This window comes from Papaver somniferum, chromosome 5 (genome assembly GCF_003573695.1).
Source record: "Papaver somniferum cultivar HN1 chromosome 5, ASM357369v1, whole genome shotgun sequence".
In the NCBI taxonomy this organism is placed as follows: Eukaryota; Viridiplantae; Streptophyta; class Magnoliopsida; order Ranunculales; family Papaveraceae; genus Papaver; species Papaver somniferum.
In genome coordinates this window covers 97834439-97895723 of record NC_039362.1, presented here as the reverse complement: position 1 = coordinate 97895723, position 61285 = coordinate 97834439, and the positions used below count along the sequence as shown (strand labels likewise).

General features: G+C 35.6%; 3 protein-coding genes and 1 long non-coding RNA gene across 8 annotated transcripts; 2 read left to right on the top strand and 2 right to left on the bottom strand.

The window, feature by feature from the left end:
* Window positions 1-1620: 1620 nt before the first annotated feature.
* Window positions 1621-4993, bottom strand: LOC113282296 (zinc finger CCCH domain-containing protein 67-like). Of its 3 annotated transcripts, none has more exons than XM_026531278.1 (9): window positions 4574-4993; window positions 4318-4374; window positions 3786-3983; window positions 3670-3705; window positions 3430-3474; window positions 3133-3252; window positions 2707-3006; window positions 2143-2415; window positions 1621-2020 (listed from the first exon to the last, which is right to left on the bottom strand). In XM_026531278.1, exons 1-9 carry the CDS (start codon window positions 4895-4897, stop codon window positions 1907-1909), a joined length of 1467 nt encoding a protein of 488 aa, XP_026387063.1. In that variant the 5' UTR covers window positions 4898-4993; the 3' UTR covers window positions 1621-1906. The 3 variants fall into 3 exon arrangements, with proteins under 3 accessions (XP_026387063.1, XP_026387064.1, XP_026387065.1); XM_026531279.1 differs by having other exon boundaries at window positions 4580-4992; XM_026531280.1 differs by lacking the exon at window positions 3670-3705 and having other exon boundaries at window positions 4574-4992.
* Window positions 4994-6753: 1760 nt separating this feature from the next.
* LOC113279371 lies at window positions 6754-9445 on the top strand. The gene is made up of 6 exons (XM_026528064.1): window positions 6754-6874; window positions 7063-7174; window positions 7227-7281; window positions 7410-7965; window positions 8350-8983; window positions 9232-9445. Exons 1-6 carry the CDS (start codon window positions 6754-6756, stop codon window positions 9443-9445), a joined length of 1692 nt encoding a protein of 563 aa, XP_026383849.1.
* Window positions 9446-14644: 5199 nt separating this feature from the next.
* On the bottom strand, window positions 14645-16715 carry LOC113279370. Its single transcript, XM_026528063.1, has 6 exons — window positions 16634-16715; window positions 16386-16556; window positions 16079-16141; window positions 15877-15909; window positions 14790-14882; window positions 14645-14694 (listed from the first exon to the last, which is right to left on the bottom strand). Exons 1-6 carry the CDS (start codon window positions 16713-16715, stop codon window positions 14645-14647), a joined length of 492 nt encoding a protein of 163 aa, XP_026383848.1.
* An 18318-nt stretch (window positions 16716-35033) lies between these two features.
* On the top strand, window positions 35034-39528 carry LOC113282295. 3 transcript variants are annotated; one of them, XR_003326709.1, is made up of 8 exons: window positions 35035-35434; window positions 35523-35585; window positions 35707-36356; window positions 37164-37250; window positions 37507-37563; window positions 38286-38381; window positions 38642-38731; window positions 39115-39528. It is a non-coding gene; the product is annotated as an uncharacterized LOC113282295 (long non-coding RNA). The 3 variants fall into 3 exon arrangements; XR_003326708.1 differs by having other exon boundaries at window positions 35034-35434; window positions 35673-36356; window positions 38642-39528; XR_003326707.1 differs by having other exon boundaries at window positions 35036-35434; window positions 38642-39528.
* The last annotated feature ends 21757 nt before the right edge of the window (window positions 39529-61285 follow it).

Below are 61285 nucleotides of genomic sequence, written 5' to 3'. Positions count from 1 at the left end.
AAATATTCCAAACCTGAACGTAAAATCACTTCTACGGTTGGAATTAAAAGGAACCTAGACGTAAAATGAGCTTCTACGGTTGGAACTAATTTAAACCTGGACGTAAAACTACATGCAAATAAAATTTTACGGTTGGAATTAATCCAAACCTGGACGTAAAATCACTTCTACGGTTGGAAATAATCCAAAACTGGACGTAAAATCACTTCTACGGTTGGAATTAAAAGAAAACTGGACGTAAAATCGGATTCTACGGTTGGAATTAAAAGGAACCTGGACGTAAAATGAGCTTTTACGGTTGGAACTAATCCAAACCTGGACGTAAAATTACATGCAAATAAAATTTTACGGTTGGAAGTAATCCAAACCTGGACGTAAAATCACTTCTAATTAAAGGGTAATCTAGACATTATGTATATGTGTTAGGATATCCCATAACCACTTTTTTGGACAAGCCCCTCTATTGAAGCGTGACTAATAGCCTTCTTTAGTTAGGTATATACCCATCTGTCTAAACTTTTAAAACACCAAGTCTGAAGGAACTGATGAAGAATGTGAATATCAGAGCCTCGGAAGAAGTTGAAACAACAAGCTAAACGATTAGTTTGTATTGTCGTTGGAGGAGGGCCAATTAGATTTTCTTCTTCTTCTTCTTCTTCTTCTTCTTCTTCTTCTTCTTCTTCTTCTTCTTCTTCTTCTTCTTCTTCTTCTTCTTCTTCTTCTTCTTCTTCTTCTTCTTCTTCTTCTTCTTCTTCTTCTTCTTCTTCTTCTTCTTCTTCTTCTTCTTCTTCTTCTTCTTCTTCTTCTTCTTCTTCTTCTTCTTCTTCTTCTTCTTCTTCTTCTTCTTCTTCTTCTTCTTCTTCTTCTTCTTCTTCTTCTTCTTCTTCTTCTTCTTCTTCTTCTGAGTCAATTGTTTCCATGTTCATCAGCAGAGGAAGTGGTTTTGCTGCCGTTGATGCATGAATGTGATGGAACTCCATGCAGTGTCATACTTCCAACGAGGTCATTTGGATGAATTGTTACATATCCTGTCTTTTTTCTTTTTCTTTTTGGAACTCTCTTTATAGCTTTGATGGTTACCCACTCTAGGAAGGAGTGTAATAGATGCAAAAACATAAAATATATTGTGTTTTTTTTTTTTTTGAAGCATAATATATTGTGTTTATGTTGGCGAGTTTGTTAAGTGTAGGAATACTTTGCAGGTGAATTATTTTTTGTTTCTTGTTTTTGCAATTTATTTTGATTGCTTTCATGGTAAGATAGACCTGCCAATCTCGTAACACAGATAGACTTGCCAATCTTGCAATTTATTTTGGTTATAACACAACAACCAATCTTGCAATCTCGTAAACCCCTGTTGTTTTTTTAAAAAGTTTAGCTAGGTATCACTCTAGTTGTAAAACAAGCAGCAAAATTATGCTGGGAATAAAAACAAAGCAACAGAAACAAACAAGCATGAAAATGGGACAACTATGCACCACTTGACAAACACAGGTGGCCTTTTTAGGCAAATCATTAACGATGATCTTTCAATTTTCCCTTTTGGCTCAGCAAGAGGAGGCATTTCGAGCTTACCCATCATTGGTGCAGGAATGCAACAGCTTTTATAAGTAATCAAAATAGCATACAACAAACTGCAATAACTTTACTGTTCAAAGGTGAACCCAAATAAAACCCAGTTTCTGTATGTCAGTCCATTCATTTTAAAAGCATTAATCATATTATCTGAGGGGGGAGGAGGAAGGCAAAACAAAAAAATATGTTAATGGAAAAAATTAACAACCTGATTTTCTTCCCTCTGCAACCCCCGTACAAAAAATAAAATAAAATAAAAAAGAGCAAAAAACAGTATAGTATATGATCTTACACCTCCTGTTGTATCAGACCTTGCCTAACATTTCCATGGCTACCCAACTACGCCGGAGATTGAAGAACCAGAGTTTGGCGGGTGATCATATCTGCAAGCGGGGCCGAACTTGCAAATGCCATAGCGGCTGTAGTAAGAACATGCAATTTCTTCCTGTATGGCACAATCAAAGGGATGGCTACTTAAGTTGGATGATGCGCATAACAATCAGGGAAAACAAAATGTGCGCAGCATTTACAGATAGAAATAAATGTTAAGCTCAAGAATTAACTTACCGGTCTTAAAGGAAGTCCCATGGGACTGAGGACACACTTGGAGGCCCGGTTCTTTGGATGATCAAACTTGCAATATGATTTGAATTTACAATCCCCATTTTTCATGAAATATTCACACTCCTTTTCACCGGGTCTTTCTGGATATTCATCAATTGGCATCTGCTGTTGATAATGTGCAAAACCACCTGTCTTCTTCGATGGACCATTCAGAACTAATGGCACAGGTGGACCCATATTTACTGCAGGTGGATACATTGGGTTCTGCTGCGGAGGCTGCATAAGCAACATTTAGTTTAATGTAATCAGATGCTAGATCAGATACAAAAAGCATATAGTAATTACTTACCACTTTTATCGTCAAATAACAAAAACGGAGATAGAACTGAACTATAAGCATTATAAAACCAGTAGGCTTTGTTCTCATATGTTATTCTTAATGGTAATTTGATTATCCTCACTGTGTCCACACCAACTTGCTCCATGCAAAGGAAAAGGAGTACTAGTAACTAGTTTGTGCTCTTGCTTTAGGTAATTAAGGTACTACGTAAAAGGTAGTATACTCACCAGATATCCGTTCCATTCCATACTCGGGTGTGCTCCTTGTGGAGCAGATAGCAATGGAGCATAAGATGGAGCAGCATCCATGTAAGATACCATCGTCTCATTTGATGTTCTTGCCATAGACCAGGATGGCACCCCTGGTTGTGACAAAACAGATGAAGGTACTGGAGATGGTCTACAATTCTGGTATCTCAAATGAGGATCTCGTACTCCCACATCAGTAGGATTAGGATGATGACATCTGCAGTTAAGTGCAAACTTGCAAGAACCATTACGCATATAGTGAGGGCATTCTGTTTCTCCCTGTGATAAAAGCGGAGATGGTAAAATGTTTAAAATAATTCAGTCAACTACTTGTAATGATTAAATACAGGATTTCTCAAACAAAAAATTTACAATAACTGCAACAACTATGAAAATTATAATTACCGGTCGGACAGGAAGGCCCAGAAAGTTGAGGTCCAAAGTCGATGCAACAGCTGGCTTTTCTTGAATGTGCTGAAATCGACACGTTGTTCCATACTTACACCCACCTGGTCTTAGGTAGTACTGTCAAGATCATTGAGACACAGATAGAAATTTAAAAAAAAAAATCATTTTGCTTTCTTATCCTAGATTTCTAACGACTTGTAAGACAATACAGTGTGAAGGAATTAAAAATGAAAAGAAACTTAAAAAAGAAACAAACTGACACAAGTAGCAACAAGAGAGAAATAGAATAAACACCTTGCATTCCACCTGTCCTGGTGTTTCTTCGTATCCTTCCTTTTCCTAAAAACATTTCAGAAATAAACCCCATCGATGAGGACATATAACTAAGTTCAGGGATAAGGAAATATAACAACAAATCTAATACATAAATTTAGTAGACAATAAACGATAACTATACCATCTACCTCGACAAGGTATGGAAGTATATTTCACCAAATTTTCACATTATAAACTACTACATAATATCTATCCCACCTGATCTGGTTCATGCGAAACCGACAATGAATGGACCTACACAGTATGTTCCTAGTTAGATGATGATAAAAAGAGAACATATTTTCTCGAATACATGTAAAAAGTAATGAAGTCACCTGTCTTTTACTTCTGCTTGGGTGGTTGTATCTGCAATTCAATCCATAACGACATGCCCCTGTACGTAGATAATGCCCGCAATCTGGTTCACCGGGTCTTACGGGATGATGTAAACTTCCATTAACCTCCGCCTCCTCTTCCTCTTCAATAGCACTATCCCCCCAACTTTGGCTTCGTTTCCTTTCAAATCCTCGATTCTGTAAACCACCTCCACTAAGTAAAAACTCAATGTCCAACAGTAAAATCTAAGCCTTCTGCAACATGAAGTTATTAGCATTCCTCATGGTCGCATTAAATAAGGATAATAGTCCCGTGTCAATTCCAAATACAATCACTCTTGTGGAGAAAGCTAAATATGGAAATAATCCCGTGTCAAATGCAATCCTCATGAAGCTAAATACAACAACCCCACACAGTACATATGTAGTTGCCCCGGAGCACAATGCTAAGCCAGATCCTCTACAAAAGGATTTACATTGACTAAAAACTATAATTTTCTCACATTCAGAGACATAAGAACGAGGAGATTACCAATTGCCATTGCCGTTCTTTGAATCCTTCCGTTTCTTTATCTTTTCCCTTACCAACCTTGAACACAATAAACAAACCCAGATTAGCAACCAAACAAACAACACAGTACAAAACCCTGATCCCTAATCACTAGAATCAAAGAGTATACAAAATCATAGATACTGTAAATCACCTAAATCATACGCATTTCTAAATCTGATAAAAACAAAATTTAAAAAAAAAATCCTTGCCAAAATATATTTCTATTTCTTTTAACCTGAACCTTTTTATTCCTGGTTGGATGATTATATCTGCATTTTAATCCATAACGACAACTCCCAGTACGAACAAAATGTGCACAATCTGCTTCACCGGGTCTCACTGGATGATTATTCTGATTATGATTCTCATCATCATGGGGGCGCTGAAAAGATGACACCTTTCCCTTAATTCCTAACCCTAGATTGTCAAACTTACCTTCTAAACTACTGTCATCAACACTCACATCAACAGCAGCAGCAGCAGCAGTCTCAGATGTAGAAGAATCAGACCCAAACACTAATCGTTCATCTCCATCTTCTAATTCTTTAATCGAAACCATTTCTTACTCCCTTCTTCTTCTTCTACTTCGCATTTATTTTTGCAAAAACAAATAAAAATTTCAATTTGGGGATTTTAACTGGAGAAAGAGAAAGCAAATAGGAGTACCCTAACCAAATTATACGTCATGAATACGTATATTAAAAAGTCGACTTCACTGAGTAGTCTATATATCCAACGGTTTAGAGACTCGTGTTAACTTTTGTGTCAGCTTTCTTTAATACCTTTACCAAGGGTCAGGCTAATATAATATTTTTGGCGCGTAAAATGCTCATTGGTTAGAGGGCCATGCGGGTTTGTACCTTTTAGATATAGTACTGCGACTCGCAATAAATGATGTCGGAAAAAGTAGATTTTCTGACTTTGCTTGTGGGAATTAAGTGTTTGATCCTCAACTCACCTCACTCTTTCTTATTCTAATGATTTTGAGTTTGAGAGGAGTTTCTAATTTCGGAGTCCACTTAAAACATAGGGTCAAAAGAATAATACGGAGGGTCATTATAATAAAAAAGAATGATGACGTCATCCAAAAAAATTTGTTTGTTCCAAAAATAACCTTCCTTCTATTTTTTCGTTAATAACTAAAAAACAGATCGAGATTTTATTAGAATTCGAGAAAAGAGAGAGAACAGGGAGGATGATTTTTTCTACGAGATTGGAAGAGATTGTTAGTGATTTCTGATTTTATTCGAGAGAAGATCAAGGTTCAGTGATTTAATATTTTATTCGAGAGAAGATCAAGGTTCAGTGTTCGATTCGAGAGAAAAACCATGATTCGATTCTAGAGAAGAGCAAGGTTTAGTGATTTGATACTTAATTAAGAGTTCAATTATATTCAGATTAGTTTTTTCAATTATATTGAGCTGATTGAATTCGTTTCAGAGAAGATTTTCAGTAAAAATTGAGCTCATTCTAATCAACGGAGACTTCAAAGATTTTTAGGTTTTTTTTCATAATCATCTTCTTCTTCATCTTTTTGTTTTTGTTTCTGATCTGTAATATAAAATCATAATCGTTGATACTGAGAAGAAATAAATGTTTCTCTTTAAAAACAATATAATTTTTGTTTCTTATAAGTAAAATTCGTTTCAGAGAAGATTGTTGATGTTTGGAATCAGTACAATTTTTGTTTTTGTTTACTGTACATCTTCAATATAAAAACAGTGCTGCAATCTTGTGAAGATATTAGTCATTCATCCTAATTAGATAACATGTACAATTACCTATAATCTTAATATATCATACTGAGAATATCTTATATGCGAAGATAATACACACACTTTTACATTAGGTTTCTTATAAGTGTATTATATTCACTTGTGTGTGTGTGAAGATAATAATCACACTTTCTAACAGGTTTCTTATAGTGTATTATATTCACGTGTTGTGTGTGTGAAGATAATAATCACACTTGTATATGGAAAAGAATAATTTGATTTCACTTAAACCAAATAAAACAGATGAAGAACAAGTGTATTATATTCACTTGTGTGTGTGTGAAGATAATAATCACACTTTCTAACAGGTTTCTTATAGTGTATTATATTCACGTGTTGTGTGTGTGAAGATAATAATCACACTTGTAAATGGAAAAGAATAATTTGATTTCACTTAAACCAAATAAAACAGATGAAGAACAAGTGTATTATATTCACTTGTGTGTGTGTGAAGATAATAATCACACTTTCTAACAGGATTTTTATAGTGTATTATATTCACTTGTTGTGTGTGTGAAGATAATAATAACACTTTATTTCTAATATGGGATCATACATGTGCACAAATTAAAAAATATATCCAGAGCTAACTTCTTTTTCTTTTTGTTTTTATGTTTGTTATTTTTTGGCAGAGGATAATATGGGTGTTAATGCTACCGCAGTTGTTCATTTTTGCAATTTAAAATTTTCACATGTTGTCACATCATCATCTAAAATTAAGGAGCTAAAGATGATGGCTTGTTCTCGTTGGATTTCTCTTCGTAATTCTGATTTTTACTTCACTTGTGTCTACGAGGGAAATAAAGTGCCTCTCCGTCTTGATTTTCAGCTACAGTCAATGATTTTATTCTACATTGATAATAATATCAGCAGTTTTGACTTGTCGACTTAATTTGTTGGGGAGAGTTGTTCTTCTTTGACAACATTAGCAGATTATGATGTGATATAGTAGATGACTTGGCTGAAGATAACAGCACTGCTTTTATTGAAGATGGAGCACTAGTGTCTCGTCCAAGGAGATTAAAGGAGTGGGAGAATGTTATTGGTGATGTTGGTCAACAGTTTGTAGGGGGTAAATGTAGTTCGTTCAGCTGTTGATAAGTATTGCATCAGTATCGGATATCCATATGCAATCATAAAGAGTGCTCCTGATCGTTATATTGTTAAGGTAATTTTCCGTGTAGTTAGTATTCACATTTTTTCATGTGCAGGAAATATACACATTTCAAGTTATATTTTGTATCTTCTTTTTAAAAAAAAAATTCTTTAACTTTAAGGTATTTTTTCTTTTTATAGTGTGCTTCGTTCGCCACGAAAACTTGTAAATGGATATTTCATGCTTCATCCATCCAAGGTAACTTAGATCTGTTTGAAATTAAAACATTTTACAAAGAGCACACATGTGGATCTGGTACTGCTGATTCTCGCCAATTTAAATGCAAGCGTAAGTTTGTACAAAGTGTGATAATGGACGATATAAGACACGATCCTCACAAAAAGAAGGCTTCGGATATCCAAAAAATATTTGAATTGGATTATGGGATAGATTTAAGTTACCATCAAGCTTATTCCGGTCTTGAGTATGGAAAGCAAGTTTTATGGGGAGATGATGTGGAGTTATATTCAGACTTTCAATGGTATGTTGATGTTGTTAATAAGTATAATACCGATAGTAAAGTTGTTCTTGAAGTTGATAAAGTCTCCAAGAAGTTTGAGAGATTTTTCATATCTTTTGAAGCTTTTACACATGGCTTTAACTTCTGTCGTCCTATGATTATCCTGGATGCTACCTTTCTTGTCGGAAAACACAAGGGTGCCCTAATGGTAGTTGTGGGAAAGGATACAAATCAAGGTATTTTATTCATAATTTTTGTTTTTTGTTCAATAATATTGTATTTGTATTACTATGAAATATAATTTGTTGGTTAAGGGGAGTTTGAGTGTTTAGGGTAACCAGCCATAAAATTCCTATTACAAATACTCAAATGAAGTTGTACATAACTAGAATTATTTAAGGCACACCCAATTGACATATGCAATCCACATGTATCACAACCAATTCACATATGCAATTGGTAGCCTTGAAAATAGCCCTAATATTTGCTATTTTTATAGGAGTTTCCAGAATTCCAGGTTCATTATACTCGGGGTTCACCCCACTATTATTCACAATTTTCTTCTGTGGATATATTATTCACACTACTTTTTTCGGAAGTTTTTTTGTGTTTATTTTCAGGAATTTTTCCTATAGCTTTTGGTATAGTTGACATTGAAGATAAACCAAATTGGGTATGGTTTTTAGAGCATTTGAAGGAGATTCTTGATGAGAAAAGAATTATAACTTTTATAAGCGATCAAGGTAAAGGACTGATCCATGCAGTCCCAGAAGTTTTTCCAGGCTGCTTTCATTCCTTCTGTTTTTATCACATGAAGCTTAATATTCCTGTTTCTAAAAATGATAAGAGATACAAGGCAGTAGTTAGTATGTTTAAGTATGCGTACTATGCTCTCACTCCTCAAGGTTTTGCTTCCGCTTTGAAATCCATGAAATTGTGCAACTTACATAAAATGATCATTTGGCTGAACGGAATTCCTCATGAGAATTGGGCAACTTATGCATTTTTGGGAATGCATTATGGAGAAAAGAGTTCTAGTGTTATTGAATCTTTCAATAGTTTTATAAAAAATGACAAGGGACTTCCACATTCATTTTTAGCGGATCAAATTCAGGTTCATCTTATGGATTGGATGTATAAAAGAAAGAAGGAATCTGAAAAGTGGAAATCAGTCCTTACACCCAGAATGGAACACAGACTTAAGACCATTAAGGATGTTGGTAGAAGCTACAGGGTTAAGCCAGCAGGGGGATGGTTTGTTTGAAGTGTATACATTAGCTCCTCCAAAGAAGCATTTAGTGGAGTTGTATTCTATGAGTTGTACTTGTCGAAGATGCGATGCTAACGGATTCCCATGTTCCCATGCTGTGCAATGCATTCTAAGGTTTTTTTTCTCTTGTTGTTATCTTTTCTACATATTACATTGATTTTTTCTACATATTACATTGATCTTTTTTGTTTTCCATTGCTGTTAACTGATGAGTCCTTTTTCTTTTTTGTAGGTACTCTAAACACACTGTATACCATTACATTGATCCTGCGTTTACAACTGATTACTATCGAAATGCCTATTCACATCTAATTGTCCCCATTCCTGATGTTGAGAAACCAAATGAAGTTGATGAAGCCAATAAGGTTAATGCTCCTAATGTTGTTAGAGGACCTGGAAGACAGAAAAAAAAGAGGTACATACCTCGTTCTGAAAAGCCTAGGTAAAAACGAATGTGTGGTAACTGCAGAAAGTTAACTCTTCACAACAAGAGAACCTGTCCAGATCCCCCTGGTGAAGCTCCAGTCGCAACTACTACAAGAAGAGGACATGGATTGGGAAAATACTTTGGCTTATAAGTGAACTTTTAAACAAATTATTAGTTCTCTACACAACTATTAGTTCTGAAATGCTACTACAAGAAGAGGACATGGATTGGGAAAATACTTTGGCTTTATTATTTCTGAAATGCTACATTTATGTTTTTTTGAACAAAATACTTGGCTACATTTAGTTCTGAAATGCTACAAATCTAATTTTTGAAATGTTACATTAGTTCTGAAATGCTACATTTATGTTTTTTGAACAAATACAGGTTAAAAAAAACTTGAAAAGTATCTACAACTCTTGAAAAGTACTATAACTTCACAACTCTTTTTATTATATTCAGTTGTTTGTGCCTGTGAAGATAATAATCACACTTTTTTTTTGAATATACTCTGTGAAGGAATTATTCACACATTTATTTTAGCCCAGATTAAACATGAACAGGATTTTAAGATTAACTTATATATTCTGAACATAAGAAATTTGAACCTAAGTAATGTTATTAAGTTATATAGTGATAATCTGAACTTAAGAAATCTTATTAAGGTACATATATTTTGTGCAGAAATTATTCACATGTTTTATTTAGTCAAGAAATTAAAGTAGAACAGTAATACATATAAACAGGATTTTAAGATAGTGATACGCTGAATATATTTTTTAAGATTGGTGGTTCAGATTATCAACATATAACTACAAGTACTACTACCAGGATTGTTGAAGATATATAGTGATAAACTGAATATATTTTAAGATTAAGTTTCAAGATATATATTGATAATCTGAACATAAGATGTCTAATTAATGTATGTCTAATTAATATGGGCGTAATTGAGGTGTTTTCCTAAATCCAAAACAACCAAGTACCCCATTCAAGTCTAGAATCGAAAGAATATGTTTCTTTACAGGTGTTTCATTCAACTGAAATCCAATAGACAAGGTTTCTTTTTCATTTGTAACAACTGGATTCACTTCTGCTGGTATATCTGTATTCTCTTGAATTAATGAGTCACCATCTCCATCCTGAAAATGCTAACAACATGATTCATTTCAATTAAGTCTATAGAACTTTGACAAAAAGCTAAACGACTACTTTTGTCAGTACACGGGCAAAAAATGAAAAATCCAACAATATGTTAGTACACATTCTAGATATTCTCAGTACAAAAAATAAATAAACCATTCTGTGAGGTTAATAATCACAGAATTTCAATGTGAAGATTATATCCACATGGTCTGTCTATAAAGATTTTTACCCATAAAATAAATGTAGTCAGTTAAATATACTCTATTTTTCATGAATATTCTCATTACCTTTTGAAGATCGTCTATTTTCTTGGCTGATTCCATTGTAACTTTTTCCGATGATGGTATGCCTTCATTGAAAGTAATGCCTTGTTTCAATCATTCCTGAAATCTCAAATAATGTCTCAAATTAATCAACAAAAATAAGTGTACAGATTCTTGTCATTCTGTGAGGTATTTCTCTATAGACTTTTAGACATAGAAATAAATATATTCAGCTTACCATACTCTATTTATGTAACATTTAACTTAAAACTGAATCTGTGAAGTTCGTATTCACATTTTTTAAATGTGAAGATTATATTCACATGGTATTTCTCTGCAGACTAATACACATAATCTATATTCATTATTATTTCTAATAATTATATTCACAATTTTAACTTAAAACTGATTCTGTGAGGTTCATATTCACAATTTTAATTATGTTTCTGGGTTTTCAGCCAGAAAACCTAAATCCCCAATTTAGGATTTTTCAATTATTCTGTGATGATATTAACTTAAATATACTTAAAACCTAAATCCCCAAAAATTATTATAACCACCACATGGTATTTCTCTGCAGACTATTGCACATAATCTATATTCATTAATATTTCTAATTACCTGTTGAAGCTCTTTTGTTGTCTTATATGATTCATTTGTAACTTTTCCAATGATGATATGTCTCCAATAGACAAGGTTTCTTTTTCATTTGTAACAACTGGAGTCACTTCTGCTGGTATATCTATCTTCTCTTTGCTAGTAGATCGTAGCAATTCACCAATATTTTGGATTAATGAGTCACTATCTCCATCATGAAAATGCTCACAAACATGATTCATTTCAATTAAGTCTGTCAACATAAATTTATAGTTAAACTTGAAAAAGATGAAGAGCAATAAACATCAGACACGATAAGAGAAAATTTATAGTTAAATATATTCAGCTTACCATACTCTATTTATGTAAAATTTAACTTAAAACTGATTTTGTGAGGTTCATATTCACAATTTTTTAATGTGAAGATTATATTCACATGGGATTATATTCAATGTGAAGATTATATTCACATGGTATTTCTCTACAGACTCTTACACATAAAATAAATATATTCAGCTTACCATACTCTATTAATGTAAAATTTAACTTAAAACTGATTATGTGAGGTTCATCTTCACATTTTTTTAATGTGAAGATTATATTCACATGGTCAGCAAACCATAATCTATATTCATAAAAATTCTGGATTAAAAACAAAAAATGAATTTGGGATACGTTAAAAACCGCATCCATTGTAACTTTTTCCGATGATGGTATGCCTTCATTGAAAGTAATGCCTTGTTTCAATCCTTCCTGAAATCTCAAATAATGTCTCAAATTAATCAACAAAAATAAGTGTACACATTCTTGTCATTCTATGAGGTATTTCTCTACAGACTTTTAGACATAAAAATAAATATATTCAGCTTACCATACTCTATTTATTTAAAATTTAACTTAAAACTGATTCTGTCAGGTTTATATTCGTAATTTTTTAATGTGAATATTATATTCACATGGGATTATATTCAATGTGAAGATTATATTCACATGGTATTTCTCTACAGACTCTTACACATAAAATAAATATATTCAGCTTACCATACTCTATTAATGTAAAATTTAACTTAAAAAATGTGAAGATTATATTCACATGGTCAGCAAACCATAATCTATATTCATAAATATTCTAATTACTTGTTGAAGCTCTTCTATTGTTTTAGATGATTCACTTATAACTTTTTCCAATGATGTAATGTCTTGAATCAATCCTTCCTGAAATAAAGTACTGTTATATAATGTCTCAAGTTAATCAACAATGTTCATCAAAAATTAACTTTTTTCGTAATTTACCTCTTCAAGCTTTTCAATAATTTCATTGTTCTTGTCGTAAATATCCTTCTCTTCTGAATCCTTACAAATAACATTATCTTTTTGTATATTAGATTTGGATTCTGTCAAACTTCGTTTTCTCCTGATGTAAAACTTACTTGATTTCCTATCATCAACAACATCCCGTACTTCAGGAGCAGAACTAATTTTTCCTGTATCAGTAGCAATACGACATTGTTCTGGAAAAATAACATTCGTTTCTGAACTACCAGTTTCAATTGGCTCTTTATTAATATCTCCAACATCTTTCTGAACTTCCTGCTTAATTAAGTAATAAAATAATTAAAAAAATATGTTTATTTACTAGTATTCATGTTGATATATTTATAGAAAAAAAGAACTACATAGTATACCTGTAACCCTAATAATATGTTCGCAACATCATCACCAGGAAGAATGTCTGAGAAAGCTTTGTAATAGATTTCATTCATAAGTTCTGTCATTTTAGCCACAGTTTGTTCATCAATACCATCAAATTTCTTCATTTGTTCCCAATTTGACTTTATAGTCATCCTCAAGTCTTGATATTTGCCTTCTTTATGTTCTTTATAGTTATTCAGTACCACTTTTTCATTTTCAGTGAACCCTTCAATGAATTTATTTTTAAACTGCAATTATAGTGCAAAACTATTAAAACAACTATATTTTTCTTTCAGAAACTATAAACATATGCACATAGAGACAATGACTCTAGGAAATAGATATGCAGATGCTAGCTTAAACATAGAGACAACAATTGTAGGAAATATATACGATGCAGGTTTAACACAAATAGAAGTGGTACTACGATTTCAAATATCTCTCAAATACGATGCAGGTTTAACACAATTAGAAGATTCTCCATACCTTTGTCGTATTCATGTCTTTCAGTACTGCTTTGGAAATATCTCTCTAGTTCCGCCTGTCTGCTCTTGGAACAAATTTGTGTTTTGCTAAAGATCCCGGCGTCACTATGTGGGTATGCTCAGCAAACCAAATCTGTATGAATTCATTGTAAAATAACTATTTTTTCAAATTGAAAAAATACTTGATCAAGATAAACATACAAAGTTTTGTTATAACTCACCAGCATATAAACAACACATCCAGTAATATTCTGTGGTTTCTTGAAATTTTTATTTATTTGTTTGGCCAAATGTGTATGGATCACATGCTCCCATGACAAGGTTTTGCATTTTTCAAAATCTTTAACTAAACCAAGATACTTCTCCTTTATTGCACCAACATCTTTAGTTGTAAAGAAGAGAGTATTGCACATGAACAATCCTATAAGCATCGCCAAATCTTCATTTTTCCTCCTTATTATAGACTTTTCGATTTCCTCATCTTCATCATCTTCTGATACACTAAGAGACTGTTCCATTTCCTCATCTTCATCATCTTCTGACAAATTAGGAGACTGTTCCATTTCTCCTCTTCATCATCTTCAGTTTCCTCTAATTCATCATCAATTTCCTCATCTTCTTGAAATCCTAACAATTTAAAGATTGCCTTTTCTATCTCTTTCTTTCTTGCAGATTTACGATCACCAAAATTCCTAATGTAAAACTCACTCTCTTTAAAGTCACCACCATACATTGCCTCCTTTGTTTCACGTTGCCTGTCTTCAAAGAATGGCATCCAGTTATAACACTGAACTCTTCCGGTGTGGACGTAGAAACATATGTTACATCATCCTTGACAAATTCAAACTTTATTTCATCTTCTGTTGCTTCTTTAAAACACATCAACAACTGAATGCAAGCATCATTTAATTTGTCCCAGTGAGATGCCTTATAGTTTTTTTCCCAGAACAGTAAGAACAAGTACCCAAATGGAGATTCTTTAATCTTATTAATTTGTTCAGCAGTCAATTTTACTTTTCGTTTCTTCATTGGTAACTAGAGATTCGAAACCGTTAAAAGTGCTCTATATGGCCTGTCTCCAGATGCTACAAAAACAAATTTGAAACATTTTTACTTATTTGAAACACATTCACCATACAATTGAATAACAAACATCTAAAAATAAATTATTTTTTAATACCCTTCTTAGATGGTCCAACACCCAAATTAACTTTTTTTCTTTGTTTTGGAGAACCTTTCTTAGATGTCTTCTGTTTTCTTGCTTCATTTGATTCTACATAAACAAAAATATGACTTTTTAGCATGACAATAATCACACAATGATTTTAATAAAAATAATTAAATTTGCATAACATACATATATATGCATAAACAAGTTAGATTTTACCAAAAATTGAAGTGTGAAGATAATAATCACACTTTGTTTTGTAGATATATTACTCAAAACAGCCAAAAATTGAAGTGTGAAGATAATAATCACACTTTTGATTTTATTAACTAAAAAGTTGATTTTGTCAAAAAAATTGTATGTGGAGATATTAATCATATAATGTTAATCTACAAACTCTTTTAAAAGGTAAATTTCATTCTTCAAACGAGAACATTTAGAGGATAAGTTAAGAAGAGGAACTGAAACCTAAGATGATAAAACAGATAGAAGAGGAACTGAAACCTAAGATGAATAAGTAAAGCAGCAAATGTAGAGGATAAGTTAAGAAGGAAAAGATTTTCCCTACATCACACATACACTTAAGGTATTTACTCAAGCTTATAATAATTTGCAAGGAACTGCTTCGACTTGAACAATTTTTGATGTCTTTTATGATATGATGATATATCTTATACCTGAAAGCAATTTCTAGAATGGGTATAATAAACAGTGGCATTGCCTGCAAAACAGGTCGTATGGGTATACCATCACTTAGTCATTCATTAGTGAACAAAACAAACATGTCGTATTGGTGTGTGCCACTGATTAGTTGGATGAGACGGACCCCAACATAATGATTTTTAAAACCAATCTATCTTATTAGTTGCAACTGATATGTCTCGACTCTCTGCTTGATTAGATAATACGGGATTAGATAATGTTTCGACTCTCTGCTTGATTAGATATTAATCATATAATATTAATCTACAAATCTATAAATATATCAACATGAATAAATAGTCAAATCTATAAATATATCAACATGCTTCGTCTCAGAGGTGGGATGCAGATTTTTGTAAAAATAAATAGTCAGAGAGTCGAGACAAAGCATAAGTACCTTTCTTAGACTTCTTATGTTTTGAGCTTACTTCTACATAAACAAAAACAAGTTTATATTAACTAAAAAGTTGATTCTGTTAAAATTTTTGTATGTGGAGATATTACACACATACTGTTAAACTTCAGAAAAATAAATAAATCAAAATGAATACTAGTAAAACTTGAGACATTACAACATTGGAAAAACATAGATTTAATACCTTCTCCATCAGAAACATTAATATTCTTCTTACGTTTACCATTTTTCTTCTTATTGATGATTTCTACATAAACAAAAACAAATTTTAGTATGTAACTAATATCTTCACAAAACATTCATTTTCTGTCAGTACAAAGTATGTGAGTAATATCGTCACAAAAATTTGTATCAAACTGTATTCGAAGATCATTCATTTCGTACAGATAAATGTAAACATATCAAACATGAAACCAATTCCGAAGATCCAAATTTCGCACATAAATTCATCATACAAAAAATAAGATACAAATTTCAACTAAAACATATACCTCTTTCAGAAGATTCAGTATCTCTTTCACTTTCTTCATCTAATTCATTTTGACTTTCTTCTTCAATTAGTTTGTTCATCATCTGATTAGTTTGTTCTTCATCTGATTCACTATCTTCTACAATTTGATTTCTTTTCCGTTTGTTAAGTTTCCCCCCAGATTTCAATGCTCCTTTAGAACAAAAATTCAACTTTTAATTATCAAGTACAAATAACATAAACAAGTAAAGGTTTTAACAACTAAAATACCTCTCTGTAATTGCTTCAATGTTTGATGTTCTTCTGGATCATATTCAGAATTCGTCTTTTTTCTAGGTTTTCTCTTTCCCATTTTTATGATGATAAAAAATCGTTTTTGATGATGGATTTCAGTAAACAATTTATCGAGAGTAGAATTTAACAATTTCAGTTAAAAATTTATCGAGAGTAGAAAGAAATTTAGTTTTTTTTTCTTTCTGAGAGTATTTTTTCTTTTTGAGAGTGTTTGCAGTTATGTAATTGGCGGAGAAAGAAATGGGGATATAACGATACATATCCTGGAATTTAATTTATTGAAGGTTATTTTGGTAATCTAACTTCTAATATTATGGTAGGGCCTTAGAGCGTCCACAGTGGACGATCAAACCTATAACTATGGTCCAGAGAAAAGACACAACGGGACGGAGTAAAGACTAAAAGTCGGACCAAAACCAAATTCCAGACTATATTTGGTCTGGGACCAAGACCAAAACTATATATAGTCGAGCGAACGTATAATGTTCGTTTGTCACTGGGCGGGTATATAATGTGATCCTGTTGGTGGGGCGTGCATATAATGTGATCCTGGTGATGGGGCGGGCATATAATGTGATCCTCATGAGGCGTACATATAAAGTTCGCCTGATGGCTGATGGGGCGTGCATATAATGTGATCATGTGATGGGGCGGGCATATAATGTGATCCTGGTGATGGGGCGGGCATATAATGTGATCTTGGTGATGGGGCGGGCATATAATGTGATCCTGGTGTATACTTTTTCCTAGCGACCAAATTTACTCTTCCACCCTAGTGTAACACCACGGACTACACTTTAAATTTGGTCGTTCTTTTTGGTCTTTGGTCTTTGATTATGATCGCACCACTGCAGTTGCTCTTAAGAATAATTTACATATTATTTATATGACCCTGGGGTCACGAGAGTAAGACCCATAATATATAGGGTCATAAGAATAATTCAATCTTTGCTTATACATGAGTACTAGTAATTTCGGTGGGCACGGCCCACGGTTTCTATCGTGAAAATAAATCGTGGGAGTTACCATCTTACCATTTGATCCATCATGGCGTCTAAGTTGATTAAGGTCAAGGCAACCCAAAATCCCATATCACTTGTGTTCATGTGTGTTCTTACCAGAGTTTTTGAAATCTGAGAAAATGATCGAAGTTGCATTAAGTTCTAACTACAACAACAATATCTTCGGATATCTCTCTCGATATTGGTTAAGAAACAACACCAAGTTTGATCCTCTGGGTCTACGATCTCTTCAACCTTCACCTGATTCCCCATCCAACTCCGGCCTCATCTTTTATATTCCCATATTCTTCATTCTCACCCCTATCCTCTAATGGAGACTAATCAACCGCCTCCCACCACAAAGAAACAACACCACCACTCCACCCCACGCCTGGACCCTTTTCACAAATCCCTACACGACTATTGAAAAGACCAAGCAATAATTTCCTATCTGCCAACACTCCTTCTAAAGCATCTCGATCGAATTTTAATAATAAAAACAAAACTTCGTTATCCTCTACATCTTCTACTTCCTACTTTTCTACTACTTTTAATATTTCCATAGCAAAAGAAATTTCACCACCCTGTTCAGTCAGAGAAGAAAGTTCCTATGACCTCCATCATCAAACTCAAAAACCAAATAAACCTTTTGTGCGTAAAGAAACCATAAAAAACCCACCCAAAAGTTTAAGGAATCACCACCAAAAGGTAAACAATCACGAAGCTCATATCTTCCAGTTAACTGTTCGAATGAAGGAACTCATGCAAACCCATAATAACAGATGCCTAGCACTCCTTGTGCTAGCAAATAAAATCCCCTACTCAACTCTCAAATCTATCATCAAACAACATTGGCACCCTCTATCCTATGAACATATCCAGACGGTGACCAACACAACTGAGTTCCAAGTGTACTCATGCATCATGAAAGTGACAAGAATATTATCCTACAACACCAGCCATGGATCATAGAAAATCAGGTGATGCTCTTCGAGGATTGGGCCAAATATTTTCATAACCCTGATGCATGTTTCAAAACAGCGGTCTTGTGGATTCAACTGTTGTATCTCCATGTGTATCTTGAAGACAAGGAAGCTATCAAACAGCTACCGGAGGAAACATGTAAGGCTCTTGATGTTGATCTTATTGGCGAACCAGTGAGAGCTAAAGTAGAGATGGACCTATCAAAACCTTTTCTACTGGGTATTCTCCTTAATATCGTAGGCCCTATTTGGATTCAATTTGCAGATGAATATCTTCCAACTATTTGTTATCGATGTGGTTTTCTAGGCCATGTAGCAAAAATTGTACCAACTTTGCTAGCTATGAACATGCTTTACAAAACCTGAAATTTCCATTGTTTACTTATCACAAGCTCAATGGTAAGATGCGAGCCGAAAACCCTAAACCTAAACTCATCAGTTTCGTCTCATCATCCTCCTCAAACCCTTTGTCTGGAGGATCATCTTCATCACAACCTTCAAGTTCGACCCAGAATCTCCAACATCCTATCATGCATGGGAAAGATAGATCTGGTGATCAAACAGGTGAACAGAATCCTCAGCAGCATCTTCCTGAGTCGAGTCAACAACCAACTCGGCCACTCGTCAACCCGATGCCAACTCGGCCCTCTTATAACATGACTCAACAAGGGCTGCAGTGCACCCCAATTCCCCAAAATCCGCCGAAAAAGACCACTGCCCCTGCAAAAGGATCTTCTCATACGGCTGCAGCGAGTACAAGTACTGACACTGGAACAACTACGACCAACACATAAAGAAACGAGTAGAAATTGACGTTTAATCCCATTGTTGTTGGGCTTTAGACACTCTAGTCCTGTCCTCCCAAGCCTAGTACTAAGAGGTCCAAATTTACACATTATGAGACGAGTTAGTCCATTTGTTAACGATTCAGTCCAAAAATATTTCTTTTCATGCCAAAAATGACCCTCGAATAAAAATCGTATATTCATTTGTTCACATAATCACAAGTCATTTTTTCACTTCTTTGTCTTCAATCGGCGGAGCTCTGCAATTTTACTACTCCTTTCAAATGACAAGGATTTATGTTTCCATCTCTTTGATCGTCTCGGTGTAGTTTGTCTCTGAAACTACCGAAATCGATCAGCGGAGAGATTTATATACAAATAAGACAAATTGGAGGAGATTCAGATCTTCTTCATATGAGAATCAATGTTCATTTGATCAATTAGTTTCCAGGTTAGTATTTGAACTACTTTGATTACTCTTTATCCGTTAATCTCTTATTCGATTCCATTTTTAATCGATTTGGGATGTTTGCTTGATCAATCAAAAATCTATTCAACCTTCTATCACCATTTTCAATTTAATTTAACAAAACATTGGTAGTTTGGTATCTTGATGATTCAGCTGTTTTATGAATTATTTCGATTTAATTTATTTTATTTTAGGTTTTCTGATTTTGATAAAAAATTTATTTGTTTTTTTTTGCTCTTTGATTTAAAGCTTAATTCAATGAACAGGGATTGGATACCTATATGTGATTGAGATCGTTGATTTTTTCAGTGGTGAATATAATGGTTGTTATAGGGATTGAAAACTGCCATATTATTGAGGGAGATGTCAGTGGGAGGAACTTGTGTTAATAGAGGGTGTGTTCCTTCTAAATCTCTACTTGTTGTGAGTGGTCGGACGCGTGATCTTTATAATGAGAAACACATGAAAGCTTTTGGTCTACGGGTAATGCGTTTCACTCGACTCACAGTACTGTTTGCAGCAAGTTGTGTCCATTATTATTCTTGGTTAGAACAATAATTCATTACATTTTCTCATTTTGATTGTTGTTTTTTTTTGAATACTTTTCAATACCACAATGCTATTTTAGGTATTTGTTGATTGCAGTGGACCCATCCATTGTAATGAGTCTTATGACTAGCATCTATTATCTATGACTCTCTTCATTACTATAATTTGATGTTAGCGAGAAGAGAGATCCAGAGCCTAGTGCTTTCGCAACATGGATTGTGTTAGTCAGATTCCCAAGTAGCTGGAGAGAGCTATTTATGGAAGCTCTATTAATTGATTACTAGCTTGTTTATTTCTTTGTTTTACATGGTTTTACTATGCTCTGTGCAACTCCTAGCACGATTCATCCCATGAAATTTGTAGAAATGACGATTTTTTATTAATGGAATTGGCTGTACTGTTTGTGCAATGACGAATGTGCAACGTGGTTTTATATTTTTGTCTTTTTTATTCTCTTATGTTGGCAGCTAACAATATAGTTGTAGATGGGGAAAAACGATTTGCTGGTTTTTAAGGAATTGAGGAGACGACCGTACGGAGGAGACTCCTCGAACCGAGCGAAATGTTAAACCTCACACAGATGCACCGCTGCAAAGGGGGTGCTTTAGATTCGAGAGATCAATCTGTAGTACTCCGGCCTAAATCAAGACAATGACCGTTCCAGAGTAAATTCGGTCACAAGAGAGGATGGGTTGATCTGTAGGAGGGAAGTTGGGAAATGTGTGGAATCAATGGTAATCAAAGATTATGGGTGTATGAATTCTAAATATGATAAGCTATGAATGATTGAAATTGCTCAATTGAGAGTAGTTGCTCAATTGATGAGTTGATGATCTCGTGTTGTCGATGAGACGTGAAATTGATGATACTGCTGATGCTAATGATTCAATCATGATTCAGAGACTTATTTATATTGCTGGAATTTTAGACGCCATGATCCCATGAAGTGTGACAGTTGATGGAATCAAGGAGCGGGGAAGTGGAGATCGTGTTTGAAACCAGTTGCTCATCGTGTGGAGACTTGGTCGATTTTCCACCCACTACCTCGTGAATTCCCTCAACTGATTGCACGACTTGCTCACATTTCATCGTGTGTTTGAACACACGTGCCGTAGAACGCCAGACCAAAACCCTAAGTGATATCCCCCCAAAGTGACACGATTGACGTATCGTGGTATGTTAGTCAATTGATGACTTCGTGGTTTGATGGGACGATGAGTCCATGTAGTTGCTTTGTTGAACATGATGTTCTGAAACTCATGAATTGAACATGTCATGAGACAGAGGTATAGTTCTTACGATGAAGTGAGCAAGTATTGCTCATTAGATGGATCGTTGAATATTGATTGTTGAACCAATATTCCTTGGTTTGAGAAAATATTTATCATCTGAGCAAGTGTTTCTCATGTGATGAATTGTTGAATATTTGATCGTCTGAGCATGTGTTGCTCATCTGATGGATTATTGGCAGCGTACCAAAAATATTAATTAGAATACTGGTCGTTGAACTGAGCATAATTAATAAAATTAATGACCATGAGGTCGTCGTAAAATTATTAAGGTTGGAATCTGGAATGATGATCCTTGGATTCAGAAACCCTAATTTGATCAATTGATGATCAATTCATGGTTCGTCAGAAGTTTAACCATGGGACGAAGGAGGGAGCGACTACATGGGACCGTGGATCAACCATATAGTGTCAATATGCTCACGTGAGAAAATACAAAGAACTCCTGAAGAGTTGACGATTTATAGGTGAAAGAATGATTAAATGTTGGTTTAATCATTTATTCGAAAATGCTCGTCTGAGCCTTAGGTGAGAAAACCTAATTAATTATGACGGAGTGAGGGACCGACCATGGGGTCATGAAACCGGCCCTGGGTAGTCACGTGACCGCCTGACGATCACTTCATGAAAATCCAAAGTGTTTGGGAGAGTTTTGGACCTAATACGAGCAATTGTGCAAATTAGGTCAAAACTTGTGAAAATTGATGGGACCGGCTTCCGTGAGCCAAAGAGCCAATATTGGTCGGTAAAGATAGCGTGCTCGTGTCCCCAAGGCGTCCCCATCTCAGTCCTGAGAATTTTGATATTTTCTGGCGTGCAATTGAGCATCCATTCGAGAAAATATGCCAAAATTAGGGTTTCGACGAAACTGAGGAAAACACCATGAGATGATGAAAAATAATTATAAAATAAGGAATGAGGATGCGTGGGACCGCCGTGGTCAAGGCATGGTCGGCCGGTCGTGACCACGGTCCCGTGGTGCCTTTTTCTTAATTTTATAATATTTTGATGATTTTATGAAAAATTCATGAATTTTGAGAAATTTGATGAATTTAGGGAGTTTCCATGAATTGAAGGAGTTTTCATGAGTTCAAGGATGCAAAAAAAAATTAAAATAATAAAACCACGGGCGTGTGGGACCGCGGAGGCTTGGCCGGCCGGCTAGGGGACCGATCCCACGAGTTTTCATAATTTTTTTTACTTTTTAAGTATTTTTCATGATTTGAGGAAATTTTTCCTAATTTGAGTGAAATACCATGAAATCAAGGAATTTGATGAATTCAAGGAAAAATAGAATAAAATAATAAAACAAGGGGCGTGTGGGACCGGCTAGGGCATGGTCGGCCGGCTAGTGGCCCGGTCCCACAAGTTTTCATAATATTTTATATTTTTTAATGATTTGTGCAAAATACCATGAAATCAAGGAGTTTTTTCATGAAATTAGAGAAATAATAATAATAATAAAATAATGAGGAACCGTGAGGTGTGGGGCCGGCTGGGACCAAGGCATGGCCGGTTGGCCAACGGTCACGCCCCACACTTCTTTCCTTAATTTTATATTATTTTTTACGAATTTATGAAAATATCATAGAGCCGAGGAGTTTCCTCGAGACGAAGGAGATTTGATAAAATGAGAGAATTTTCGTCAAATCATGGAAAACAATAAAAATGCATTAAAAATATAAAACTGGCGTGGGATTGACCACGACACGGTCGGTCTGTCGTGTGTCCGTGCTCCCAGCATCCTGGTCAATATTTTTAATTATTTATTATTTTCTTCCCTATTTTGCATAGGTTCATCGTTTCGTTGTATTTTGAAATACTCGTTCGTGCGGTGACTGTTAGTGTATCGTCGTTGAATACACTTTCACCATTTGAATCGGGACTTACTTAGAGGTAGCTCAGACGCCTAGTTGTTGATTATTTATTATTAATTGTGGAATTCAGTGGAGAATAATTCACAAAACTGAGTAATAAGATGTTTATTATTAATTCATAGGATCAGCTGAGGATTCGACTACGAATTCAGAATAATAAAGTGAGCATTACCATTCCATGGGATCGTAGATTCGACCATAGAATCGGAGTAATTAAGTTTGATCTACTACCATTTATGAGACCAGTTGTGGATTCGATCACGAAATCGGAGTAATGAGATAATATAGTTATTGCTATTCTATGAGATCAAGCCGTGGATTCGATCATAGAATCAGAACAATTGTTTATTGCCATTCCATGGGACCAGTCGTGGATTCGACCATGGAATAGGAGCAATTTTTATTGCCATTCCATGGGACCAGTTGTGGATTCGACCATGGAATAGGAGCAATTGTTATTGCCATTCCATGGGACCAGTCGTGGATTCGACCATGGAATAGGAGCAATAATAGATTATTCTGGGAATTCAGTAGTGAATGTCACGACATAATTAGTATTAATTAGGAATAATTAACTTTGTGGCTCTATACTAGCAGAGCAAGCTGTCTAGGAGCATTAATTATCCCGATATGAGCTTGTTGGTAAGTCATATCCTTTATATAGTCAGGGTAAACTCGTTGTTTGTTCCTGAAGACGTTATCGCTCTATACTAGCAGAGCAAGCTGTCTAGGAGCCGTCCATCTCGTGATACTATATAGAAATAATCACTGAAAGTGTTCAGTGTTCATGAGATATGCCGTTGTCCAGTCGTGAGACTACATATCTACATGTACTCTGAGAGAAAGTACTCTCCGTTAAGAATTCGATGAGAGACCCATGTCTCAATACTCACGTCTGATTGCTGGATCAGAGCTTCGTATAATTATGAGTTTACGATTTTAGCCCTTGTCGAAAATCCACCATCTACAATAGTAGACATGTCTTAAGAGTAGTGCCACGTTTCTATATCTCTTTTGGAGTCATGAATACATTTGAAAGTTGCAAAGTCATCATCATTTATTTGTCGAAAAACCATCTACTAAGGCCAGAATGTGTGTGCGTGCGCGGTGTCGGATTCAGCCGCGCTAGCTTATCTCATTTTTCTCTGATTGGACTGGGACATGTAATATAGACCTATAATTCGTGGAAACAGTGGATACTAGTAGATTTTGGCGTGCAGATAAGTAGAGATTACTGTTGGAATTTGTGTCGGTTCCAAATGTAATCATAGTCTACATATGCAATTGTTAAGTTTTAGTTATTTTGTTTGTATCGAGTGATACTGTCTATTTTTTATGGTAAATGAATGTTACAATGTGCACATAATTATACACATGTTGATTCTTAATGTGTACATAATTGTACACATGTTGATTTATAATGTGCACATAGTTGTACACCCGTTCGTTAATGTGCACATAATTGTACACCTCTTGATCATTAAATTTTTTCTGTGGCCTGGGATATTAAACACGCGGTTCCCGGTTAATATTTCATGTGGCCTATCTGGGGTCTTACATGGAACTTTAAAGTCGTTGTTTGGATTTTGTTAAAGTTACAGATCTCTAACGTGGCCCTTTTGTTTTGATTAGTTTGGCAGTTTGTAATTTCCGATCTTCATGGATTAGTTGTTACCTCTTTTTACGATTTTATAAAAATTCAATTTACAATAGTCTGTTACAAACTCAACCTTAGCGTTTAATATCTTATATTTCGATAATAATTTCTTTAAACATTCCATAAGCCTATTAACCGTTTTACATGTATTATGATATGATATGTTGTAATTCTAGGAGATGGTTCTTACGCGCGCATCTGGGTACTTTGGATGTAGCAAAACCAAGCCTTATAGAGTCGATGCCTGCTGGTAACCCAAAGATGCTTGAGAAAGATGTGTAGGCCGTCGATTCCAGTATCTTCTAACAACGCTTCTATATCAAATCATTTAGTATTTCGGATAAGCAAGATGTTTTTGGCTTACTCGCTGTTGAAAACTTATTAGTTCATCAGTTATGATGGTGAGTCTCCACATTACATTTGCATTTTCTACTGTTTTTACCTTTTAAAAAAAAATCAACTTGCGAGCTTGATATTCGACGGTTTTCATGTGTACATAGTTGTACACTCATTCATTGTTAATGTGTACATAGTTGTACACCTTAATATTGTTGCCTGTAAATTTCATTTTGCGTGATTTTTGGCTGGATCATGTGGACCTAAATTTCCAGGTTCATATCATATCATTTCTTCTACTCATAGGTCACATATTATTATCATTATATGAGTAATGTTGTATTTATGTTATACATTGAAATGATATTTGTATATTCTCGTTGGAGTTTGGAATGATAATATGGAATCACCGATACACGATAAGTAGAACTGGGTGCATGAAATTGTGGATTATATATAGATTAGTATAGTTAACGCTTGGAAAAAGAACTGACCTCTTCATTTGCATATCCGAACGACGGAGTTACAATACATTTGTAGTATACACTGAAAAATTATACACATGTAAATTGATAATGTGTACATAGTTGTACACCTGTTGATTATTGATGTGTACATAGTTGTGCACCTGCTGATTGTTGATGTGTACATAGTTGTACACATGTCGATCGTTAATGTGCACATAGTTGCACACCTTTTGATTGTTAACATTATCACTTTCCTATTTTACTCAACAAAAATTTGTCAGACATATGTTGCGTATGTGCATCCCCATCTTATGTTACTTGTACGCTGTTGTATTCCAACATTCATCATCAAATATATTTATTGCGCATTTTTTTTATGTAGTTGGAGATGACGTTGATGACGACAAGATTAGTTTCGTCTATCCCAAGTCAAAGCCAAGGATACCACAAAGCTAATTGCAAGTGGAAGGGAGAAGATGACTTCCATGATTTTTGGTGGAGGTGCTCTAATGGTTGTTGGTGCAAGTCTGCAACTGGTGTTGTAGATCTTACTGCCTCGAAGACTAAGGAAGATGAGAAAGTAGAAGAAAAAGAAATTTTTTCCATAGTAAGTCTCTTGTTTCCTTTCCCTTCTCCTTTTTACTAACCACTGGTTTAATATTTGCATTTTAGATGATATGTTGATAATGAAAATCACATCCAAGTTTGTTGATTATAACATACTTTTATGTTTTAGTTTTGCCGTTGTTCAAATGTTAGTTTTACAATACGTTTGAAATTTCTTGTGTAAATTATAATTTACCCGAACGATGGAGTTACAGTCCGTTTGTAGTATACTACATAAAATTACTTGTAAATTGTTAATGTGCATATAGTTTCCACGTTACGGCCTCATTGACATATAACATATGTTATGGGTATTGTTTGGATTTTGCTTGATTTTCGTATATGTTTACATATTTGTGCACCATTGTCCAGTTTCATGGATATATTGCATGGTTTGTGGGTATGAATGTTGAATTTTCTGGTTAATTGTAGATATATATATATAGTTGAACACCATTATCCCTTCTCATGAATATAATATATATAATTGTATTTCTTTCTATACTAAGTGTGTGTAGTTAGGACCAAATGGATGGAGATTAAGTTAATAACTGGCCAACTTTTTACTTTGATTGCTTTCTTTGCTTTGTTTCTTACGTGGTTGTTAGTGAAAGGTTATCGCTTCTTTTTCAAGCTGTGGTTTCTTATGTTTTATTGTTTTGTCCTGGATGCAGGTTATATGCTAAACCATTTTATGCAAATCAAGCTGTTATCCAGCTAGAGCTTGGTGTAGTCGATATCTTTGTCAGTCTGGCTATCATGATTCATGAATGTTGGATTTTCTATATTTTTTCTGATGTGTACATAATTGTACACTAATGTGAATTAAAAAAATCTAAAAAGTGAAAATTATATAGTCATATGAGTATTCATTTTGTAGATCTCGAAAAGAGATATCCGAATATATAAAATTTGTAAATTTTGGACGAGCGACTCGAAAGATAAATTATTTTTCAATTATTTATATATTATTTAAGTCATTTTGGACTAAAACGCAAATTTTTGGACTAAATTGTAGATAATAAGGGTTATTAGTGTACTTTCCCTACATTTGGACTAATTTATACCTAGTTGACTCGGACTGGACTAAACCATACTTTTGGAATGATTTTTGGACTAAACCGTGTTTTTCCCAAGAAACAAAGATGATTCTCCTGCACCCAAGAATGTCCCCTCCGACAAGGCCCCACAACTCAACACAGAAGAAGGTGCAAGTGCTAGATTTGACACTCGAACCAACTTCGGTAGACCAGTTCATTTCCGCGTGCCACTTTCAGTGGTTGTTATTGCAGATGCAGGGCGGTCAAGGATTTTCCGACCCAAGAAAACCACCCAACCACGTATGGCCCAAACTCAGAAGGCTCACCAATCATCCTCTCAATCCCAAAATCCATTGAACGTCCCCTCTCCACCCAAGCCCAACCCACTAAGCCACTATTTCAACCCTCAGTGAAAAACGGGGGTCTAACAACCACACTCAATATTTCGCTTAGCAATCTGTATGGAAAAACTCCAATATACTTTTAAGAGAATCAACTAGACAGTCAGACTCAATCTTATAAAAAGTATATCCAAGAGTTATATCTCAATTTCTCGATTCAATACTTACTCAAGCAAATAGAAAGCTGCGATCTAATTGAATACAAGAGAAATCACTTGAATGGTACCAAAGAGCAATGTTCAAGTATCAATCAATTTTAATCAACAACCAAAGGCTGGATTTACCAATTGATCGATTCAACGCACAACCTGTGATATTTCAATTATATAACAAAATATAATGCGAAAAAGAAATAACACATAACACCAGAAGTTTTGTTAACGAGGAAACCGCAAATGCAGAAAACCCCGGGACCTAATCCAGATTGAACACACACTGTATTAAGCCGCTACAGACACTAGCCTACTACAAACTAACTTCGGTCTGGACTATAGTTGAAACCGAATCAATCTCACACTGATCTAAGGTATAGTTGCGCTCCTTACGTCTCTGATCCTAGCAGAATACTACGCATTTGATTCCCTTAGCTGATCTCACCCACAACTAAGAGTTTCTACGACCCAAGGTCGAAGATTTTATTAAACAAATCTGTATCACACAGAAAAGTATACATGAATAGATAAATCTGTCTCCCACAGAAATACCTACGAGTTTTGTTCCGTATTTTGATAAATCAAGGTGAACAGGAACCAATCGATAAACCGGACTTATATTCCCCAAGAATAACCTAGAATTATCAATTACCTCACAATAATCTTAATCGACTAGCAAAACAATTGCGAAATCACAAACGATGAGACGAAGAGTTTGTGACTACTTTTCTATCTTGCCTATCAGAGAAATCAATCTCAAGCCAATCTTACGATTGTACTCAAATACGATAGAAACAACAAGATCAGATCACGCAATTACAAAGAAAATAGTTGGGTTTGGCTTCACAATCCCAATGAAGTCTTTAAGTCTTTAACCTACAAGGTCTCGATAGAAACCTAAGGTTAAAGGAGAATCTACTCTAGCTTACAACTAGTATCACACAGGAGGTGTGGGGATTAGATTTCCCAGTTTTTAGAGTTCTCCTTTATATAGTCTTCAAATCAGGGTTTGCAATCAATGCTACCTTGGTAACAAAGCATTCAATATTCACCGTTAGACGAAAACCTGATTGGATTCAAGCTAATATCTTTCAACTGTTAGATCGAACTTAGATTTTTATACACACATGAAATGTAACTTCATTTAGCTTTGAGTAACCGTACCTAAACATGTATAAGTCGTTGGTTCAACGGTAGTTAACCATAGGTTAGCCATATGAGCACTTTCATATCAACCTTATTTTTATTTACCACAACTAGTTCAAATGAACTAGTTAGAGAGTTGTTCAATTGATTAGATCTCATAGAAGTATACAAGACACAATCGAAACAAAAACAGTTTTGATTCACTCGAATCGATTCATGAACATTATAGCCACGGTTTGCAAATATTGCATTCCTTAAAATATAAATGTCTTAGTTCACGAATTAAACTGTTTTTAGAAAATAACCTACTTAAGTACGCATACTGGTACGCAGACTTACGTACCCGGATTAAGTTTATTTTCAGTTCACAAACTCCAGCATAAATTCACGGGATGTGAACTTCCGGCAGTACACATATTGGTACGCGGACTTTAGTTCCGGTTATCCTGAGCAGCAAAGTACGCATACTTTGGTTCAAGGATATTGGACTTACACACGTATGAGTTGTCTCACAATGTTTATATCCAACCATGGTTATGTATTCTAAACTCTCATTTCAATCATTGCAACATTCTTAGAGGACGTTATATAGTTGTTGTTCACAAACTAATATGACTTTCGTCACTAGTAAAGATGAACTTGGCCAAAACGAAATCTTACCAACACATATTTCGAGAAAAAGATAAGCGAGATAAACTCAGATCGAAATAGTACATGTGTATAATCATAGTCTATATAGCAATACGAATTTTGCCTCAAGATAGAAGATAAAGTAGACTTTTGAGTGATAGATAAGTTGAAGTCTCCACATACCCTTTTGTCGATGAAGTTCCACCAGTTCCTTGAGTAGTTCTTCGTCTTTGCATGATGAACACCGTGGAGTCTAGAGCTCAACTACACTTTCTATCCTAGTCCGAGATTTAGCTATTAATAGACTAAAAATTTAGACTTATAGTTTTGGCAACTAAACTTGACAAACAAGCTTGAGATAGCAACGCTTGCGAGTTCGACCGAGCAGTGCTCTAACAATCTCCCCCTTTGTCAATTTTAGTGACAAAACTATCAATACATATGAAATACAAAATAAATAAACTTTGCAGCTTCTCTTCCACATGCATGATCCTCTTGGTTCTTCAACATTACTCGAAATCTTCGTCACTTCCAAGTACTCCAATGATTCCAAAGGTTGTAAGTTCAACATCATCTTTGTTGAAAATCCGTAGCCATAACAATGAGAAAACAAAAGCTCTCAATCATTGTTACATAGTGTCATAGTATTATTACACAACATCAAAGTTCAATTGTATCACAACTTCGACAACAATACTATGGTGATATGTATCACTCCCCCTTAATCAATACTCCATCTCACATGGAAACCACTCCCCCTTACATAATGATCCGAAAACCATATGTATCTGTAGTGTGAACTACACTTAATTCTCCCCCTTTTTGTCAATAAAATTGGCAAATGTACGAAAACTAGTGGGATCCTCATGAAATTTCCACAGAGACACTTCATGACCAAAAGAAAGTACATATCAACTTTTTAGATGCAATCAAATAGCCGAAGCTAAATGCATTCATCAAGGAGATTATAAAGATACAAGATAACTCCTATAATGTTCCACATCCGCATTCTCCACAAATATTTGGCGATTAAACACAAGTTCAATTAAGAACTCTCCCCCATAAAATATCATTCTCGAGAGAACAACAAGAGCGACCTTACTTTCACAAGAAAAGAAGGATTTCTTTGGACATTAACAAATCACATAAGAGTATGAATTTGTATCCAAAAAACTCAATTAAAATAACCACAAGAGAACCCATGATTAATTTAATCGGAAATGCTTAACATAAGAGAACTTACGGAGCCGCACAGTACATACATAAGAAATATGGATCAGGGAAGATCAATACTGTGGAATAGACAAAGATTCATTCTATTTCTCATCACCATTTGCATAATGACATATAATAGACATAATCTTTGTAAACAAAATCTCATCCTATCTTCCACCAATATTTGCATAATGACATACAATAGGCTTATCTTTTGTTTTTGTCAAAAGTTCATTCAATTCTTTATCAATACTTGCATATTGACATACGAAAGACTCAACTTTTAACCACATATGGGACAATCATAGTTCAAGGACGCAAACCCACATATCCATAAAGATTAATACTGCAAAAATCATCTTCCAAACAAACTTTAGAATTTAAGCAAATAAATCTAAAAACATTGAAGATGAAAATCGTTGGACATAGCAATGTGTAATCACAATAATGGATATTCCAAACTCTAGTTATAAAATTCTCATAAGAATATTTCCTAGACAAATATAAGAATCAACAAGCTAAAGAACAATGACAGACTCTTAAACCATCAAAACCGAACACGAACTAAAAATCAAATAGACGTTTCGGGATCCTCACGAGCCTTGAGGTCTTTGAGATTGTGATTGACAGCATCTGCTTCTTCAAAGAAGATATCCTCATTGAGAAGATCTTTAACATGTGTCTTGATGAGAACAAGGTCAGGGTTAACCTTTTTCAACTCAGTTCTTAACACATCAAGACACTTCATTGTATCAACAAGTTGCTGTTTTGCATCCTCAAAGTTTTTGAGAAAATCAAGAACCACTTCAGCTGATATCTCTTCAATGTCCTCAATATCTGAGTAGGAATCAGAAGATTGAGGAAAAGAGCCTTCAAATTCTACGTAGGTTCCCTTCTTTTCATCGAGTTCGAAATATATAGCATTATCAATGAAGTCTTCCGGCAGATCCCAAGAGCAAGAAGAAGAAGCCATTGATAATATGAAACCTAGAGTGAGGTAACTCAACTCAATAGGAAAGGTATATAAACGATTTCGGAAGGACTTAGGGTTTACAAGATAGGTTCGTGAGAGAACACATAAACTCGTACATGTACATGAATGACCCAGATGAAGGACCACAAAACCCTAAAGCAAAACTATTCGCAAAGAGAGATTGCACAATATTTTGTTGTTTGAGTGAATAAATTCACATATCTGAGCTCTTATAAACTTTCTTATGAAAGTTTAGAGCATAAGCAAAAACACTTGTCACAAAAAAAACTGTAGAACCAAGGAAAAATACTTATGTAAAAGTGTTGATAATCCATCTAAGAACGATAAGAAAATAGCTAGATTATCAGAGACACTTTGCCAATAAATATACCTAATCAATTCTCACTCAACCAGGATTTTTGTAAGTGAGATTTCAACCTTGTGATTAATTAACACAAGTATGAGCCTTTAGCTCATTAAATGAACATTGTTTTCAGTTATCCTTCTTTCTCTGGGACTTTGGGGGAAAACCATTATGATGTGAAACGTTATCATAAAATTTACTATTATCAAAATATGACTCATAGTATTGATTCTTACCTGAAGAGTTTTGGCTAGAGAAAGTTGACAGCCTGTTGACGATTTTTTTATAACCTTCAATTATCTCCTTTAGGTTATTAAGAAATATATCATCATTTTTGCTCCTTTCTCCCGAAACTTTGTTCACATCGAATGTAACATTATCTCCCTTATTGAAAGAGGAAAATTCCTGAGCTTTTCTTAGATGATTTTTGTTAAGACGTCTGTTTTGTTTCTGAGCATTTGAGGAACTCATAAAACTGACTTTCCTGGTAGAGTACACAGGGTGAGTACTAAAGCCAATTGGTTTAGACATACGAATGTCAGTTACACCTTTGAGGATCAAGTTTAAGGCGTGTTGAAGTCGAACAAATGAATTGTTATTCAACCTAGAGTTTCTCTTTTGCTTGACAAACCCTTTTGAATCACAAAAGAAACATACTTTCAGATCAGGAGAGTGATTAGATAATGCAGTCTTAACAACATCGTTTGGAGATTTCTTCCTTCTATGTGATGTGGAACGTCCTTGACTAGAGGAGGCAATAAACACATCTTTTCCAATAGGAAGGGATTCTGGTTTCACTTCCGGAACTTGAACTTCAGTTGTGGTAGAAGTATATGGTATATTATACTTTTTAAAGCATCCTTGAATCGAGAGTTTACTCAAGCGATGTTCAATTTCCACAGCATCCTTTTTGAGGCTTGCCTCGAGTAACATACGTGAAGAGTGAACTTCAGTATTTTCTTTGGATTTATAGTCTCTTGCTATACCAACAAGAACATTGACATGATTTTTTAACCAATTAAATATATCAGCTTGGATTCTAAAAAAGTTTAGAATCAGTTCACTCTCTTCACCTGTTTCCCTTTCATCAACAGAGAAAAACTCTTTTAGAGGGTAATCGGAACAACACATGTCAGTGCCTGTCTGTGTTGTCATAACACTAGGTTCGTCTGTATTTGAGATTGACGAATCTTTCTATTTAATAGACACAGTCGAAACAAAACTTTTATTTCTGGCGACGCGTTTATCAGAGATAGTACTCTTGTCCATAGAGTCATATCGGTACAAACACAGACTTATAAGGTCTTTAAATGTGTTTGCCTGCTCTGATACCAATTGAAAAAACGGGGGTCTAACAACCACACCCAATATTTCGCTTGGCAATCTGTATGGACAAACTCCAATATACTTTTAAGAGAATCAACTAGACAGTCTGACTCAATCTTATAAAAATCCAAGAGTTATATCTCAATTTCTCGATTCAATACTTACTCAAGCAAATAGAAATTTGCGAGTCTAATTGAATACAAGAGAAATCACTTGAACGGTACCAAAGACCAATGTTCAAGTATCAATCAACAACCAAAGGTTGAATTTACCAATTGATTGATTCAACGCACAACCTGTGATATTTCAATTATATAACAAAATATAATGCAGAAAAGAAATAACACAAACACCAGAAGTTTTGTTAACGAGGAAACCGCAAATGCAGAAAAACCTCGGGACCTAGTCCAGAATGAACACACACTGTATTAAGCCGCTACAGACACTAGCCTACTACAAACTAACTTCGGTCTGGACTGTAGTTGAACCCCAATCAATCTCATGCTGATCCAAGGTACAGTTGCGCTCCTTACATCTCTGATCCCAGCAGGATACTACGTACTTGATTCCCTTAGCTGATCTCACCCATAACTAAGAGTTGCTACGACCCAAAGTCGAAGACTTTAATAAACAAATTTGTATCACATAGAAAAGTATACAAGAATAGATAAATTTCTCTCCCACAGAAATACCTACGAGTTTTGTTCCGTCTTTTGATAAATGAAGATGAACAGGAACCAATCGATAACCCGGAGTTGTATTCCCGAAGAACATCCTAGAATTATCATTCACACACTACACCAAATTCTCGGACTAGGAACAGGAATTCGTAGATTTGTCGTTACAAATGGACGTTACAAAGAATTCGAACAGGCTACAGCCGTTACTAAATTTTAAAAATTTCCAAACAGGTGTAAGCCGTTCTAAAATTTTTTTAGGCGTGCCACTCACACGCCTGGTCACACCCGGGCCGTAACACCTAGAGTTTTGCGTGTGCCAACCACACGCGTACTTTTCTGTTTCCACCCAAGATGAATAACACTAGAGGATATTTCCTCCCATGTGTGCCATTGCTTTTCTTCCCTTGCCTATCGATTCATCGATTTCATTTTCTTTCTCTTTCTCTTTTCTGCTCCTGCTCCTCTTCTTCCTCTCACAGAAACCATCTTCAATAATCTTCAATGATATCTTCTCTTCTCTCTTTCTTCTTCCCTGAAGATTCACATCTTTTAATCGAGATTAGGATTTCGATTTCATCATCTATTTTAGGGTTTCAGTTTTTCCGATTTTAGGTTTCAGTTTGTTAATCAGATTCTAGGGCTTGTTGTCCAGTTTGTTAATCAAATTTTGGGGTTTCATTATCTGATTTCAGGTTTTTTTATGAGAGTTCAGAGTTGGAATTTTTTCATCATCTGATTTTAGGGTTTCATCGTCTCCTGCATAAGCCTCTCTCCACCCTCAGCTAAGCTTACATTAATCGGGTTGATCCAGTGAAGCGCTTCAGATCTGAGGTTTGTTATTCTCTTTTCTCTTGTGATTTGAAGTGTTTTAGATTTTTTAGTATTCTTCCCTAATCTCTTGTGAGAGTGTCGTCTGCAGTCTGTACTCTTAATTAGAAGCCATTGGAGACGAAGTAGCAAGAAGAAGAATTTGCCGTATTGGGTATAAACCTTGTTCACTTTCTTATTTCCAATTTTGTTTGCTATACTCTTTGTAAAAAAATGATTTATGTTAGGCATTCTTTGTTAGAGCTGTACATTAAGCTGTATATGGGAATCGGCAGATATGAAGATGAACCTGGTGGTTGAGTTCAAGTGTTGAAGTTGCAGCTGCTCCAAAAGCTATAGAAAGTGGAGATAGAATTGATGCGTGCTGTGTTGATGAGTCTGAGAAGATGAGAAGTAGGGTTCTGGTAGTAGATTGTATGATACTGCAGCTGTAGAAGATGAATTCTTGTGGCGGATAAGAATCTGGTTTGAATTGAGAAGATGGTTTGCATCTGCAACTCAGTTTTGGAGACCAGTGATGAATAATGGGTATTGTGGTGTGCTGTATATGGTGGATTCTGCAGTGAATGGAGCGATGGATTATGGAGCTTCTGAAGCGCAGTAGCTAGGTATTGTGGTGTGCTGAAGCAGCTGCTGCAACGGAAACTGAGATGGCAACCAGGTGAAGGCTGTTTGGGTTTGATTAGGAATGGTTTTATCTCAAGTTGTAATTTTTACTGCTGAACCGGTGGTGAAGATGCCCCAGGCACCTTTGCCACCTAAAGAAGCAGAAAGGCAGCTTTCAAGAGCAGTCCATGGATTAAGAATTTGGTTACTGGGGGTACATGAAGAAGCACAAGAGGATGATCTTCAAACTGCATTTGGCGAGTTTGGCGAGATTAAGAATTTGCATCTGAATCTTGATCGCCGTACTGGATTTGTCAAGGTATGTAAAAGCTTTTAGCAGGTATCCTTATTCATGGTATAGATATGTGCAGTTTCTTGGCGGATGAGTACTATGTAGTACCTCACAACATTCTGGTGTTACCTTAGTGCACACTAACACCTTTTTCAATCACTTTATTATAGATAATGTAGCTTATCATGTATGCCAGAACAAGAAGCAGCGTCTGTACTCCATGATATTACATTGTTTTGGCTTTTAATTTAGTATGCAATCAAATGTGTTTGTTAAAGTCATAACATTTGTTTTTGGAATTATCGGATCTTGAATCATATCTTCGAGTGGACCAAGTACTATACGAACACTTGTCTCTTTCACATGCACCCTCGCTGCCCTCTGAACAAGGAAAGCAGCTTTTAACACATAGCTTGTAAGAGAATTAGATTTGCTTGAAAAGAGTTTTAAAAACTAAGTTTAGTTTTACTGGGGAAAAAGTTCATTTTTAAGCACTGCTCTGTAACACTGTATCCAGTGCTTAGTTGTTTTTTTTAATTGTGAGTAGTTCAATCTAATTAGGAAAACAAAGATGATAGTACTGAATGTTGTATGAAGCCATGAGAGCAAACGAACAAGATTATATTGAAATTGTGCAATTTGGTGGAAATACAATGTTTACTAATTGTTTAAATTGTTGAATTTTTTATTTTTCTGCTTGTTCATGTGATGAGACGGATAACTTCTTTGACTAGACTTGTGGAATTAGGATAAATTTGACAAACACTTTCATGTTACCGCTTTTCGAATATGACAATATGTTATTAGTTTTAATGCTTGGATTCACATGTTCAGGTCTTACTGGATAGGGTAGAACATTTTGTTCAGTCGGTTGCAGTACACGAAGATCAAATCTTTCAGAAGCGTGCTCGTATTCAACAGGTGATTTGCTTACTGCTTCATAATAGTAATACCTTGTTATCATCAGATCACTTATACTGGTGGTTGACAGACCTCTACTATCTCACTATTCTTAATTCTAAGTCTAAAGATGTCTTGGTCTTCTATCTGTCAAAAAGTTGATTCCAACATTGATGAGGGTGCTTGCGGACTTTTCTGTGCATAAAAAAGAATTTTTAGCTACTTTTCTGGCTTCTTTGATAAGCGATCATCATAATTCATCTTTTATTTATTTCAGGCACAAGAAAATAGGAGAGCAAATTCTGATGAGCCTTAAACACTGCTAGTAGACAAGGTTTGTCTTCTTACTTTCCTGGTACAGTTCAGCAAGTCTTGTATGAATATATACCTGGATGCATGGATATCAGCTCGTTTTGCTTCATTGGGATGATATAGGTCGAATATGAATTGGTTAATTCTGGTGTATTTGCTTACTGTCATAGGTCGAAAATAAAAAATCCTCCTAATGTACAACTAATATAATTGAATTGCTGGGCATAATGTTTATTTTCAGCCTCTTAAACCCTTAATCATTGGTTAGGATTTTGCTTTTGAACCCTTCATTTATGGAAGACATCTTAAATGATATAAATAAACAAGATGAAACATGGCTCATTCATCTGAAATGAAATGTTGGTTAATGTTGACGTAGCACAAATGTGCAACTCTGTTTAATATCTTTTAGTTTGAGATTTTCTCATATGAAGTTGGAAAATGCACGAGAAGCTTGTCAACTGATATTGTATTCTTTCTAAAATTGATGTGCCAAACTGCAAAATCATAACTTGACAGAAACAAGAAAGGTAAACCTTATAGACAGTATCATGTTTCAAGCTGGAACTATATGGTAGTAGCTATACTAATAGTGAGACTTGCTGTTCCTAATTTTGTATGTGTCTCGTGAATGTCACTGTACATGCTTTCAACCAGCCGTGAATGCTCTGAGCTTTGAGGACATTTATCTGCATGCAGGATTCATATTCTAGGATTCATATTCTAATATGCTATTCTTCTCAGGTAAAATTAGGGGATCCGGGATACAAAGAAAGGTACTACATAGAGAAATTTGACCTGTCAAGCGCAGAGGAGATTGATAAAGTCAAAGATGACGTTGTAAGTGCTTTATCTTCGATATTTTTCATTTGCATGTTAGTGTTATTTACAGTTGTTTTCTTTTACTAAAAGGCACTGATGTGGCCTGGGCAACACAACTGATGAAGGGTCCATAGATCACTTAGGCGAAATGGTTTTCACTTTGTTGGCTGATGTTGTTATTTTATATATTACCAGGTCATAGTTCAGATCACTATCATTCTTTACCTGATTCTTTGTCACTTGGAAAATAACCCGCCGCATGGCATATTCATTTGTAGGTTTGGAAGTATGTGGAAGGTCTTTGCTGGGTGATACAGTATTACTATCATGGCGTTTGCTCGTGGCAATGATCAGTATAGTACCAAAAAGTGATGCTCAACTTTAGAGAAATTTAGTTTATCCGTCTTTATAGTACTTTTGCAATTATATTTATGGGCTTTTTTTCTATATCATGCTTTCCAACCTTTCCAGCACAAACCACTTAAATATGACCCAAATTCAAACGTGGTTGAAGCAGGATGCTGGTACAAGGGAAGGTTAACCTTCCTTTGCAGTACATATGTAGCTGAATTCTCCAGTGGTGGACTAGACTGGAGGATCAGCCCTGATATTACTGACATCATGATTCTTCTCATCCAATGCTGTCTCACTCGGTCACCGAATTAGATTCGGAAAATATGGACTTCTTTTAGATATTGTCTAGCTTATTGGTATAATATTTTGGCAGAAATTGTTGCTATATTATGTGCAGGAGAGTGGGCTGTTCACAACAATTTCTACAAAGTCTGCTTCCAGACTGATTCTCAAGCCGCAATGAAGGTTTTTCAGTCACAAACAGTTCCTTGGTGGAGCATGACAAGATGGAACTAAATCAAAAGATCTCTTCAAGATTGGTACTTCTCTCACAGCTATAGGGAGATAAAACTTTTCAGCAGACTCTGATGGCTAAGAGAGGAGTTAGTTTAGCAAAGGGCGAAAAAAGCTATACCACAAGACCTGAGTTCATGAAGACAATGGAAATCCCTGGGAAGCCGCACTACAGAATCTGTTAAATTCTTTTTTTGGGCTTTTTTCTTTGTTTTTAGTTTTTAGCCCAAATATATTGGGCCTATTTGTATAAACTTTGGTTATTATCTTTGGTTCCAATAAAAGAATGATTTTTTTAGGGACGATGGTTTTTTTGGGGGACCTTGGTCTTATTAGGGCACCTTCCCTATAGTTATAAGGGGTGTCCTAAAACATTGAAATGACTAACCTATCCTTAACCTAATTTAATTAAAACCAACACAATAACCATCTCTCTCTATATATAACCACCACCTCCGCTCACCACCTCCCACCACCACCGATTACCACCACCACCCACCATTGCCGACCACCACCACCACCACGGTGGGCCGATTACCACCACCACCACCTCTAATTATCACCACCAACAACCACCGATTACCACCACCACCTCCGATTACCACCACCACCACTATATATATAGCTTAATTTAAAACATTAACAAAGATATTCTCACAAACCCATTACTTGTCATTCGTTTTTGGTTGAATAAACGAGAACTAATCATCAAAATGAGTTGAAAATGGAAGTTGCAGAGAGGTTTAATGGAGTTTTTTTTCAGTAAAAAGTTCGGTTATCACAAATTATTTTTTTCTTAACCGAACTCAAAGTTCGGTTGATTCGCAAAAAAATACTTTTAACCGAACTCCTTGTATTAGAACAATACAAGTCCATAAGTTCGGTTCGTTCGCAAAATTATTAAGTTTTCTTTGTAACCGAACTCTACCTATAAGCCCAGTTCGGTTGATTCGCAAAATATGTTGAAGTTTGCGAACCAACCGAACTTCTAACACTAGGTTACTTTTAACCTGAAGTTCGGTTGGGAACTTGGTTGCGTTGAAGTTTGCGAACTAACCGAACACACAAGATGTACTCAAATAAATTGTCAAGTTCAAAGTTCGGTTACCTACCATTTTATCCTAGATAACCGAACATTGCACTGTACGACCAAAACCTCCATTAACGAGCGAGTTCGGTAACCTGCGTGTTTGGAAAACGTAACCGAACTACACTTTCAGGTGTATTCGGTTACATGTTCTTGAATATGGTAACCGAACTACACTTTCAGATGTGTTCGGTTACATGTTGTTGACATATGGTTAACCGAACTGACCCAAATTTACATAAAAAATTTCATTTTTTTGAAAGTTTGGAGCAATTCAACCAACATTATCTAAGTTTGAAGCATACCTGGGTACCCAAATACCCTTCCTCCGGCTGTGGTTGGTAAAATCCATCGTTTTTCATGTTTTCCTTCTTCATCTTCTCTAACTTTACTCTCTCGATAATTCTACTTCTTTAAAAAAAAAACTCTTCTGATTTTTTAATCTCACTAATTATCTTTAACTTAATCATCTTACTAATCATTACACTAACTATTATTAACACTAGCTAATCATCACCAAAATTAATCAGGAGGGTAATTTAGGTATTAATATAAATATCTAGATAAGGGGTGATCTAGATTTACTTCTAATGTCTTTACCCAAAATAAAACCATGGTCCCCAAGAAAAATCATGGTCCCCAAAAAATCGTTCTAATAAAATCTATTATCCAGCAAAAAAAAGAACCATGATTTTGGGCATATCAAAATCTTACTAGGCATACAAAGGACTAGTCCTAACTTGGGTGACCTTATAAGGGGTACCCTATGGATAGTTCAATTACCTATATGCTCTTAAATCTTTTAAATTACTAATTTGTCCCTAACCCTAATACAAAAACCTATAATCTTTAATCCTAAAATCAGTTTCATTCAACCCCTTCTTCTTCTTCCTCCTCCACAGCCGAACCCACCACTATATTTTTTTCATCGTATCATCGCGGAAATTTAATTGTCGATTCGTGAAAATTTAGTCGACGATTAAACGCATCTATATAATGGGTCGTCGTAAGCCGATATCTCGTTCTAATCGATCGATTGAACAACCTATTGAAGAAGAAGAAGATTTAGAGAGTGAAGAACAAACTCAAAATCAACCACAAAATCAACCATAAGAAGAGATTGAAGAAGAACCAACACTGGAAATGAGAATAAGAAAGTGAGTTCTACAAACCCATCTCGTATTTGATGTTTTTAATTGGTATGATAGATTTAATTCGTCAAAAACGTGTTTGTGCGGCGGTTACAGTGTATGGTTCGGCGTAAAAAAAAATTTAGATGTGCGCCGAGCTTTTCTTGAAACTGAACCCTGAAAGTGCATATAAACGGCTCGGCGTAAATCTGAAATCCGTTTTGAGCCGAACTTAATGACACAGAGCCTAATATTTAGGATCAGTTTATTCGATGGTGTTAGTTTTGTGCCGAATATTTTTTGTGAATTTTAGAAATTTTGCATGTGCTTAGGATCGGCTTATATGGTAGTATTAGTTTTGTGCCAAATAAATGTTGTTTGAATTTCAGAATATTTGCATGTGCTTAGGATAGGCTTGTATGGTTGTATTAGTTTTGCGCCGATTAATGTTGTTTAAATTTCATGAATTCTGCATTGTAGGATCGGATTATTTGTATGACACCATTTTGCGCCGAATAAATGTTTCAACTCATAAGTCTAGATTCGGCTTATTCGATTCGAATGTCATTGAAAAAATTCCATAAATTTTACAATTGTATAGGATCGGCTTATTTATATGATATCATTCTGCGCCGAATACATGTTTGAGTTCATAATCGTTGTGTGCCGAATATGAAAAGATCGGCTTATAATTATTTTGTAGTATGAGCCGATCCACCCTCTGTGTAAGCCCATGAAAATTTCAAGACATGGTTCGGCTCATATGTGTTATTTAGGGTAAGCCGAGCCTTCTTATTTGTTGACAAGTTTTTGGCATTTCAAATCCATATTTCATATAGTTTGTATCCCGTTGTTGTTCGAAGCATACTTATAACTTTCATAATTGTGTCAGGACCAATGCAGCTAAAAAGAAGAAGAGGATGGAGGTGACACCTTCTGCTTCTAAAACTCCCGATCCTCGAGGAGGAGGTAAGAAAAAATTGGGAGCGAACCGTAGAGGAACTGACATAGTTGGTGATGAAGAAGTTGGAGTACAAGAAGAAGGAATTTATGATGATGAAGAAGTTGATGATATTCAAGAAACACAACCCCAAAGAAAACCCGAAAAGGTAAGAAGGTTGTACAACCAAAGTCAGTGGACAAAGTTGCAGAACAACGGGCTACAGGTTTTCACATTCCTGATGAAGATGATGTAATTTCACCTAGATCGGATGGTGAGCCTCATGGTCTTCCAGAAGATGGAGGAAATGTGTTGATTGGTTACGCCGAAGCTTGGGCAAAAAAGATTTATGAGACTCCTGATCACAACCGTGCAGTCCGAGTATTGAGACACCAGAGGGCAGCGAAATGGAAACTTTCTGAAGAGGTTGATGAGGTGGTTGCTTACGTACAATCCTCTGCTTTATGGCCTGCCATTAAATATGGACATCAAGATTATGATAGTGTGACAGCCTCCTGTTTTGCCGAGAGATTTTGTCCAGAGACTTACACGTTTCAATTACCTTTTGGAGAAATGACAATTTCTCCTAATGAAGCGAGTAAGATTACAGGCCTTAAATCAAGGGGTAGAAGCATGGATGCTGATTATTATGACATGAGTTGGGAAGAGCTGTACAAGTTGTTCGAGGAATATCTTGGTTGGAGTTCATACATGCCTTCAACCGATAATGAGCCGACTCTACCATACTTGTGGCTTGGTTGTCGAAGTGTTTGTGCCGATTTGTGAAACAACACACGAACCTTTCTTTATTAGGTTCCAACACATCTTTGACCAAGTAAGTAATGACATCGGGGTAGTCGGTCTTCCAATGCTCAATAAGCATTGTAAAATTTTCTTCATAGACATCCTCGGTGATTGACCATACCAAAGCTTCCCATTCACCTTGGAAAGAAGCCCACAACATATCATTATGTTCATATGCTTTCAAGAATTCCTTATTTTTCTTTACTCGTGTCTCCAACGGTAGTTTAGCAATATTCTCTAATTCTTTCAACTTAAGTGGTTGAATTATCGGTTGGCATTTTTTCCTCACATTGCATTATATATGAAACGTGCAAAGAAAGTTGAAAGCATCCGGAAATACCTTCTTAATAGCATACATCAACGATGAATCTTGATCGGAAACAAACACTTTAGGAAGAGCACTCTCCCGGAAGATTAACTTCAATTGTTCTAAACCCCAAACATAACTCTCTTTCTTCTCGTTTTTCAAGAAACAAAAATCCACGGTGAACGGTGCCTTTGTCGAAGTATGCCCCACAATGTTCATCAACGACATCTCATATTTATTAGTCTTGTACGTGCAATCCAATATAATAACTTGTGGGAAGCATAGAGCCAATTGGGCGCATTCCGGGTGGGCAAGGAAAATGTGTGTGACTTGACCGAAGTCATCCAACTTCTTTTGGCAAGTGTAGTTATTCTTCACCCCTAACCACATTACTTGTTGCATCACCATCCTACCTTGCAAATTGAGTCTTCTAATCTTTTGTCTTGCATTGTAGATAGTTTGCATAGTCGATTTGTTATTCTTGTTGTCCGCCTTCAATTTTCTAAGAATCCTAGACGGTGGCAAACGTGCTCGTGTCATTTAATCCACTTCTAGCATCTCGTCGGGTTTGAGTCGCGCTACTTTCGCATGTCCATGAAGGTCTTTGGGACGTGGGTGGTTACGACGACCAAATCATTTTGGAAGTGATCCTTGGTATCCTCGTGAATTATGTCTACTGGATCAGGTTGATTTTCCATGGGTACAGGTCCTCCAAGTACGATCTACAAAGAATATCACAAGGTTAAATACTACAAAAGGAATATAATAGCAATGTTCGGCTCATTCGATAATCATATTATGTGCCGAACCATGAACATTTTACATGTTTCGGCTTATACGATATTCTCAATATGTGCCGAACCACGAACAAAATTTTAACCAAAAAATTAACAAATTCATGTTCGGCTCATACTATAATCATATTATGTGCCGAACCTTGAACATTTAGAGGATTCGGCTTATACGATATTCTCAATATATGCTGAACCAATAATAATATTTTAACCCAAAAATTAACAAATTCATGTTCGGCTCATACGATTTTGAATATATAAGCGGAACCAGTAGTTATTTTTATTCCGGGCTGTTCAGGATGTTGTTCCGCTTATTATGAAACTTTCATATAAGCCGAACTAGTGTCTAGCAAAAGGGTTGGAATTGAAAATTATAGGTTCGGCGCATGCTGTAAACAGATTCAGTGAGCTGAACCGTTCATCATTTGGTTGATTCGGCTCATAGATGTGAGCCGAACCTCAACCTGGTTCGTCGAACCATGAAGCAAAAATCTAAACTTTTGATAATTTCGAGCTATAGAAGTGAGATTGAGCATAAGATAGAAGTGTACCTGTGTATTAGAAGCATTGGGTTCCTCATATATGTACTCATCATCTGGATTTGGCTCATAAAAATCATTATCCTGAGTTTGTGTTTGAGTTTGAGCTTGAGTTTGAGTTTGTGTAAAATCATTCTCATAATCTAAGAAATCAGCCATTTGGGAATCATTGTTGTAGTTGATATGTATTTTCCTAGGTTTTTTATATGAATTATGACCCTCCTCACTTTCTCCTTCTTTCTCTCCTTCTTAACCAAAACTTTGATTCCCCCCCCCCCCCCCCCCCCCCCAAATTTTATCATCTAAACAACCTTTATAATTCTGAAAATTATCTTAATCACCAAACAAAATATTTAATCACTAATCCGGATTACTAACACTAATACGTAAAGGGTAGATTTACCATTAAAAAAATTTGGGTTAAGGGGATATATGATTTTGTTATTTCACAACCTTTTTTGTCTTTATTTAGTATGCCTAGAAAGATTTCAGTATGCCTAAAATCAGTGTTCAAAAAAAAGTCTAGCTTATTGGTATAGATTTCTCAATAAACCAGTTACTACTAGTAGAGCAGTTGGGATGCATTTGTTTGTTTCTGTCTTTTGTACAGTTACTGCAAGCTGCTGGTTCCTCATACAAATTTTCCCATTTGGCACCTTCTATTTATCGCCAGACGTATAATATTTTCTTTCCAGGGCTATGCATTAATTGAGTATGAAGAGTTTAAGGAGGCTCAATCTGCAATATCCTCAATGAATGGGGTCGAGCTTCTAACCCAGTCCATCTCAGTTGACTGGGCCTTCAACAATGGACCCTCCAAGCGTAGGAACATGAGGAAGAGGTATGCTAAAGTCTTTCACACTGTTTTTTTCTGCGTTGCCACACATCACTTACTTATTGTTTCTACTATGGTGATGATGGTGAGTGATTGTGATTGATGTTTATGATTTTCTTACTAGATTGGGAGCCTTCTTGCAGCTGAGAGAGTCCACATCATATCAATGCGTTTTGTACCTGGAGGTGCCATGAATGTGATAAAAGAGGCTCACACTTCAGTTCTAGGAATGGCAAGGGGATGGACTCTGTGGGCTGGTCAAAGTGTGGTTTTAGCTAAAGATATTATGACCTTTGTGCACTGCCTCATCTTTGTCAGGACCCATGTGCATCACAAGGGTGGAGAACAAAGCAACTTCAAGTTTTGTAAGTTCCATGTATTCAAATTTTGTAAGTTTTGTAGGAAGTTAGTAAGTTTCTATGAATTCCCTTGGAAATTTGACACTTAGCAAAAAAAAAAAGTTTGGTACTTGGATAAATTTCAGTTATTTAATTATATGAATCTGATATGAATTGAATGAATGTGATATGAATAGATTTAAAAAATTATTGTTGAGTATGGATGATGAATGTATTGAAAGGTGTATGCAGGGTATTGAATTTAGAATTCCGGCTTATTTCCGGTCGGCCTTGACCTGGTCAAGGTTGACTGGCAGTAATTTTTTTTTTTGTTGTTACAAAAAAGTTCGTAACAGCTGTGAGCTGTTTCAAATTGCCACGTAGTAACGGCTCCGACATGTTACTAACCTGCCACGTAGTACCGGCTTGAAGATGTTACGACGACGTTGTTACAAAAAATTCGTAACGACCCTCAGCTGTTACCACGTGTCATTTCGTAACGGCTTTCAGCTGTTACTGACGCCGTTACAACCCAGAATTCGTAACGGCCCCATTATCGTTACAAAAAAACTGTATCACCCCTTTTTGTAACAGGCAAGACCTGTTACAACCCGTTTTAGTAACGACTCATTTCTGTTATGAATCGATAAATTTGGTGTAGTAACAATAATCTTAATCGACTAGCGAAACAAGATATTGCAGAATCACAAACGATGAGACAAAGAGTTTGTGACTACTTTTCTATCTTGCCTATCAGAGAAGTCAATCTCAAGCCAATCTTATGATTGTACTCAAATACGATAGAAACAACAAGATCAGATCACGCAACTACAGAGAAAATAGTTGGGTCTTGTTAGAGCATTGCTCCGTCGAACTCGCATGCGTTGCTATCTCAAGCATGTTTGTCAATGTTAGTGATCAAAACTATAAGTCTTGATTTCTAGCCTCCATAGATAAAGGTCTCGGACTAGGATAAAAAGTGTAGTTAAGCTCAAGACTCCATGGAAATCATCATACAAGACGAAGGACTACTCAAGGAACTAGTGGATCTTCATCAACTAAAAGGTATGTGGAGACTTGAACTTATCTGTCACTCAAAAGTCTATCTATTCTATCTCCTACTCTTGAGACAAAAGTCGTTTTAATATATATACTTTCATTATGCACATTTGCTATTTCAAGCTGAGTTCATCTCGCCTATCTTTTTCTCGAAATATGTGTTGGTAAGCTTTCGCTTTAGCCGAATTCATCTTTACCTAGTGACGAAAGTCATGTTATGTTTCAATCACTTTGAAAATTGCTCTGACGAAAAATGGTCTGTGAATAACGGCTATATCCGTCCTCTGAGAATGTTTCAATGATTGAAATGAGAGTTTAGATTACATAACCATTGGTAGGATATAAGCATTGTTGTGGAAACACATATATGTATAAGTCCTTATTCCTTGAACCAAAGTTTGCGAACTTTTTTGATCAAGAGAAATGGAAGTGGCATGAGCCAAGTCCGCGAACTGGCGGAAGTTCTCGACCCGAGAATTTCTGCTGGAGTTTGTGAACTCTTTCCATGAGCTTAAGTCCGTGAACCCAGTCCGCGAACTTGAGCAGGTTATATCTAAAGTCGGTTGTTCTTGAACTAATGTTTAAATAAGCTAAGGAATGCTTTTGCAAACCGTGGCTATAAAGTTCATGAACCGATTCGAGTGAATCAAACCGATTTTGCTTCGATTGTGTCTTGTGTAGTTACATATGATCTAAGCAATTGAACAACTCTCTAACTAGTTCATTTGAGTCATTTGAACTAGTTATGGTGAAGAAGAATATGGTTGATATGAAAGTAATCATATGGCTAACCATTTGGTTGACTTGTTGAACCAAAAAATGTTAATGTTTAGGTACGGTTCATAAACCCAAAATTGGAATTTCATTTGTGTGTGACAAGCTAAGTTTTCGATCTAACGGTTGAGAAATATTAGCTTGCATCTAATCAGGTTTTCATCTAACGGCGAATATTGAATGCTTTGTTACTAAGCTAACATTGATTGCAAATCCTGATTTGAAAGTGTATATAAGGGAGAACTCTAGCAAATGGGAAACCTAATCCCCACACCTTATGTGTGATACTAGTTTCATAGCTAGAGTCGATTCTCCTTTAACCTTTGGTTTCTTCTTCCAAACCAGGTTAACGACTTAAATACTTCATTGGGATTGTGAAGCCAGACCGATACTACTTATCTTGTAGTTGTGTGATCTGATCTTGCATCTTCTATCGTACGAGTACAATTGTAATAATTGTCTTGAGATTTTATAATAGGCAAGATAGAAAGTAATCACAAATAAACTTCGTCTCATCGTTTGTGATTCCACAATATCTTTTTTCGCTGCGTCGATTAAGATTATTGTGAGGTGATTGATAATACTAAGCTGTTCTTCGGGAATATAAGTCTGGTATTATTGATTGGTTCCTGTTCACCTTGATTTATCAAAAGATGGAACAAAACTCGTAGGTATATTTGTGGGAGACGGATTTATCTATTACCGTAGACTTTTCTGTGTGATACAGATTTGTTTATTAAAGTCTTCGACTTTGGTTCGTAGCAACTCTTAGTTGTGGGTGAGATCAGCTAAGGGAATCAAGTGCGCAGTATCCTGCTGGGATCAGAGGCGTAAGAGCATAACTGTACCTTGGATCAGTGTGAGATTGATTGGGGTTCAACTACAATCCAGACCGAAGTTAATTTGGAGTAGGCTAGTGTCTGTAGCAGCTTAATACAGTGTATGTTCAATCTGGACTAGGTCCCGGGGTTTTTCTGTATTTGCGGTTTCCTCGTTAACAGAATTCTGGTGTCTGTGTTATTTCTTTTCCGCATTATATTTTTTTATATAATTGAAATATCACAGGTTGTGCGTTGTTCAATCAATTAGAATATTCGACCTTTTGGTTGTTGATTTAAATTGATTGACACTTGGATATTGGTCTTTGGTACCATCCAAGTTATCTCTCTAGTATTTGATAAAGACTCGCAGATTCCTATTTGCTTGAGTATATATCAAATCGAGAGATTGAGATATAAACTCTTTGATATACTTTTAATCTAGATTGAGTCTGACTGTCTAGTTGATTCTCTAGAAAGTATATTGGAGTTTATCCATACAGATTGCTAAGCGAAATATTGGGTGTGGTTGTTAGACCCCCGCTTTTTCAATTGGTATCAGAAAGGCAAAAACGTTCAAGACCTTACAAGTCTGTGTTTGTAGCGATCTGAGGATGGACGATAGTATCTCTGATAAACGCGTCACCAGAAATAAAGGCTCTGTCTTGTCTAATTCTTTTAAAGAGAAATATTCTTCAGTCTCGAATATAGACGAACCATGTGTTCCAACAAGACAGACAGGCTCCGACATGGGTATTTCCGATTACCCTTCAAAAGAGTCTATCTCTCCAAATGAACGGTAAGCAACTGAAGAGAGTGCCTTGATTCTAAATCTTGCTAGAATCCAAGATGATAGATATAATCAGTTAAAACACCATGTCGATGTTCTGCTTGGTGTAATAAGAGACTGCAAATTCAAAGAAAATACTTAAGATCATTCTTAACGTATGACTCTTGAGGCTAGCCTCAAAAAGGATGCTTTGGAAATTGAACATCGGTTGAGTAAACTCTCTATTCAAGGATGCTCTAAGCAGTCTAATATACCAAGTACTTCTGCTAAGCCTAAAAACATTCCAGCTCCAGAAGTAAAATTGGAATTCCTTCCTGTTGCAAAGAATGTGGCTGAATTACCTATTGATCAAGGATGTTCCACACCACATGGAAGGAAGAAATCTCCTAACGAGGTTGTTAAGACTGCTTTGTCTAATCACTTTTGTGATCAGAAAGTATGCCTGTTTTGCAATGCAAAAGGCTCTGCTAAACAAAAGAGAAACTTTAGGTTGAGTAAAACCTCCTTGGTTCAACTTCAACACACCTTAGACTTAATTCTCAAAGGTGTAACTGACATTCGTATGTCTAAACCAGTTGGTTTTCGTACTTACCCTGTGTTTGTTACCAGGAAGGTCAGTTCAATGAGTTCCTCAAATGCTCTAAAGCAGAATAGTATTCTTAATAAGAATCGTCCAAGGAAGGACCAAGTCGTTTCCTCTGGAAATAACATTTCCCTTAATGTGAACGAAATTCTAGGAGAAAAAAGAAAAATTGATGATAACCTGATGGAGATAATCGAAGGATATAAAGAAATTGTCGACATGTTGTCATCCTCCGCAAGTCAAAATTCTTCTGGTAAGAACTCTAACTATTCTCGTATTTTGATGACAGTAAGTTTTATGATGATTTCTCACATAAAAGGGAATCTCTCTTTAGATTCAGAAGGAAAAAGAGACCTGATCATAAACACAGTTCTTTTAATGAGCTCAGAGCTCATACTTGTGCTAATTAATCACAAGGGTTAAAAACTTGCTCATAAAAATCCTGTTGAGCAAGATGTGTAAAAGTCAGGTATACTATGGCAATTTGGTGTTCTGCTTAGTTGAGCTATCCTCTTATCGGTTATAGCTAAACTAGTGCCTGCAGACAATATTGCCTAGGATGTATTGTTGTTTTGTATCGTTTCTCTCTTTATGCTTTTTCTTTTGCATCTTTGTGAGCTGCTACACATGTGCTCTAAATTACTCCTTTGGTAAGGAATTTATCGAGCCATTTATGAATTCTCACGTAGCAAAAGTTCTTTTGTTGTTTTATTCTTTATGGGCCATGTGGTATTCGTATGTGTACACTTGTTACCATCACGAGTCAACCGTTTGGAGACCCTAAAGGTCTTCTTTCCTAAGAAAACATTTAAATACCAAACCTATGAGTCACGTTTGCGTACTCTAGGTTACTTTGATTTATCAAGAATGTCGTCGTCTTCACAATCGTGTGGTTTTGCTAAAGGCTTTCTTGATAAAGTTATTGGTTTTGAATTCGAAGGGAGGAAGAAAAGAACACTTGTAGATGAAAATCATCCCAATGCCTCGTGTTACTATGCGTATACTCATGAGAATGTTGAGAAGGATGATATGATTTCTGCTGAAGTGGTCCATGACTTTCTTAAGTATTTTGAGGAAGCAAAACTGCAGCTCGTTGATACTCTGAAAAGTCTTGATGTGTTGAAAACTGAGTTGAAAAAGGTTTCAACTCATAAAATCTCACATCAATGATCTTCATAAAGAGAATCTCTTCTTTGAAGATGCAACGGATGCTGCTAATCACAAGCTCAAAAACATCAAGACTCGTGAGGATCCTGAACCGTCTATTTGACCTTAGTTCGTGCTCGGCCATGGCACTGGAGTCTGCTTTTGTTCCCTAGCTTGTTAATTTATTTTATTCATCTAGTAAATCTTCTATATTTTCTGTTTTTGTTTAGAAGAATAACTAGAGTTTGGAATAGCCATTATTGTGATTACACATAGCTATGTCCACCATTTTCATCTTCTTGTTTTTAGATTTATTGGTTTAATTCTAAATTGTTTGGAAGATGATTTTTGCAGTATTAATCTTTATGGTTTTATATATTGCAATATTGTGTTTGTGTCCGTGAACTTGATTGTCCCATATCTTGTCAAAAGTAAAGTCGTTCATGAATTGATATGCATGTATTGATAAAAGAGTGAATGGACTTTTGACAAATACAAAAGTTAAACCTATATTGTCAATCTTTGATGGAAGATAGGTTAAAATCTTTTGTTTGCAAGGATTATGTCTATTGTATGTCATTGTGCAAATAGTGATGGAAAATAGAATGAATCCTTGTATATTCCGCAGTAATTGATCTTCCCTGATCCATATTTTATGTATTACTGTGTGGCTCCGTAATGTGTCTTATGTTGAGCACGAAACAACCAAGTTGATTATTTTTATGATTAGGTTTGTTGTTGTTCCGTAAGGTACTTTATGTTGAGCATCTTGAACTAAATTAATCATCTTGTTTGGTTATTTAGTTATGACTCCATAAGTCTTCTTATGTTTGAGCGTACATGACTGGGTTAATTGTTTTCATGATTAACTTAGTCATTGCTCCATAGACTCTCTTATGTGAGTATGACCAATTAAATTGATTACTTTTGTGGTTAATTTGGTTGTGTATTTCGATTAGATTAATTACGAGTTTTCTTGTGATTAATCTAATTGAGCGCTCTTAAGTCTCCATAAGTTTACTTGTGTTGAGCATTTTCTGTTAAATTAATCATGATCTTCTTGTGGTTAATTTAATATTTTGGATTCAAATTTGTACTTGTATGTGATTTGTTATGTCCAAAGAAATCCTTCTTTTCTTTTTCGAAATTAAGGTCGCTCTTGTTGTTCCCTTGGGAATTAAATTTTATGAGGGAGAGTTCTTTTGAACTTGCGCTTAATTGTCATATCTTTGTGGGGAGTGCGGCTTTGGAATATTATAGGGGTTATCTTGTATCTTTAAACTCCTTGATAAATGCATTTAGCTTCGGCTTTATGATTGCATCTAAAGAACAAGTTGATATTTTTACTTTCTTTTGGTCAAGAAATGTCTCTTTCGGAAATTTCATTAGGATCCCGTTCTTGTACCTTTGCCAATTTTATTGACAAAAATAGGGAGAATTAATATGTAGTTCACACTACAAATACATATGGTTTTCAGATATTATGTAAGGGGGAGTGGTTTCCATGTGAGATGGAGTATTGACTAAGGGGGAGTGATACATATCACCATAGTATTGTTGTTGAAGTTGTGATACAATTGAACTTTGACGCTGTGTAATGATACTATGACACTGTATAACAATGATTGAGAACTATTGTTTTCTTGTTGTTATAGATACGGATTTTCAACAACGATGATACTAAACTTACAACCTTTGGGATCATTGGAGTACTTGGAAGTGACGAAGATTTTGAGTAATGTTAAATATTAGGCATGCGGAATAGGAGCTACAAAAGTTAATGTATTTATTTTCTGTATTCCATATGTATTAATAGTTTTGCCAATAAAATTGACAAAGGGGGAGATTGTTAGAGCATTGCTCGGTCGAACTCGCATGCGTTGCTATCTCAAGCATGTTTGTCAATGTTAGTGATCAGAACTATAAGTATTGATTTCTAGCCTACATAGCTAAAGGTTTCGTACTAGGATAGAAAGTGTAGTTGAGCTCAAGACTCCATGGCAATCATCATACAATACGAAGGACTACTCAAGGAACTGGTGGATCTTCATCGACTAAAAGGTATGTGGAGACTTGAACTTATCTGTCACTCAAAAGTCTATCTATTCTTGAAAAAGCGGGGGTCTAACAACACCACCCAATATTTTGATTAGCACTCTGTATGGACTAACTCCGAAACACTTACTAGAGAATCAACTAGACAGTCAGACTCAATCTAGGTAAAAGTATCTCAAGGAGTTAATATCTCTCTCTTGTTTTGATTCACTCAAGCTAATAGAAATCAGCGAGTCTATAATCAAACACAAGGAATAACTTGGACGGTACCAAAGACCAATGTCCAAGGATCAATCAATATCAATCAACAACCAAAGGTCGAATTTCCAATTGATTGATTCAAACACACAACCTGTATTATTTTAATTATATAAACAAATATAATGCGGAAATAGAAATAACACAGACACCAGAATTTTATTAACGAGGAAACCGCAAATGCAGAAAAACCTCGGGACCTAGTCCAGATTGAATACACACTGTATTAAGCCGCTACAGACACTAGACTACTCCAAGCTAACTTCGGACTGGACTATAGTTGAACCCCAATCAGTCTCCCACTGATCCAAGGAACAGTTGTACTCCCTACGCCTCTGATCCCAGCAGGATACTGCGCACTTGATTCCCATAGCTGATCTCACCCACAACTAAGAGTTTCTACGACCCAAAATCGCATACTTTAACAATAAACAATTCTATCTCATACAGACAAGTCTATCAAAGGATCAATCTGTCTCCCACAGAAAAACCCTCAAAATTTTTGTTCCGTCTTTTGATAATAATCAAGGTGAACAGGAACCAATTGATAATCCGGTCTTATATTCCCGAAGAACAGCCTAGATTAATCAATCACCTCACAACAATCTTAATCCTATGGTAGCGAAACAAGATATCGTGGAATCATAAACGATGAGACGAAGGTGTTTGTGATTACTTTTTATATCTTCCTTATCAGAGAACTCTCACGATCTCAAGCCAATCAATATGATTTACCGTGACGATAGAAGATGCAAGATTAGATCACACAACTACGATAAAAGTAGTATCGGTCTGGCTTCACAATCCTAATGAAGTCTTTAAGTCGTTAACCTGGTTTTAGAAGAAGAAAACCAAAGGTTAAAGGAGAATTGACTCTAGAAGAGAAACTAGTATCACACGGACGTGTGGGGATTAGTTTTCTCAATGCTAAATGTCTCCTTTATATAACCTTTCAAATCAGGGTTTTGCCTTAGTTACAAAGCAATCAGTATTCACCTTTAGATGAAAACCTGATTTAGATTCAAGCTAATATTTCTCAACCGTTAGATCGAAAACTTAGCTTGTCATACACAAATGAATGTACGCTTCTAGGTTTGTTAACCGCACCCAAACGTGTACATTGTTGGTTCAACAATAGTCTACCCAAAGAGGTTAACCATATGAGCGTTTCATATCAACCATGTTCTTCTTCACCATAACTAGTTTAATTGACTCAAATGAACTAGTTAAGAGAGTTGTTCAATTGCAAGGAAATATTATGTAACTACACAAGACACAATTGAAGCAAAGATGATTTGATTCACTCGAATCGGTTCATGAACTTTAATAGCCACGGTTTGCAAATGCATTCCTTAGTCTTTTGAGATTAAGTTCAGAAATCATCTTTAGATATATAACCTTCTCAAGTTCGCAGACTAGGTTCGCGGGCTTAAGACACTGGATAGAGTTTACAAACTCCAGCAGAAATTCTCGGGTTCGAGAAACACGCCGGTTCGCGGACTGGTTTCGCGGACTTGGCTCACGCAAGTAGTTTGTCAACTCCAGCAGAAATTCTCGGGTTTGAGAACTTCGGAAGTTTGCGGACTGAGTTCGCGGACTTGGTACTTGCCATAGTTCCGATTCTCTTGATCAACAAAGTTCGAAAACTTCGGTTCAAGGAATCTATTGGTTATGTAATCTAAACTCTCATTCCAATCATTGAAACATTCTTAGAGGACGTTATATAGTTGTTACACTATTTCTCGTCAAAGCAATTTTCAAGTCGATTGAAACATTCATGACTTTCGTCACCAGGTAAAGATAAACTTGGTCGAAACGAAAAGCTTACCAACACATATTTCGAGATATAGATAGGCGAGGTATACTCGGCTCAAAATACCAAATATGTATGATCTAGTCTATATATATAGCATACGACTTTTGTATCAAAGAGTAGGAGATATAATAGATAGATTTTTGAGTGACAGATAAGTTCAAGTCTCCACATACCTTTTTGTCGAGAAGTTCCACCGGTTCCTTGAGTAGATCTTCTACTTGTATGATGAATCGGCATGAAGTCCTTTAGCTCAACTACACTTACTATCCTAGTCTGAGACTTAGCTATAAGAGACTAGAAATCAAGACTTATAGTTTTGATCACTAACATTGAAAAACATGCTTGAGATAGCAACGCATGCGAGTTTGACCGAGCAGTGCTCTAACAATCTCCCCCTTTGTCAATTTTAGTGACAAAACTATCAATACATATGAAATACAAAAAAGATAATGAAACTTTAGTAGCTCCTATTCCACATGTCTAATCTTCAACATTCCTCAAAATCTTCGTCACTTCCAAGTACTCCAATGATCCCAAAGGTTGTAAGTTTAGCATCACTGTTGTTGAAGATCCGTAGCTATAACAATGAGAAAGCATCGGTATCGATCATTGTTATACAATGTCATAGTATTATTACATAGTGTCAAAGTCCAATTGTATCACAACTTCAACAATAATACTATGGTGATATGTATCACTCCCCCTTAGTCAATACTCCATCTCACATGAAACCCCCCCTACACAATGATCCGAAAACCATATGTATTTGTAGTGTGAACTACATATTAATTCTCCCCCTTTTTGTCAATAAAATTGGCAAAGGTACAAGAACGGGATCATAATGAAATTTCTGTAAGAGACATTTCATGAATGAGAGAAATAAACACACATCATCTTATTTAGATGCAATCATATAGCCGAAGCTAACATCATTCATCAAGGAGTTTAAAGATATAAGATAACCCCTCTAAAATTCCACAGCCGCACACCCCTCAAGATATGACTATTAAGCACAAGTTCAAAAGAACTCTCTCCCATTAGATGTCATTCCCAAGGGAACAACAACGAGCGACCTTAATTTCAAGAGAAACGAAGGGTTTTATTGGACACCAAAACCATGAGAATGATTTTTATATCCAAGACTCAATCAAATTATTCAAAAGTAAACCCATGAATAATATGATCGGAATACATAATCAAATTAACCACAAAAGTGATCAATTTAATTCATTGTGCTCAACATAAGTAAACTTACGGAGCAACGACTAAGTTAACCATACAAGAGAGTGATTGGCTTAATCGTTCATATACTCAACACAAGAGAACTTGTGGAGTAATAACTAAATAACCAAGGAGATGTTAATTTAATTCTGAATGCTTAACATAACGTACCTCACGGAACAACCAACCAAGCTAATCAAAAATAATCAACTTAGTTGTATCGTGCTCAACATAAGACACATTACGGAGCCTCACGGTAATACAAAAAGATGGATCAATGAAGATCTATACCGTGGAATACACAAGGATTCATTCTTTTGCACAAGCATATACAATAGCAATAATCCTTGGATACAAAATATTTTAACCTATCTTCCATCAAGGGTTGACAATATAGGCTTAACTTTTGTATATGTCAAAAGTCTATTCATTCTTAAACCAATACATGAATACCGATCGCGAACGACTTTACTTTTTACAAAGTATATATGTACTTCTCATGAATTCAACATAAATAGCACTTTAATCGAAGAACATAATCATCCAGGACTATTGTGCCATAAAAAGTTATTACATCACAAAGACATAAACTTTTAAATCCAACAACAGAAGTTTAAACAGATAACATAAACCACACTTTAGATTGTTTAACATACCAAACCGAAGACTAGTTAATCATCTCATAGAAATCTCTAGTAGTTTCATAAATTTTTTCACCCAGATCAGGATAAGCAGTCTTTGCATAATCCACCTGCTCCTTTAAACAATCAACTTGTTGCTGAAGACGAATGACCTCAGGGCTGGATGCGGTAGAAGATCTTGACATCTTCTCAATGATCTGCATGGTTAAGACTTTGGGTTCTCCAAGATTAGTTCCAACAGAGACAATGTCAAAATGACTACAGATTCTTGATATTAGACATGGAAAGCCATGGGTTTTCTTCGAAACCTGTTTTACACTGATCATTTGTGGAATAATGAGACCATAAAAATCGATATCTCTCCCTTCGACAACATAATAAACCATTTCAGCAAGAGGCTTGGTCCAAACTGGTCTATCAATTGTACTAGGCATTAAGTTTGCCAACAGGAGTTTTCCAGCTACCTTGAGAAATAACGCAACCTCATGAACATCGATCTTGCCATCAATCCAGGTAACATCCTTTGCAAGAAGAAAGTTTGACAGTGCATTCGGTGAGAGTCTCTGATGCTCTGGTGGTGGTAAGAGAAAATTACCTGGTCGAGATATATCCAAAAGTTCACCAATAACTTGTCTGGTTACCAGGAAAGTTTTTCCTTGGACCATAGTTTTGAACATACAGTTTTCAAAATATGGATCATGCAGGTTTGCATAGAACTGGGCTGTCATTTCTAAATGGGTTTTTCCCATAGGACGATGGATAATTCCCCATTCATGGTTTTCAAAAAACTTGGACATGCCATTTACCTTAAGTTCAGATGGATCATAAATCCTTTCCATAATAGGGTTCTTCTTGCTGTATTCTACATAATAGTCACGAGCCTTATGATCGACAAAACTAACTCTCAAACTTGGATCATAAAAGGATTCATCATTCTTTTGGGTACCCGAACTCTCTCCACGATTAACTCTTTTCCTAGAAAACATTCTTGGTAAAGTATGTGAACGAAAAGTTTGAGAGACTTACTTGGTTCGTGAACTGTTACTAATGGCAGAACCTCAATTAGTCGAAACCCACGAAAACCGTTCTCAACCCAAGGTAAGCGAGCTTCTCCTGAATTCATGGACACAAACCAAAATCAATTTGGTTAAGAATTGAAAAATCGATGAAGCCAGAGGTATGTGAAATGTTCGGTTTCTTTAGTGTTTGCAAACTCGAAGAAGAAGGTGAAGGAACCAAAGTGACTCCTTTTCCTTTTTATGTGTCGAGTGAACCATTTTGACACGTTCGAAAACGAGATTCGTTCGTGAGACGGTTCTGGTTCAAGGTATGTGTGTAGGATCAGAATCTCGCAACAATAATGTCTCGGCGAAATTATTAACAACACAACACGACAGTATCGCAGAACAACTTCAGAAACAACATAATAAACGACATCAGCCAAATCATGAGAAAAGTGTGACGATCCTGCGAAAATAAGGAAGTTTGCGAGATTGGTATTTGTAAGGTTGCGAGAATGTCGCAAGCCATATCCGAAAATAAAGGACAGATTAGCTGTCATCCACTATGTATTTCCCTATAAATAGTCATTCAGTTGTAAAGAAAAGAGAGAGAGATCTTTTTTGAGTAAGAAGCAAGTAAATAGGAGAGAGAAAATCTAGAGCCGTGGTTATTTTTGATTCCTTTATCTTTTCTTGTAAGATTGTTCAAAGATTCATCAATAAAATTAAGATTGTTAATCCAAAAATGAGTTGAATTTTAATGAAATCTTGTGAGGGGTGTAGTGTAGGATTTCCTGCAACTACAATGTGAACCACTCGTGTGCAAACCAAGGGTTCGTTTGGTACGAACAAGAAGGAAAAACACGACTTTATTTGAGTTAATTTTTGTAGAAACAAAAACTAATTTTTTATAGCATGACACCAAGAACGGGCTTCTTTCCAACAATTTTTACAACTCAAAAAATTGTGATCCTTCCAGATCAAAGACCATACAAGACTTTCAAGGAGCATAATCAGAACCAAATTTTTCTGATTTCTCTTTTTCCATCTTTTATGTCGATAGTTTTTTAAACTACACAGGGAAACTCTTTTGGCAAAAAAAGACATCTTAATTCCTTCATAAGGAGTGACAATAATTTTATCTTGGTGAGATGTATCAGTAACTGACCAATAAATTGATTCATGCTTAGAGGTGGTAAATTCATAAGACTTATATTTAAACTCTTCATGTGAATCACTTAGTTTATTACAACTCATTGGATTACACAGAGGAGGAACATTGCTCTCACTGATTAATAAATCAATGTCAACCTCAACATGAATATTATTTATCATAGATTGATTTAGTCTATCATGAGATTCTTGTTTCTTCTGAAGGAATAAATCAACATCAGAAGTTAGGCTTTAAAGTCTCTTTTCAATTTCTGAAAACACTTCAAGGGATTTTAAACCTGGAGAAGGTTTAGACAATAATTCTTCTACAAAGATGATAAAATCAGACATGGAATAAAATTCACCAATCCCTGGATATGGTGGCGCATTTATTGAGATAACATCCCTGTCCATAGAGTCAGATCGCTACAAACACAGACTTGTGAGGTCTTAACGTGTTTGCCTGCTCTGATACCAATTGAAAAAGCGGGGGTCTAACAACACCACCCAATATTTATATTAGCACTCTGTATGGACTAACTATGAAACACTTACTAGAGAATCAACTAGACAGTCAGACTCAATCTAGGTAAAAGTATCTCAAGGAGTTAATATCTCTCTCTTGTTTTGATTCACTCAAGCTAATAGAAATCAGCGAGTCTATAATCAAACACAAGGAATAACTTGGACGGTACCAAAGACCATTGTCCAAGGATCAATCAACAACCAAAGGTCGGATTTCCAATTGATTGATTCAAACACACAACTTGTATTATTTCAATTATATAAACAAATATAATGCGGAAATAGAAATAACACAGACACCAGAATTTTGTTAACGAGGAAACCGCAAATGCAGAAAACCCCGGGACCTAGTCCAAATTGAATACACATTATATTAAGCCGCTACAGACACTATCCTACTCCAAGATAACTTCGGAATGGACTATAGTTGAACCCCAATCAGTCTCCCACTGATCCAAGGTACAGTTGTACTCCCTACGCCTCTGATCCCAGCAGGATACTGCACACTTGATTCCCTTAGTTGATCTAACCCACAACTAAGAGTTGCTACGACCCAAAATCGAAGGCTTTAACAATAAACAAATCTATCTCACACAGACAAGTCTATCAAAGGATCAATCTGTCTCCCACAAAAAAACCCTAAAAGTTTTTGTTCCGTCTTTTGATAATAATCAAGGTGAACAGGAACCAATTGATAATCCGGTCTTATATTCCCGAAGAACAACCTAGATTAATCAATCACCTCACAACAATCTTAATCGTATGGTAGCGAAACTAGATGTTGTGGAATCACAAATGATGAGACGAAGGTGTTTGTGATTACTTTTTATATCTTTCCTATCGGAGAACTCTCACGATCTCAATCCAATCAATATGATTGCACTGTGATGATAGAAGATGCAAGATTAGATCACACAACTACGATAAAAGTAGTATCGGTCTGGCTTCACAATCCCAATGAAGTCTTTAAGTCGTTAACCTGGTTTTAGAAGAAGAAAACCAAAGGTTAAAGGAGAATCGACTCTAGCAGAGAAACTAGTATTACACGGACGCGTGGGGATTATTTTTCTCAATGCTAAATGTCTCCTTTATATAGCCTTTCAAATCAGGGTTTTGCCTTAGTTACAAAGAAATCAATATTCACCGTTAGATGAAAACCTGATTTAGATTTAAGCTAATATTTCTCAACTGTTAGATCGAAAACTTAGCTTGTCATACACAAATGACTGTACGCTTCTAGTTTTGTTAACCGCACCCAAACGTGTACATTGTTGGTTCAACAATAGTCTACCCAAAGAGGTTAACCATATGAGCGTTTCATATCAACCATGTTCTTCTTCACCATAACTAGTTCAGTTGACTCAAATGAGCTAGTTAAGAGAGTTGTTCAATTGCAAGGAAATCTTATGTAACTACACAAGACATAATTGAAGCAAAGATGA

What these genes read in the sequence shown, in the direction of transcription:
- LOC113279371 (XM_026528064.1), top strand. Translation starts at nt 6,754, where the DNA reads ATGGGTGTTAATGCTACCGCAGTTGTTCATTTTTGCAATTTAAAATTT. An exon ending in CTGATCGTTATATTGTTAAG is followed by an intron (nt 7,282 to 7,409) that starts GTAATTTTCCGT and finishes TTCTTTTTATAG; the next exon opens with TGTGCTTCGTTCGCCACGAA. An exon ending in GTTAAGCCAGCAGGGGGATG is followed by an intron (nt 8,984 to 9,231) that starts GTTTGTTTGAAG and finishes TCTTTTTTGTAG; the next exon opens with GTACTCTAAACACACTGTAT.
- LOC113282296 (XM_026531278.1), bottom strand. Translation starts at nt 4,897, where the DNA reads ATGGTTTCGATTAAAGAATTAGAAGATGGAGATGAACGATTAGTGTTT. An exon ending in CCAGGAATAAAAAGGTTCAG is followed by an intron (nt 4,375 to 4,573) that starts GTTAAAAGAAAT and finishes ATTGTGTTCAAG; the next exon opens with GTTGGTAAGGGAAAAGATAA. An exon ending in AAGAACGGCAATGGCAATTG is followed by an intron (nt 3,984 to 4,317) that starts GTAATCTCCTCG and finishes GGTGGTTTACAG; the next exon opens with AATCGAGGATTTGAAAGGAA.
- LOC113279370 (XM_026528063.1), bottom strand. Translation starts at nt 16,715, where the DNA reads ATGGGAAAGAGAAAACCTAGAAAAAAGACGAATTCTGAATATGATCCA. An exon ending in ACATAAGAAGTCTAAGAAAG is followed by an intron (nt 14,883 to 15,876) that starts GTACTTATGCTT and finishes TTGTTTATGTAG; the next exon opens with AATCAAATGAAGCAAGAAAA. An exon ending in TGTTGGACCATCTAAGAAGG is followed by an intron (nt 14,695 to 14,789) that starts GTATTAAAAAAT and finishes TTGTTTTTGTAG; the next exon opens with CATCTGGAGACAGGCCATAT.